Source organism: Dipteris shenzhenensis, chromosome 10, assembly GCF_047967505.1.
Source record: "Dipteris shenzhenensis isolate YYH24624 ecotype China chromosome 10, Dip_SZ_1.0, whole genome shotgun sequence".
In the NCBI taxonomy this organism is placed as follows: domain Eukaryota; kingdom Viridiplantae; phylum Streptophyta; class Polypodiopsida; order Gleicheniales; family Dipteridaceae; genus Dipteris; species Dipteris shenzhenensis.
In genome coordinates, this window is record NC_141605.1 from 24317978 (window position 1) to 24390066 (window position 72089).

The 72089-nt window shown below is 41.1% G+C and overlaps 1 protein-coding gene across 1 annotated transcript; it reads right to left on the reverse strand.

The window, feature by feature from the left end:
- Nucleotides 1-23314: 23314 nt before the first annotated feature.
- Nucleotides 23315-48215, reverse strand: LOC147897596 (protein NRT1/ PTR FAMILY 4.3-like). The gene is made up of 6 exons (XM_087380058.1): nucleotides 48153-48215; nucleotides 31170-31284; nucleotides 30852-31069; nucleotides 30253-30705; nucleotides 25340-25467; nucleotides 23315-24302 (listed from the first exon to the last, which is right to left on the reverse strand). Exons 1-6 carry the CDS (start codon nucleotides 48213-48215, stop codon nucleotides 23315-23317), a joined length of 1965 nt encoding a protein of 654 aa, XP_087236184.1.
- Nucleotides 48216-72089: the final 23874 nt, after the last annotated feature.

A 72089-nucleotide genomic window follows, 5' to 3' on the forward strand; every position in this document is an offset into this window, starting at 1 on the left:
CTTTGCACACATCTCAACCTAGGTATTATTGACTTACATGCAAAGTGGCGTGCCCATCCCATAAGTACTTAGTCGAATAACACATCTAGGACCACGTTTTTTGATGATTGTGCATGACACTAAGGCCAAAACAGTGTTTAATGCTTGTTCGACAATGCAAAGCATATCCGATGGGCACAATACTTTGCACACACCTTCAACTAGGTGGAATTGACTTACATGCAAAGTGGCACGCCCATCCCATAAGTGCTTGATCGGATAACATACCTAGAGGCGTGTTTGTTTACAGATGTGCATGACACTAGAGCAAAAATAGTATTTAATGCTCGATCGACCATGCAAAGGATATCCGATGGGCACAACACTTTTTGTACGCCTCAACCTAGGTGGTATTGAAATGTTCTCAAAGAGACACACCCATCCGATAAGTACTTGGTCAGATAACACACCTAAGGGCGTGTTTTTTTGCGGATGTCCATATCACTAGGGAAAAAATGGTGTACAATGTGTGATCGACCATGCAAAGCATATCCGATGGTGAAAATACTTTGGACGCACCTCAACGTAGTTGAAACAGACTTGCGTGCAATGTGGAGCCCCCATCCGATAAGTACTTGTTTGAATAACACACCCCCAGGGGATTCACATGGGAGAACTTATGATATCACGTGAGTGTACAATAGGGGGGTTTTCTAAAATGAGGAATAAGCTTATACATTAGGGGTGGGGGCCCTTTTTATTTTTTCCCAATATTGAATTTAAGTTAGGGGGCCCATGCCATATTTAAGAGGGGGGGACATAGTATAGGCTACCTTGGGTAACTAGTCCGAACAAGTTTCGCTTTGTGTATGGTTTTAAATAGTGACAAGGAAAGTAGTCTAAAATTTCTTATTGTGTAATCTAAATTCTTGAGAAAGAACGTAGATTTAAGGAAAGGGGGGGACATAATAGAATTTTAGTGGTATCTTATAAGCTTAAATAGGGGTGTTTTATCATCCTACATGGATCTTAAATAGGGGGTTTTCTTGAAGTTCATGCACGCAGGTGATGTCCCCCTTTAATGAAGAGTGAATCCCCCGGGAACACACCTAGGACCATGTTTTTCTATGGTTATGCATGACACAAAGGCAAAAACGGTGTTTTATGCTTGATCGACAATGCAAAGCATATCCAATGGGCACAATACTTTGCACACACCTTCAACTAGGTGGAATCAACTTACATGCAAAGTGGCACGCCCATCCCATAAGTGCTTGATCGGATAACATACCTAGTAGCGTGTTTTTTTACGGATGTGCATGACACTAGAGCAAAAATAGTATTTAATGCTCGATCGACCATGCAAAAGATATCCGATGGGCACAAAACTTTTCGTACGCCTCAACCTAGGTGGTATTGAAATGTTCTCAATGAGGCACACCCATCCGATAAGTACTCGGTCAGATAACACACCTAATGGCATGTTTTTTTGCAGATGTCCATATCACTAGGGAAAAAATGGTGTATAATGCGTGATCGACCATGCAAAGCATATCCAATGGTGACAATACTTTGCACGCACCTCAAGGTAGTTGAAACGGACTTGCGTGTAAAGTGGATCCCCCATCCGATAAGTACTTATTTGAATAACACACCTATGGCCGTGTTTTTTTACGGTTGTACATGACACCAAGGCCAAAAACGGTGTATAATGCGTGATTGACCATGCAAATCATATCCGATGGTGACAATACTTTGCACGCACCTCAACGTAGTCAAAACAAACTTGCGTGCAAAGTGAAGCCCCCATCTGATAAGTACTTGTTTGAATAACACACTTAGGACCGTGTTTCTTCATGGTTGTGCATGACACTAAGGCAAAAACGGTGTTTTAGGCTTGATCGACAATGCAAAGCATATCCGATGGGCACAATACCTTGCACACACCTTTAACTAGGTGGAATTGACTTACTTGCAAAGTGGCACTCCCATCCCATAAGTGCTTGATCGGATAATATACCTAGCAGCGTGTTTTTTTCCGGATGTGCATGACACTAGAGCAAAAATTGTATTTAATGCTCGATCGATCATGCAAAGGATATCGGATGGGCACAACACTTTTCGTACACCTCAACCTAGGTGTTATTGAAATGTTCTCAATGAGGCACGCCCATCCGATAAGTACTTGGTCAGATAACACACCTAATGGCGTGTTTTTTTGCGGAGGTGCATATCACTAGGGAAAAAACGGTGTATAATGCGTAATCGACCATGCAAAGCATATCCGATGGTGACAATACTTTGCATGCATCTCAACCTAGTTGAAACGGACTTGCGTGCAAAGTGGAGCCCCCATCCGATAAGTACTTGTTTGAATAACACACCTAGGACTGTGTTTTTTCATGGTTGTGCATGACACTAAGGCAAAAACAGTGTTTTATGCTTGATCGACAATGCAAAGCATATCCGATGGGCACAATACTTTACAAACACCTTCAACTAGGTGAAATCAACTTACATGCAAAGTGGCACGCCCATCCCATAAGTGCTTGATCGGATAACATACCTAGCAGCGTGTTTTTTTACGGATGTGCATGACACTAGAGCAAAAATAGTATTTAATGCTCGATCGATCATGCAAAGGATATCCGATGGGCACAACACTTTTCATACACCTCAACCTAGGTGGTATTGAAATCTTCTCAATGAGGCACACCCATCCGATAAGTACTTGGTCAGATAACACACCTAATGGCGTGTTTTTTTACGGATGTGCATATCACTAGGGAAAAAATGGTCTATAATGCATGATCGACCATGCAAAGCATATCTGATGGTGACAATACTTTGCACGCATCTCAACCTAGTTGAAACGGACTTGCCTGCAAACTGAAGCCCCCATCCGATAAGTACTTGTTTGAATAACACACCTACGACCGTGTTTTTTCATGGTTGTGCATGACACTAAGGCAAAAACGGTGTTTTATGCTTGATCGACAATGCAAAGCATATCTGATGGGCACAATACTTTGCACACACCTTCAACTAGGTGGAATCAACTTACATGCAAAGTGGCACGCCCATCCCATAAGTGCTTGATCGGATAACATACCTAGCATCGTGTTTTTTTACGGATGTGCATGACACTAGAGCAAAAATAGTATTTAATGCTCGATCGACCATGCAAAGGATATCCGATGGGCACAACACTTTTCGTACACCTCAACCTAGGTGGTATTGAAATTTTCTCAAAGAGGCACACCCATTCGATAAGTACTTGGTCAGATAACACACCTAAGGGTGTGTTTTTTTGCAGATGTGCATATCACTAGGGAAAAAATGGTGTATAATGCATGATCGACCATGCAAAGCATATCCGATGGTGACAATACTTTGTACACACCTCAAAGTAGTTGAAACGGACTTGTGTCCGAAGTGAAGCCCCCATCCGATAAGTACTATTTTGAATAACACACCTAGGACCGTGTTTTTATATGGTTGTGCATGACACAAAACGCTTCATTGATCTTGCAGACATCAGGGAATGTAGAGGACACGTGTAGCAAAGAAGAGGAAGAGAAAGAAATGAATACCTTCTCACAAGTCTCTCTTGCTTTCTTCAGAATGGCAATAAAAGGCTAAGTTCAAGACAAAAGGTAAAACCTCTCGTAAATGGAAAAAGGATTTGCAATAAGGCATATCGCAATATTACTGGATTATCCCATGGTACATATTGGGATTTAGTCAGCAAGGCAAAGGGCGGCAACAAATTTAGCATTCACGGTAATAGAGGAAGGTCCAAATCAAGAATCTCAACTATCAGGGCAGCAGCAATTTTGCAAGACTTCATACATGAAAATGCTTTACCTCAACCCCATATATCTACCAAACTCCCTAACGGTGACGCGATCACTGAAATGCACCTTCCAATGGGCTTGACAAAGCTCGAAGTATTTGACTCTATTGCAGAAAAGCAAAGGCAAAGAGGGGATGCCATAGCTTCTTCTGATTGTGATATGGCCAAGGATGCAACGACCAATCATGGATGCTTGGTTACAAACAAATGTGAGGAGAAGAAGTGCATGAATACAGATAACAACATGCACGAGAAATGAAAACGGTCATACATATGCATGAAGAGAAAGCGAATCCAGGCAGATCCACAAAAGCAACCAAAGAGGAAGAGAGTAATGAAGGAGGAGAACATGTTAAATGCATTGGGATATCTATGTTGCAAGCGAAGATGTATGCGCTTCATTGATCTTGCAGACATCAGGGAATGTAGAGGACACGTGTGGCAAAGAAGAGGAAGTGAAAGAAATGAATACCTTCTCACAAGTCTCGCTTGCTTTCTTCAGAATGGTAATAAAAGGCTAATTTCAAGACAAAAGGTAAAACCTCTCGTAAATGGAAAAAGGATTTGCAATAAGGCATATCGCAATATTACTAGATTATCCCATGGTACATATTGGGATTTAGTCACCAAGGCAAAGGGCGGCAACAAATTTAGCATTCACGGTAATAGAGGAAGGTCCAAATCAAGAATCTCAACTGTTAGGGCAGCAGCAATTTTGCAAGACTTCATACATGAAAATGCTTTACCTCAACCCCATATATCTACCAAACTCCCTAACGGTGATGCGATCACTAAAATGCACCTTCCAATGGGCTTGACAAAGCTCGAAGTATTTGACTCTATTGCAGAAAAGCAAAGGCAAAGAGGGGATGCCATAGCTTCTTCTCATACTTTGTATACTCTTTGGAAGAAGAACTTTGGATATGTTAAAATCCCAAGGAGGCAAAAAATGTCAAAGTGCAATGTCTGTGATGATTTAAAGCGAGCGATTGAGAGTGTAACATGTCCAAATCAAAGGGAATTATACAAAAAAAACTGAAAATCTCATCATGACCTTATTCGACATTCTAGACAAAAATATTCATTTTGGAAGGAGCAAGCTATTTCACATCCCAATGACTACATGTGCCTTATTGTAGATGGCATGGATTAGAATACAACAACATTGCCTCGTTTTGTTGCCACTCCACCTAAATTACAAGGAAAGCACTTTCTAAAGACACATCTATGTGGAGTGTTAGTGCATGGAATTAAGTTCTTTGTAGATATATGGATTGATTCCTTGCATCTACATGATAGCAATCAAGTTGTGACATCTATTATGAAGGCAATTTGCAATGTACATGCAAAAAAAGGTCGCCTACCACCGACTTTGAGAATACAAGTTGATAATTGCTGGCGAGAAAATAAGAATGTACTCATGTTTGCATTCTGCTCCATGCTAGTTGCTCATCGAATCTTCAATGAGGTCGAATGTGGATTTTTGTATGTTGGGCATACACATGAGGATATCGATCAGGTTTTTAGCACAATCTCAAGGGAGCTTAAATGCAAGGATGTGGAGACAATAGATGACTTGGTAAGAAGATGTGGCAGGCAAGTTGGCGGTCGCAAGGAAAGTACAGTATGTGAGAGGCTCGAAAGAATGTATGATTGGAAGAGCTTCATTCTACCTTTCATACAAACGGGTGGTGATGCATTGACAGGTCATACTAATCCACACTACTTTCATTTTTTTTTTAAAGATGAAAAACCCGTAATGCAATGGCAACAATATTCTCATGATACAAAATGGGAACCTGAAGAACCTTACAGTCTCTTAACTTCAATTCCCAGCAAGGAAAGGTATCCAACATGGGATTCTATACAAGAATTCAATGAGAGGTCTAACTGTGAAATAGAAGGATTAAAAGCATTTATTACATACAAAGAGGAAATGCTCCGGAGATATCCTGATTCGAAGCCTACTTGGAGAGAACACACTACCACTGTAATTAACAAGACACGAAATTTAATAAAGGACCTTGAGAGAATGCGAGGCTCAAAGGATGTCAAGGAAGAATGCAATATGTTTTGGCCAAATGCTCATAACGATTTGCGCCTAGCTCCAGTCTTTGAAAATGAATTTGTATCATTACTCCCACGTCCATATTGCGGACCGAAGAAGAGAGAGTTTATGGCACAAGTAGATATAGAGGTCTATTGTTTTGTTGTGGTTCGGCCATCGGATGATGAATATGAGAATGTGAAGTTTTGGGTTGCAAAAGTAGTTGATGTGCAAAGAGATGACCAAGGGAGAGCTACAACATTTATAGCAGTATGGTATGAGCCAAAGGGCAAGAAGAAGAATATGGATAACAACACATTATATACTAATGATATAATGAAGGAGTGGGTCCCAAATGATGAAGCGGTCTCTCAAGTTTCGACGGAGACAATCATAGTGTCTTGGCATTCAAGGGCAAAGAAATCAAAGAAGCGCATGGGATATGAGGTAGAAGGAAAAATAAAAATACCACAGCAAACTATTTTGCATATACACGAATTTTTAAGGATGCTTGCCATGCAGGAAGTAGAAGGAGACAGCGCAAATGAAGAATGTCCATGATTAAAGCTTTGTATTGAAGTCCATTGAAGGATTTTATTTGGGTACTAGGCAAGAAGCCAATCCAAGACAATTATAATTAGAGTCATCACCTCCTATGTTAAATGAGAGTCAAAATATGCACTGGATGTCACCCAAGGGTCAAGGCTTGCCAAGACAATAGTGAGTTAATGCAGATGGCACCTGGCAAGGGACTATCACATTGAGCAATAAGACAATGGGGAGTCAATGCACCCAAGGGGCAAGCCTTGGCAAGATAACTTGTGGGAGTTAATGTAGATGGCACTTGTATTTTGCACTGGATGTCACCCAAGGGTCAAGGCTTGGCAAGACAATAGGGAGTTAATGCAGATGGCACCTGGCAAGGGACTATCGCATTGAGCAATAAGACAATGGGGAGTCAATGCACCCAAGGGGCAAGGCTTGGCAAGACAAGTGGGAGTCAAATTATGTAGATGGCACCTAGCAAGGGACTATCATGACATTGAGCAATAAGACAATGGGGAGTCAAATTATGCAGATGGCACGAATTGAGGCTCTTTAAGAGCAACAATTTAAATTGTAAACATATGTTCAATCTAGATCATTTTGGATATAAAGACTCTAGCTGAGAGCAATGTCTCTCAATGTAATCATATAATAATAGCTATAATTGCTATTATACCTCTTTGGTTCAATACAAAACTTGGGTCTTATGGCATCATGTCTTTTTTCTATTTATTAAAAATTTTAAAAATTTTGTGCATATTGTGAGTGACAATGTTATTTTCATGAAATATTTAAGTCTCCTTTCATGGATTTATAAATTTATCATGTCAAGGAAAAATATTAAAAATAATTAAATGAACAAATAACTTAGATATAGCTAAAATTTCCAATATAGGATTATTTCAAATTCTTGCATGTTGGTGCAAAAGTATAGATTGAAAAAACAATATTTTTATGTGAATATGATAGTGCCACAAAGTGAACTTTTGATTTGGGAAGAATATTTTCAGAAAGTAAAATTTTGATTTGGGAAGGATATTTTCACAAAGTAAAGTTTTCATTTGGGAAGGATTTTTGGGCTTCATCCAAAAACAACACAAAAAGTCCAAAATTAATGAAATAGGTGTTGATCTCTATTCTCCAGAGGACTTTGATTCCCCTCAGGTGACACCTCAAGGGCCTACCCCTATGACTACCCTTGGCCTGACTCCTCTCGGACGTAGCACTACGACTACCCCTCGGGAAACTCCTTTGCTAGTAGCCCACGGCTTTGTCGGGAGTCCCGACAAGTTTGTGGCATAGATGACCGATGAGGAGGCAACGAGATTCTTCTCTCTGCTCTCCCAGAGGACCTCAGCCATTCCGTCTCCTACACCGATGGCTGGACCTACTACCCAGCCGTCCCCTTGTGCCCCTTCGATTGAGGGTTCATCACTTGGGTGTGCCCATCATAACAGAAGAAAGAGTAGTAGGGGTCGCTTATGTTGTGCTGACTCGGATTGTCAACCTCATCATCACTGCCATGGAATTTTTACATGATAACATCAAATCTGCAAGTTGTCTAAGAATGCCCTTATAGCATCAACAATGATGCCCCTATCCTTAAATCCAAGAACTACAACAAAGTGTTTTCCATCAATATCTTTCAATGGCCACATTTTGGAGATTTTGTAGCATGCATTATTATTCTGCATTCTTGAGCATGCACCATACTTCTTGTAGTGGGAAAAGTTCCACAAGCAATACTAGTTTTGGTTGTGAACACTACCTTAATTGAACCCTTGACAGATGTGAAATATATTACATGGTGGCGTGGCTGGTTGCACTCAATGTATTGCAAAGACAAACAAAGGTTAGATATGCATATGTCCCTAGCTTGCTCAAAGGTTGCATATATATTTTAGGCCCATGATAGCTATATTTTTGTGCAAGCCTACTTTCTGAGTATGAATTCTAATATGACATGGTTGATGATTGTGCTGATTTTTTTAATTAATAAGATATAAATGGAGTGCAAAATCAAAATGCAACATTAGCTATGTGTCAAATAATTGGTTATGTGTCAATGATTTTATTTATTTAGCACAAGGAAAGCTCTCATGAGGAGTAATAGGTGTTTATGAACACAATATGACTTTGAGATTTATAGGTTTTATTGTCATGGAGTGCATAGGATCAAAAATAGCCTCTAGTGTAGCAGTGTAGGTAGATAGTATAGTATATTTTAGAGTTAGTAATGAATTGAATTCTACTCTAGAATAGCTCAATGTTATGTCAAAGAATAGACATACTCTACTACCACACAATCTTTATGCTCTTTCCATGTGAAATAGTTAATAAATAGTAACATATATATTGGAAATTCATAGGTGTCAAATTTGAATGCTCATTATGTTTTCAAGGACTAAAGCTTCAATGCTTAGCATGATTGGTTTTTAAAAGTAACTGAGCATTTTGAATTATTTTACACACAAGTTTCAATGTTTAACATGAATTTCCTTTGAAGATTGTCAAGCATTTTCTATTGGTTAACACTTAAGAGGGGAAGATCATACTCAATACTATAGTCCATAAGGAAATAAAATATGTGAAAAAAAGTATTTTCATTCTACATCAAAGCCAGATAGCCTAGTGGGCATATGCTTGGCATATGTGTGTACTTATCATGGATGCTAAAAATGATGTTAGGCCTAAGGGCACTCCCTCTTATTTTCAAAGAATGAATTGGAGGGGAAAAGTAGCAGTAGACAACATGAATAAAAGGTTACAGATGCAATTTAACTTTGCCAATGCCTAAAATTCAAAACATTGAGCCTTGCTTTTTCAAGAAAAGCTTCTTCCTATCATAAATTTTTATAATTGTAGATTGGGCCAAAACTCTGTGTGTGATAGAGTACAACTTGAAGCCTAGTTCACATTTATTTATGCCTACTTGTTGTTAGGTGATAGTCCTAGTAGAGTCCCCTCCAATTGGAACGTTATCCATGCCTCTACGTTGTGGTCCATTTGGTTTACTTAATGCAAAAAAGTGTTTAATGATAATCATGTGGACGCTATTGAATTTTTCCTAAATCTATGTTTGAAACCAAGAGTGAAGTGACAATTTGCATAGAATTCTCCAAACCCAGACTCAGCTTCAAGAGTACGTTAAGAAAGAAGAGTATTCCTCGAGTATTCAAGTAAAAAGAGGAAAAAATTAGGAGTATTCAAGCAACTCACATTAGGAAAAAAGGGAGCTCATTTTGGGGCCTTTTACGGTTTGGAAAAATAAGCTCTCAACCAATCAATAGAGGGCCAATGTAACGTTGAAAATTCACGAAAATAAGAGAAAATAGAAAAAAGAAACAATACTTTATGTAGGTACAAGCATGCTACATTAATGTGGAGATTGGTTTTTTATTCTCAGAAGATCTTTGGACAAGAATATAGAATCTAAACTGACATTTTATCTGACAAGGGCCTTCCCGCTTCCACCTTCCTTTGAACTTTGAAATGTTGTGCCGCCTTTCGTGCGAAAGGTCTACCATTCTACACCATTGCCTCATTGTGCAGCAGCCTTTCTTTTCTAAAACTGCTCCCTTGATCCTGTTTGGCGTAGAGTAAGATGTTTCTTGTCAACTGTCTGTCTGCCCACTTTCTCTTTCTTGAAACTTCAAATTGTTATCTTAGTTACATTACTTTGCTATTGTTACAGATTCAGAAAATCTCCATGGTGAACCAAAACCACGGCCGTTCTTGTGGAAGACGCTCTGTGGATGATAATGCTACGAAGGCAGAATTATACCAAACATCCTTACCCCGTCGACCTGCTTCTTCTATTTCGTCGGTAGAGAATTCAAGTACAGTCAAAACGGAAGGAACTTGGGAAAGGTTTAGTGTTTCGAAAGGAGCATGGGTGCTCATGCAACCTAGCAAAAGAAAAAGACCCTAGACAAAAAACATTTTCTTGGCGTCGTGGAAGGGAAGAGTACGAGATTTTAAAATCACCAAAGGGAAGATATCTGTGAAAGAAGTTTTGATTCAGCACGTGTACATGCATAAAGAACTTGTCTTGCGAGACTATCCAAAAAATCTTCCGCAACACAGGCCTAATTGTATATTTTTCTATTGTGGTTTTTTTCTTTACGAGGTGTATGGATTTTTAAGATGAAGCTTTCTCTCTTAGCTTATTGACATTATTGTGTTGTTTTATTTCATATTTATATCCTTCATCGTATGAGACATGGCAAAACATCGATTGTATTATGGGATTTATAGATGTTCTGCATGGATCGATAGAAGAACAACAATACCAAGGTCGATGTGCAACAGAGCTAGCTCAATCGGGTATATTTTTTACTGATCATTTTTATTAGTTGCTGGACAAAGCTAACACACATGGTGTATTAATAAAACAAGACCTTCCGGCGTGGAATTCAGTGGATTGGCCTCACCCACATTCTAGTGTTACAGAGGCATATAGGGCGAAGCTTTTTACAGAAGTACAGAAAGCTATGAGGCCCAATATTGCCACTAGGATTGTAAAAATTTCTTTATGCATGCCTCTCACAGTTTTTGTGGACTTGTTTAATACCTTTCCAGTGAAGGTTTCAAAAACAATGTTCACAGTTAAAGCAACAAATTCGGCATGCATGCCACAATTTTTGGATAAAGGTTGGGATAAGAAGACATGTAGTTCAGTGTTTTGTGAGGTTGTCCAACCTTCTATGCAACTGAAGTACATGGTTGCATCACAAAATTTTATTTTCTCTTTTTATTACAAGCGCAGTCGAATGCCAGGCACAAAACTAGTCCCAATGGATCAAGATGAAGAGTCTTTTGGTGCAGAAAATAAACTTATTGATATTGATGTTGTTGAGAATGGTGATGTGCTAGTCAATATCTCATTAAGAGAATGTTGCTCCCTAGCTCAATTGCGCAGTGACATTCTGTTTGAGACAGAAGGTTCTATCTCAAACGACTGTTTATTTATCTACAACAACAGAAAGGTACACCATCTGATTTATCCTAGTCTCATTAAGCATTGCTATTAGTTTAATTTACCACTCTGATTCATATTGCTTTTTTGCAGTTGCTCAAAAGAAGAGAGAGCTCAATAAAATGCAAAGACATCGAAAATTTTAAAATTGAGATAACACAGACTCCATAAACAAAGGTTTTGTATTCAATCAAGTAAGATTTTGTACAGAACTGTTTAGTTAAATATGTAGAACATATTTCTGACATCCATTTTCTATTTATGTACAGCTTGATCTAGAGGCTGCTCTACATTTTTTGGAGGATCTTTTCTCTGCTGCTCCATCCTGTCCTGTGTAGTATGTTGGTGTTGCTCCATTGCCTCCTCCACTGCCCCAGGAGCATCTCTTTGCTGCTTCTCCACCTTCTCCTCAACAACATCAGCAGCAGGTCTTTGCTCCTGTGTTTGCTCCTCCTCAGCACTATGTGATTGCTCCTATGGCTTCTGGTCCTCAGCATTAGGTGCTTCATCTGTGGCATCAAGGTGTATGACACCTTCTTGTACTTTAGAGCTCTCACCCAGCTCCACAGTAGCTGGTACAATAGGTTTGGGGGAGGCATAGCTCAAAAACCTCCAAATTGTATGAGCTCTAAAATTATGTACATAGTTGGAGCTGAAGCTATCCTCTTTCATCTGCAATGGCAGAGGATAATTTAGAACACTTTGTATCATTATGAATTATCTTTAAGCTAAATGAAAAGTATTTTTCCTTACAAGGTCTGGCTGTTCCTTCTCAAAATAGCTTGAAAGTAGATATTTTGCATTGATCAGCACTCTCCATCCACAGCTACTTGAATCATTTTGTTGTGGTGTCTGTACAGTTAGAAAGATATGTTAGAACCTGTTAGCATCAGCACAAAACAAAATTATTCTATAAGTTCAAAGACATAGCATTTAATAGACTTTTTACCTCTAGACTTATTGGCTCTATTGAATCCAAAAGAGAGACATTTGGAGGACAGTGATCCAATGCATCTAAAAGCCTTCTAATACATCTGCAATATGTATAATTTAGTTAGTATGATATCAAAATAATGAAGTTTTAAGTTCAAAAAGCACACACAGCACTTACAATTTCAGCTCTCTGTGTGTGTTTTTTAGAGAGTTGAATAGAAAGCATTGCTTCTGCTGGATGTCAATAGAAACAAAACTCCAGTGGTCACTGCATAAGGAAAAAAGCATAAGGAAATCAAAGGCTACAAGAGTTCCCAATCTTAAAGAAGAATCTTAAAAGAAGTAGTCACCCACATACCTGCTATGGTATGGAAGTAGCAAAACATCAATTACTTCAAAATTGCAGTGTTTGAACCAGCTGGAAATACTCATGGGAGTCTCCTTTGCATCTCTTAATTTAGAAGAAATGGTAGGATCAATAATATGGACTGTATGCTGTACAGAGGGGTGAAGCCAGCTTCTCATCATGCTGCATAGGACCAAAAAATAATTAGGGTAGGTTATAAAGGAGGTACAAGGAGGATTGATTTGCAAAAAATGTAAAATAATAGACACTTACTAGAGCATTGCAAGAATGATAGTATCTGAGCAATACTCATTCTTATGAGCCAATGCTGCTAAGCATTGTTTTGTCAAGTCAAAATCATTCACTGAAACTTCATCCTCAATATGGACAACTACATCAGGGCCCAGCTCCTGCAACCTTCTATGTATCTGTAGCTCCTTCTTTCTAGTCTCCACATCTATAACAGATTTTGTTTCTTTTATTTGCTGCTTCAGTGAGTCCTCATAAGCAGCCTTCCCTCTGGTGTTCTTTGAGTGCGTTACCTCAACAACCTTTACCTCATCAACCTTCAACTTCCTTGTAGGTGGAATTAGCAATATGTCTCTCATTTTGATGTCCTGCCATTCCACAGGATGAACAAGCTTGTCATACCTCCATCTCACTCTGGACAAAGTGTTGAAGTCTTTGGCCATCAAAAAGTCACCCTGTGAGCATGGGTTGCTACAAGCATTGCATCTTCAAAATATTTTTCCAAGTAATCCTCTGCCATTTCCTGTAAGGAAAGAATGGCAGTTCTATTCCACCTGAACCCAAGGTTCCAACTGTCACAAATTTCTCTCACCAGTCTTTGAAAAGGTGCCTTGGGTATTGCAAAGCCTATAGCTTTCTGTTGCCTCCTAATCTCCCTTAGCACACCTGCACCATGATTCAATCTTTTGGCCTTTTGCTTGAGCAGGCTCATTGGCTTAGCCTTCCTGCCATGTGCATCTCTTCCCTTTGGAGGCACACTAAATTTCTTGGTACCTGCCCCAGCTGCTATTGCTGCAAGCCCTGGCCCTTTGCCAACTTTCCTTACAGTTGACTTGGTTCTTGCCATCACTCTGAAAAACTGCATACAAAGGATTGGAAAGAGATCACAGACATGGAGAACATGTTTTAACAAAGAAAAGGCAATCACAGGGGTGGATGAAGCCATATAGAGAAATTTGCAATAAAATGCGATATGAGCAGTTTGAAATTTCAAACAGGTCCACATCGCATTTTGCTGCAAATTTTTGAAATGACATGCTGGTGCATTCCTACAGTGATTTCTCTGTCTCTACAACTAAATACAGTATGAATGGAGTTTATGCAAGAAGATTACAGCTATGGATAGCTATGGAAGTCACAAAACCAGAATGACAGGGGTTGATGAAGCAATATTTCAATATTTGCAACAAAACGCGATTTCAGCTGTTTGAAATTCCTAAGGCCTTCTCCTCGCGTTTTGCTGCAAATTCATGAGGCAGCATGCTGGAATATGCCTTCAGTCATTTGAAGGTGTTTGCATAACCATACAGGATGGATTGAGTCTATGGAAGGCAAGAAGTGTGCACAGACTGAAGGGAGAACCCATAAGTACAGTTTTACCCTCACATGCAAATATCACACTTGAAGATTGCATTCCTATAGTGATTTCTCTGTCTTGACTTGAGTCTATGCATTTCCATGCAGGATGGATTTTTTCTATTGTAGGCAAGAAGATTGCAGAGACTAAGGGGAGAACCCATTGTTATTGACCTGGAATCTATCTGTGGATGTGCTGTGCTGCTGATGAGTAACCTGTGCTGAGGATGAACCTGTGCTGCTGGATAGGATGCTGATGTTGCAGAGTATGGAGGTAGGGAGGCAAGAGAGCAGAGACTGGAGGGCAAGAGGTCTAAAACAGGATACCACAAATAAGTGCAAATACAAATAAGGCATCTTCTAAATCCCACACGTGTGGAATGTAGTCGTTTTTCACACGTGTGGATGGGACCCAGATCTCTTGGAGTTTGAAATTTGGCACGTGTGAAAGTACACTTTATGCCTTGGAACTTGTGCCATTCATGATTTCATAATCAATACCACAACCACTCTTCCCTCCCCTGCCTCCCAATCTTTCATCCCTGCCACGACCCTCGCATCTTCCATTTCCTTCTCTCTGATCCTTTCCTACCTAGCACACTCCATCCAGACTGCAACCTGCCTGAAGACTACTACTACTGCCAGATCTCCAGGTTACCTAGAGAGTGCAGAGTTCAAGCTAGAGAAAGAGCAGGAGATTTACCAGTGCAACTCCATCAGCATGGAAAAGGAAAAAAAAGGTCAGAATTCTAGATTGGTTTCAATGTTTTTTAACATATATTTCTTCCATCCATTGGATTTTTGATGTCCAAATGTCTTCACTCAGCTCCATCCTTCTTGTTACATTTTCAATTTATACTGTCCAAGAATGTGGTAAATCACCCAGGAATTAGATTGGAGATGGATATGAATAGAAACTAGAAATTTGCAACAAAATGCGAGGAGAGTGGTTTATAATTCTCTAAATAGTCCATATCGCATTTTGCTGCAAATTCCTGTTGTTGACACATTCCTCATGAAAAGTTTCACTCAGCTCCATTATTTCTCTTGCATATGAGATCATAGTGTCCAGGAATCACTGAGATGAACCTAGTGCTTGATTTGACATGCACATGAACAGAACTTGAGAATTTGCAACAAAATGCGAGGAGAGTGGTTTATAAATCTCTAAATAGCCCATATCGCATTTTGCTGCAAATTCCTGTTGTTGACACATTCCTCATGAAAAGTTTCACTCAGCTCTAGCATTTCTCTTGCATATGAGATCATAGTGTCCAGGAATCACTGAGATGAACGTAGTGTTTAATTTGACATGCACATGAACAGAACTGGAGAATTTGCAACAAAATGCGAGGAGAGTGCTTTATATTTTCCAAATGGTCTCCCATCGCATTTTGCTGCAAATTCCTGTGTTTGATTTGGTTCTCACTTCTACCTCATTAATTGGCTATCTTTAGCCCTGTGGAAATCTTCCTTGATGATGAGAAATGTTTTTGCTTTGGAACAGCTGGCTCCCAGGCCCCACCTTTCAAGAGGAAGCTGGACTTTTCTGCTACTATTATTAGACCACAGCAATCACCAGGTGAGTCATGAAGGAATTATCTGGTGATATACAATGCATTCACTGATTGCATATGTCAGCATATAGAATTCATAGTATATAAGTTTTTGAACAGGCAAAAAGAAGAGACTGGAGTAGAGTGCTGATTCTTCCATCAAAAAACAAATGGAACCAGAAGAGGACAATTCTCCAGATTTGCTCCTATTTGAGTTTCTTCACAAATGCAAGGCTCAGAGTAACTTCCATATATACCATAGTATTTTCAACATGGAGTTCACAATGAGCTCTGTACTGGAGCAGCACAAAGATTTTCTTTCAGACTATTGGGATACCTTCAAAGAACTGACAGAGGCAGGAAGAATTGTGGAAGGAGAAAAGGTTTTTGTGCATATAAATCATATTGTCTCCAATGACAGGCTGAGGTACCATGTGAACAGAAGATTTGACAGCCTACCTGATCAATATAAATTCAGCTGTACTTTGCACACCAGAAAGTGTAGAGTGCTGGAGGAAACCCTGGCATTTCTTATGTACATTGTCTTCAGTCAGGAGTCTTTGGATGAACAAGGGCAGGAAATAGAAGAAGACACATCTGAAGCAGAGGAAAAGGAGGATGTTTCTTTGGTCATAGAAATGGCAGAGCAAGAAGAAGATCTCAACCTTCAGGATGAGGGGCTGCAAGTGGCTGCTCTTGACCTTGTTCAACTGAGGACAAAAACTCTGAGGGGAGCAGAGCCAGTTGAAGATTTTGATGTTCAGAGCAGCAACTATGCAGTGCCCATGCTTCCAGGTGTGTTGATTGGTGGAAAGGATTATGTTTTCCTCCATGATATAGAGTTTATGTTCAATTTGAGGGAGGACTATGCCATTTCCCTTATTGCCCAGGCTTCAAGGCTTGACAAGGAGGTTGGCATAGAGGATGACCATTCACTACTGGCTTTGGAAACAATTTTTGATCCTGTAGAGGCCCTTTCATTTTGTTTCAAAGAGGCAGGCCCTTTCATTTTGTTTCAAAGAGGCTGAAAAGTTCCAAGAGCCAGATGAAGCTGCCTTCCAGCTCACACAGGAAGCTATGAATCTCTCAGCACTATACACAGAAAAGCCTAAAGAAGAGGCTAGACAAGAGGGGAGAGGGATAAATCTTTGGAAAGATGAACTGCTTGTTGCTTATGAAAATGAGAAGGTACTTCAAATCAAATACTCTGACTTCTGCTTAACTTTGTTTTTGTAGGTTGTGTATTGTCTCACTCCAATCCTTTGATATGTGGCAGCTACAAATTGAGGATGACACATTCCTCCGGAGATCAAGTGGAAGCAGGCAAGTTGGGTTTCGCAAAATGTCAGGCCTAGCTCATTATATTCATGATCTAGGCAGTGCCAAGATCTTGATTTACCATAGGCAGTTGAGCAACAATGGAGAAGCCATTGTTTACTTCTTAAAATGTTTGTCCAGGGCTTTAGGTGGACATGTTCTTTCATGGCAAAAGGAAAAGATCATTTTGATAGAGAGGTTGTCTGCCATAGATATATTTGGAGATTATGTGAATAAGCAAGCCTCTAGGGCCACTTACTTTTTGTCTTACACTTCTTATGCATTAGCATGTGGTGTTAAGGAGACCAAATATCTGGAGGGCTATGGAAAACACCAGCTCGTAAGGTTTCGAGAGCCACCCATGATTGCATCAGGCCACACAGTCCAAGAAGAGGAACAGGTGGAGAGAGCTGAAGAAAAGGATAAACAGACAGTCGACATCAAGCCAATAAAGAAGAAAAAGACTCCAATCAAGATCAAAAAGAGAGTTCCGATCGGCAGGCCCTGGGAGAAATAGGATTTAGTCATCAAATATAGCACAAACATTATATTAAATTTGAACTGATTTGTACAAAGTCTTTGATATCTGGTATGATCTTGTATAAATGATTAATAAGTTGATGATGAAATGATTTGTACATTTACATAGAGTGATGTCGTTAAATATTAAACAAACAATATATTGAAATTGTGAACAAATTGTATTAAGTTTAGATCATATGTTTCACAAAAGAAATACTTTTCATGCATAACACCAAGAGTCACTTGTTCCACTAAAAAAATTTCTATTGAATGAGTTTGAAAACATGTGGACATAACACCAATAAGTTACAAATGAGTCCTATTCATGTTTACTTGTCCATTTATGGTTTTTAAATATCTTCGATTCCCTCCATTGTCTATGTCTCTCTGCTACAATTGAATTGTCTAGAGCTTGTCTTCGTCTTTGCTTTTGGGCTAGAAGAAAAGCAAGCTTGATTTTGGAGCTAGCAACTTTTCTTTTAGCATGCAGCCTTTGTAGTATGCCTCGGTAAAACCATTGGAAGACTTCCTTCGCCTTCTGACTCCCTCCATAGTGTTGTGTGTGTCTAAAAAATGCATTACGTGCCATGTAGTGAGACTTCTCCATGCCTTGGGTAGACCAAATAGCTGGGCATCCATACTTTTTGACAAAATAGGGAAGGTGGTTGTATATGATATGCTGTAAGACATAAGAATGCATAGTAAGTAATAAAAAAAAGAGGATCACACTTAAGTAAAAGAAAAAGACAGAACCTTACCATGTAGTGAGTTATATTGCAGGCTGTCCACGTGTCTTTCATTGACTTCCCAAAATGTTTAATTGCCTCCTCAAAGTTCTTGTAATCACTCTTTGTCCATGCTACTTTGTCACAGAACATGAAGAGTTGATCAAGAGACCTCCACACCTCTGCCTTCCTATTTCGTGCTTCCCCATCTGCCTCATGATCTTTCACAGCATTATGGACTTGCTTCCACAATCCATAATTAATCTTTGAAACTGTTCTACCTTGACTTACTTGCTTACTGTGTTTGGGTCGAGACAAGAATCTTCTTGCCTTAACACCACCAATAGAGGGCTTGATTGGTACCTCCTTGCCATTGGTAGACTTTTTAAAATCCTTTGTGATTTGAACATCTCCTCCATGCAGACCTATATCGGATAACACTTTTTCCAATGCTTGAAGAGCATCCTTTCTATTTTTTTTGGGACGGAGTTTCCAAGCAAATCCAATATATAAAAATACCAATTTCTCAATAATTCGACATAGACCATGCAATGTGCAGATGTGAACATTACATAGTGGAATGTCTAGAATGGTCTTGAAGTCAGGGTCAACTTTATCTCTATTAGGTGCTCTCTTCCACCATTTTGAATCCATTACTTGAGCTGATTCTTTGCAGTAAAGACAAGGAGACTTTGAGTTGCCTCCTTTACTAATGTTATACATGCACTTAAGTGTTTTAAGATCCCCGGCCATGTGCCACTCTACTTGAAAATCACCTTTTCCTGCAACATGGAGATTCTCGCCTTGCACTTGTCTTTTGATTATTCTTGGTATTTCCGTGTGGTGAAACACCCAATCTAGTGTTTCATGGTCTTCGGTCTTCACCTGCCAGATTATAGAAAACAAAAGTATTACTATAACAGATTTGAAAACAATGACCAAAATCAAGTATAAAACAAAAAATGATCATACCTGGAATGAGCCTAACCACCATATGTGTTTCTCTGACTGCACACTAAAATTCTGCGAACTCGCTTCAGTCAATGATGTATCAATTGCTCCATTCATCAATGTAATAGTAACTCTTTCCATTTTCTTTTCCTTTACAACCTCACACTCATCCAGTTTGATAACAAATTTCAAAATGCCTTTGCACTCCTCAAATGTTATTCCATAAAACTCGACCATTCTTTTTTGAAGTTGTTGCAGATCTAAAAATATATTGTTCCAAGGATCATACACAGTGGTTCCTTTAACACCATGAAATATTTCTTCAATATGGATATATTGCCTAATAAATTCATCTATACTTTCATTCAAATGACCTCTTATCCTCCACACGGTTGCTGGATTTGGCAGTAAAACTCGTTTAATCCTTTGATCTTTCAAAGTTGAGGATATCGCATGGAAAATCGAACTATATCCCTTCCTGCTAACTCCACTAACATCAAGAGCCTCTTGGATTATAGTGCCATCAACTTGATTATTGGATACAAAGTCCTCTACAACATTGCGTTTGACTGTTTTGTATTTTTTTTCCTCAATCAAACCTTTTGCTACACCGCAAGAAAGCAATCCTTTCATTTGTTTAACAGGAAGAAGGTTCGAGTCCATATTTTCTTTTGCAAGCTCCAATAATTTCCTGTAGTAACAACACAATATGACTATATCATTCAGCACCTCCATTCTTATTTTGCGACAATCGACGAAATAGATATAGTCTGGAAGAGAGCCTTTTTGAGTATACAAAATGGTAAATTTCAATCTAACCTTGCTTCCTGAATTCGTCGCTTGCATCCACCAGTCCCAGCCTTCAAATTTGCAATGTTTTTAATCTTCCTGCTACGTAGTCTGTCTCCAAGCACGGTTCTCTTCTTTCTTGCTCTTGTCAACTCTTTTTTACTCTTTGAATGCTCCTCAATTTCATTCTGCAACTGTTGCTCCAATTTTGCACGAATGGCTATCTCCTGCATCTTGGCCCCCTTTTCTTGTAGGTACATCATTTTATACGTTTCCGCAAATGCAGACTGCGCTGAAATATAACCAAGAAGTCCATTTTGTCCATCGCCGGCAAACCTCAGTAATGTGGTGGGATTGACAAATGGAGGTGTAGAGTTTTTTACTTGACATTTTGGATATATGCTTCCATCGCACCATAAGTCAATATGTTGAAGCCCTTCTCTTCTCATATTTTCCCGCTGTTGAGCATTCAGCACCGTATCCTTTCCTCTTTTTTGTGCTGGAGCATATTGTTCCTCTAAGTCGATGTGAAGATGGTGTAATCGCCTTGGGGGGGTCATTCATCATATGTAACCCTATCACGTGAGTTCAACAGAAGGATATTTTTAATATTTAAAATTTACAGAAATTAATATACATAAGGCAGTTTTTAAAATGAATTTGGAAAAAATTTACAGATTTGTATAGAAAAAGGGTACATTTTATTAATGGAAAAATTACAAATAAGGGATTTTACAAATAGGCCTTGAACGCATGTGATATTGAGGGTTTATACATAGTGAACCCCCTGAGGTAATCGCTTCTTCTGAGATAGTGACTCACTAGTATCGGCCATTTTTTGTGCTTCTGAGGTTGCGAAGTTTGTTTTTCAATCTCATAGTCAATTTGTAACATGAATCGTGGAAGTGTGGTGGTATCCATGTGAATATTTTAAAAACTTGCAATCACCAAGTTCAGTGATGGACTCTTTATGAAAGGCCTGCACACGTCGGCCAAAGAGATGCGGAATCTTTCGTAAACAAAAAAAAATCTAAGGAGATATTTAATGCAAAATCGTGTTAGTCAGACAAAAGATTATCTTATTCCTTTTTGAATTGACAGTTCTGTAGTCCTTACTGACAGTTCTGAGCCACGTTTCCGTATTTTACTATTTTTGAGGTCTTTTAGGAGAGAAATAAATCAAAAAATAGTGAATTTCTTACAGGGCCCCAAAATGAGTTCCCTTTTTCCCTAATGTATCAACATATTGTTAAAATAGAAAATTTGGAATGATTAAAGTATGTACCCCTTATGTATGGAAATGTTAATGTTTTGAATTAAAACCCTTTGTATATGTATAAATTCTTTAACTCCCTAAGACACGAGCTATCTTATATATTTCTTAGTAAGCTCCTCACTGTAGTGCTCAAAGAGAGCCTTTCTAAAAAAGGAGAGAGCTAGGACTCGAGGCTTCTCTCATTCTAGAAATTATTTTAGCTCATCTTATTATATTTAAGAACAAGCTCGCATGTATTAAGGACCTAAAAAACTCACAAGATTTTAAGCTAAATAGGTAGGCATAGCACATCCCATGTATGAATTAGCCAACCAACCCCCCTTTTTTGGAGGATAACTCCTTTAATAGATTCGAAGAGTTTTCATTGTAGATGGGGACTTACCTTAGTCATGGAGGAAAGAACTGCAGCATGTTGAGCCTCATGTGTAGGTGGCTGGCAATCAAAAAATATAGTCCATGGGGACCAACTATAATATCTATGACAATGTACCTCATGTGAGAAGCCCTCAAGCTTCAATAACATATGAAATTTGTGATACAATAGAACCAGCTTCATAATATGAGTCTCATGAGATTGAGGCAAGTTTGCACAACTTGAAGAGGTACAACCATTACCTTTGGATGAATGTTGCTCCATGTGCATTTAATGCATTGAGGCTTGACCTCTTCAAAGCAAGCTTGCATACTTTTTTTTTCTAGCTCACCCACCCACTCACCCACTTGTTTGACCTTATCTAGGAGCACCCGCCGCCCTGAGCCTATTTGCACATAGGGAGGCAACGCAAGTCATCCTCTTGGTAGCTCCTTGGTAGGTAGGTGCCCTACCACTCAGTTGCCATGGCTTTCCCAAGCTTGCAAAACTTGAAGAGGTAGCAAGCACATAACCAATTCCATTGGCTAAGTGCCAATGTTGCAAGTATATTTAATGGGTTGGGAAGTGCCAATACTGCAAGTATATTCAATGGTTTAGGGAGTGCTTCTCTATGCTCGCCACTAGCATTGTGCCAGTGCTACTAGTAACAAGGTCTACTCCGTTCCCTTGTCCAACCCCAATTTCATAGTCGCTAACATTGCCCTCTCCACCTGGGCATTCAAGGGCTACACCTTTTTTCGACCTTCAGTTTTGAAAGATGATAGGATCCATCTCATTGAAATTAGAAAAGATCAATGTTGATTCGTAGCCACTCCTTACTTGTAAATTGAGAATCGCTTTACCTTCTATGGGACTCATGCCTTGCTAGGCTAGTGACTACCAAAAGCACTAGCATTTTTGCCAACTCGACAGTCCATGCGAAAGGCCTCTTGGAAGCATCAAAGCCAACATTCTATTGCCAACACAACCTTCTCAAAATTGGCCTTGCTAGCCAATGTTCAAAGAAAATATTATTTCCAACATATCACAGAACTTCGGGTTTCCAATTTTTGAAGGTTTTTCTTGAGAATTTGCATATTTTTAAGGCCAAAATATAACTGAATTGCCGAAAATTTAGAAGGCTGTACAAAATTGAGGATTTATTTTTTACAGGTGAAAATGAAAACAATTGCTCAACCCAACGGAAAGAGAAGGGCCGGTCGCTTTTTCGGGAGGGAAAGAAGTGCCCCTTGCGCGACAGGTTCTCCACCGGGCAGTACGCCAGCACGGGGGCACTCTGGGATCCCTAGAGTTAGCAGCCAGAAGGTTGGCTATCTAGCTCTGTTGACAACGGGCATAAAGCTCAGACCTTGATTTCATGTTCAATTCGAAGTGTGACAGCTAGGGGCGTGGCGTGACAGGACCCTGAGAAATAAAATTGGGGACAAAGACGAAGATATGAACGTATTAATATGAAACTCCAACCCCGAAAACTTTGTACACCAGCGGAAGAAAATCAACCTGTGGAAGTGGTTATCATGAGCGATAATATGTGCTCGGGCCTGCTTCATCTTCATGCGCCATTGTGATCTCTAATGGAGATGGAGAACGACAGAGCATGGGGAACCTTGTCGATGGCACTTCAATGCTAGTGCTTTTGTCATTGGAAGAGCTAGAGCCGGAATCTCTTGCGCCATCAAACTGCTTGTATTTGTACCAGCGCGCGCAATAGAGATAAACACAGAAGTTGAGGATGCTAAGCCCAGAGAGTAGCCAATAGAAGTACTCGAGCTTATCGTAGTCAAGGTTGTAAGCTCCGAGCCAGCTACCCGTGGGGGTACGCGCCGTTATTTTATTAACAATGGTGATGAGCAGAGAGCTGAGAAAGTAACCGCAAGACATGGAAGCGAAGGCGAGGGCGGTGGAGAGGGAGCGCAAGCCGGGGGGGGACTGGGTGTAGAAGAAGTCAAGGAGGCCAATCCAAGTGAACAGGTCGACGAAGGAAAAGGCAATGAACTGGGGGGTGATCCAGAGGACGGAGATGGGGGGTTGGGGAGGGGGATGGCTGATGCGGAAAGCCTTGCGTTGGAGCTCGAAGAGGGAAGCTAGAGCTGGGACGAGGCAGGAGAATAGAAGGCCTATTCCAATACGACGCAAAGGAGGAAAAAAGGAAGAGGAGGAGGATGGCAAAGTAAGCCTAGTAAGAAGAGGGATGCAAAGGCGATCGTAGATGGGGAGAAGGGCCAAGAGGGTGGCAGCTGGTAAAGCCCCTAGAGATGCAGATGGTATAGTCCATGATATGACTTTGATTTGTAAGTCTGTAGTTGCAGCTTGTCTAATTGCCAATGTCTGTAGTTGTGCAAGCACACATGCAGGTACTATCGTGCATGCAAAGATTGGCAACACTCGCAATGCCAACTTGGCCTCCTCCACCTGTGTTACTGTGCACAGATACCATGGGCTCTCATCGTTCAGGTCTGCCATTATCGAGCTCTTGTCTTCCGTTGCTGCCTTGTCTAGAAACCTGTAAACATACCCGATGTTCACAGAAACTTAAGTGATTTAATTTGAAATATTTAAAGGTCTTTATGATAAGAAAATAATTTAAATGCCTTAAAATTTATAGGCTTTAAGACCTATTTTCAAATTTGAAAGTTAATTTCAGAATCCGCCATTATACTAACATCAACCTTGGCTTTTTGTGAGCATTGCACACACCATAAAGTAGGTCTCCATCGCATCAATTTCAAAATGAGCCTTCAATGTCTAATGACCTTTGTCCTATCATTAGATTTCATTTACCAAAAGATACATCATACATACCTATTTAATATAAAAACATAACTTCTCATTTTTCCTTTGAGAATTTTCAAGCAAAGGAATTTCATCTTCTCATGGTGACCAAAGGGCCATTTCCTAGCCATGAAAGCAACATAAATGTTGATTTCATGTGATCTTCATATGTGGTGCATGAAACAAATTTGTACTTCTATGGTGAGGAGTGCATATAACATCATTAAGCACTGATGCTTGATGATGGATCCTTCACGCCCTCCTTCCTCCCTCTCTACTCTCCCTCCCCTTCCTCGCACCTCTCTCTCTCTCTCTCTCTCTCTCTCTCTCCACATTTGTGCATGCTTCAACCAAATGAACCTAAAGAATTTTCACATATAGCTTTCTTGTGTCATTCTCCTTTTTCTAAAGGATCATTCTATCACCTGAATGTAGAGCACTCTTGCATTTCTTACAAACATTATTTTTAACCTTCCTTTTTTCTAAATTTTGTGTTCCTTAAACTCTTCTATTCGATTAAATTTCTACCTTCTTTATAGTATGAATTTATCTACTATGAATTTTCATGCCAGTTTAAGTAATTTGAGTAAATAAGATAAAGGTGTTGTGAGGAATTGTGTGATTGTAGACAATGCTCATTTATCCTCTATGAAATTTCATGGTTTAAGGAGAAAATAGGATAATAGGTGTGTTGAGGATTTAGGTGCATGTATGGTAGCGGGAGGTGAGTTATGATTCAATACAAAAGTAAAGGTAAGAAAGTGTTACCGAAATTGTTGAGTGTGCCGCAAAGGGACATAGCCTTTTTGCCTAGTATCCTTTTCACTCAATTCATGAAGAAGGAAAGGCTCTGATGGCACCTCCAACTTTCGCTTCTTGTGTGCAGCCACGAACACCTGCGCATGAAATCCAACTTACCATACCATCTCAATAAACTCTTTGCTAAGGGGGATCACTCATCATATGCAAATATAGCACATGAGGTTAATAGAAAGGGGGTTTAAAAGCAAAAATTCATATACTATTTTAGAAAATATACATACTTAGTCCTTGACAAAGACAACGCATATGTCCTTACAACACAGTTAGATTGTAGGAGTCAAAGCCCAGTATACAACCTCCCAAAAAAACTAAATCCTTAACAAGGAAAAAAGTGCAAAAGTCCTTACAATGTTGTACATCTAATTCTAGGATTTTGGATTCAAAGCTAGGTTGTGCATGCAAGCTCCATGCAAGCCCATGCTTTAGTACTAGCCTAACTTCAAGGGGGACTTAAGTGCCTAAAGTTATGAGAAGCTTTGCTAGGACTATTCTTGGACTATCACAAATTTTCATTACATGATATCTAGACCTAAGTTATATGAAAAATGAAAAAAATTTCTCCATGAAAATTTTGCCATCTTGGTAATTGACGAGGAAATCGATGTCAAATATAGGCAGCGCATGCTACTACCTATTGGAATATCTAAGACATGTAAATGTCACAAGGATAAGCAAAACACATTTACACACTTTTCTAGGTATAAATGCTAGTAAGTGTTTTTAACTACTCATGATAGCCTATAAGTGTAACCATCAATCCATTCCATTTCTTATATCTCGCATATCATATCTCTCTTCTAGGATGGCCTTTCACTTAATAGTCTCCATATTCAGACATGGTATCAGATGTTCTAGAGATAAATCTATGGACCTGCCCACCATGGTTGCTCACTTGTACACTTATGCTACTTCGTGCTCACCCCTGTCTTCTGTGTGCCTACAAAGCTATATTTGTGCATTATTCATGCGATGAAAATGACATGATTGCTATTCTACCCTTTGGAACCAATGATTGGGTGACGTTACCTTCTTTTTTTCAAGCGTCGGTCAAGACCCATGTACCTTGTTTTGATGCTCATCCTTCACTTCTTAGTGATAGACCAATTGCTTCTACTTTCAATGGCCTTCCCCCTAGAATCTCATTAGCAAACCACATCAGCATAATTGTCCTAGTGACCCTGTGCTCCTATGTTCAATGGTCATGGCACTTTTGTCCAAACTCTCATTTGGAATTTTGATGCGGAGCATCATCATGGACATGTCAGAAAATAAATTTGTGGTTGAGGCAATTTGATCGCTATAGGCTAATCGAGGGGAGGGCAATGGAGAGGCCATCCTGACCAAACTCTCCCTCTCTCCTCACTCATCCTCCGATCGCTCCCTCTCCTCTCCCTCTGCTCTCCCTCCACTCAACAACCTTGTCTTTTATAGACCTGCCACTTTGCTTCTAGATCCTTCTATCTCGCACGGTTTCTAGAGACATTTGCACATAAAACTTAGGCTTAATATTTATATCAATCCCCCGTGCATGAGACTAATTAATTGGTTTTTTGATTTTTTATCTCATAGGGACCTATTCCATGCATAGCTCACATATGGCGCAAAAGGCTGTGCCGTCCCAATTTTGTGTATCTTTGTCATGACATAGGATGCTACAACGGATGGCCTCACAAGGTCGATTTCCACATCAGACCCCTTTTGCAACCATTTTGTTCTTGGCAAACACACAATCTTCTTTCAATGGACTCCATGGTCATCGTGCTAGCGAAAGTATTGCCTTGGTACACATAGACATCTATGGACCCATGCAAGCACCTTGCCTTGGTGGTGCTACATATTTTCTCACCTTCATAGATGACTTTAGCATGTTCACGGTCCTGTCTATTTCCTTCACTATAAAAATCAAGTATTTGGATTCTTCCAATAGTATCATCGACTTGCTAAAAGATAGTCTAGTAAGCTTCTTAACATTGCCCTTCACTCAGGTAATGGTGAGAAATATTGTTCAAATGCATTGCGATAGCACCTCTATGATCATGGCATCGCACATCAGCTCACCATGCCTCAAAACCGAAACAAAACCAGGCTATCACTGAGCTAAAGATTCGCACACTTGTAGAATCAGTAAGATCTATGATTTTTGCTGCCTTTTGATTTAGGGGTGAAGTCATGGCCATTGCAGCATATCTCCAAAACATAACCAACCATGCACGCAATCATCGCATGACACCTCATCAACTCAGGACTCACATGCATTTGACACTTTAGCACCACAAGGGCTTCGAATGTCAAGTCTTTGCCCGCTGCCGTGAATTGAAAATTTGATCCTAAATCACAACATTGTATTTTCATAGGATATGGTTATCCCCAGGGTGTGAAGGCATACCGACTCTTTAACCTAAAGACTCGCTTGGTCCTTTACTCTTGAAGTGTGGTCTTCCACAAGCAAAGACATGGCATTCTCTCTGTCTCCTTGCCCATGAACCCATTTGTCATTGGTGACATTGTCACAGTCCCAAATGATGAGACATTGTCATGGTCCTAGATGAAGAGGAGGATTTACAATTTACGACTACTACTCTAGTTCAGCTACCAAATGTCGAGGTTCCCAAATCACCACCGGCGGTGCATGTCCTTGTGCCCCCTCATGCTCCTGTCACATCACATGCGTAGGCTACACGTCTTTAGTTGATGAATGACAACTACTAGTACTTCCACATGGCCGTCTTTCCTCCCAAATCAAGCACCGTCTGTTTCATGTGAATCACATCCCTTCATCTGAGATTTCTCCACCGGATCCCAACTTGCAACAGTCACCCTCCTGATGCCATCTCCTTCTTCATTAGTAGATGTCACTCCCCCACCCCAGTAGATCATGGATGTTCATTCTTGTCGCTCCACCCACAACACTCAGGGCTAACTTCTTGCCCGCTCTTTGACATCCCAACTTTTCTCTTGCCACCACCCTCCCTCCTTAACACTCCTATCCTTTGCCCAATCCCAGCTCTATAGAGGATAAACAAGGCATGGAAATAGGTGGTTCCTCCCCCTGGAAGGAAAATCATTTGTTAAACAAAAATTTAGCTCCAATGGCAGTTTGGCACGACTCATAGCTCATGGTTTCACTCACATACGCTCAGGTGGTCAAGATAAAATCCTTCACAACCATTGTAACTCTCACTACCTAACATTCACTCTTGCTTCATTAGATGGATATTAAGACCATGTTCTTGAATGGGGTCTTGGCTCCCCATGAGCGTGCATACATAGAGCAACTAGCTAGTTTTTATCAAGTTCTTGGTCAAGAGCACAAGGCATGCATGCTACTCAAAAGTCTGTACATGCGAAAACAAGCACAGTTGCATTTGGTACCTACGTTTTCATATCTATTTGGTGAGCATGAATTTTACATGCACTTTGTCAGACGACGAATAACATCATCTATGTTCAGTACATAGGAGGGCACTTGCATCTATGTCGATGATTTACTCATTACCTGTGACAACATCGATCTTCTCACTATAATTTCGGATGTCAAATCAGGGACCTTCTAAATATTGCCTAGGGATGCATATTCTTCGAGACCCTTGCAATGGCAACATCAAAGTGAAGTATATTGCATGTGACATACTTTCACATTTCACATGCATTCTGCATGGCCCATCCTAAGGCTAATGGATCCAAATGCATGCCTCACCAAGGTTGTGTCTCCTATCATTATTGCTGATAAATTAATCAAATGGCAATGCTCCCTATTGCCAAGCAATCGGGGCATTACGCTATTTGGTCACTTGTACTTATCTCAATCTCACCTTTTCTACCTCTGAAGTTTTGGAATACCCCCTTTTTTGAACCTTGCGACCCTCTCACTCTGCATTGGCAAGCTATCAAATGGATATCTTGATACTTGGTAGCTTACTACCCATGTTGGAATCATACAAAAAAGGCTGCCAATCTCCACTCCATGCTTGGTGTGATTCAGACTAGGCCAATAATCTGGCTATAAGGCATTCCACAATAGGCTACTGCTTTATTTTTGTAGGTGGTCTGGTAGCTTGGCTTAGCAAGAAGCAAGTTACAGTTGCCCTCTCCATAGCTGAAGCAACATATGTAGCAATTGTGGAGTGTCACCACACAGGGTATATGGCTTTGAGGTCTTCTCCATGATCTGGGTTTCAAACATGACAATCCTTTGTTTCTTTATTGTGACAACCAATCAGCTATTGCGATTGCTCATAATACCGAACTACTGAGACACATTGATCTCAGGTATCACTGCATTAAAGATGAGGTGGACAATGGCAAAAGCTCCGACTCGAGTATGTTCCCACCCTTAAAATGGCAGCATAATCCCGACTAAACCAACGGCATTGGCATTGTTGTGATGCACTTGGGACCTCCGTCCCTCCGGGTTTCATATCTGATTAGTTTACTCTTGAATTTATACCTGGAGTTAAGGGCGTATTTGAATATTTGAATTGATGATTAGTAACTCCACGTCCGATCAGTTACACTCCAACGGATATGTTTGTTGGCTTAACGTTGTTCGGCGTCTTTGAATGAAGTATCTTTCCCTTGCAAAGTTGCAAACTCTATCGCGTTGGTTGAGCATTTTCTAGACATGTTCCATATTTCTTGTATGGAATGATAATCACAGCCGAAGCTCACTGCCGCGAATGATTACCAACGAAACGGTTTCCAAATTCCATGCTAGCTAAATTATGTATTCTTCTTTATTTCATGACGGATCACACCATGAGAGCTTTAACGGTTTTCGTTATCAATTCTTGTTTCTCATCAGGGAATGAGAGCGTGATCATGGATAGGAGCTGAAAGCTGGGAGTTGAATAGGTAAATACCTGGATAATGCGAGTAAGTGGGCTTCCTTGAGGGCTTCGGACCCGAAACATGGAGGCTCCCACGATCATGCACAGGAAGGGCAGCAACATGCAAGCGGCTGAGAGGCCAAATCCCCACTCGTATCCCACCGTATCCTGAACCCACACGCCGAAGGTAAGACCAAAGAGTGTACCAGCGCTCATGCTGAAGAAGAACCAGTTGAAGTAGGACGACATCTGCCTTCTCTCTTTTGGATCCGCCTCCTCGAACTGATCTCCGCCATGAGCAACCACCATTGATCGCAGCGATCCGTTGCCCAGGGCGATCGTGTATATCGCAACAAAGAGGACGATGGACTGAATCCCATGAGCCCGTTCGCAGGTTGGGGCGGTTGGATCCTGCTGGTCGTAGTTGCAGGTCGGTGGAAGGAATTTAGTCTTGAAGTGAGCTTGCATAATTAGTAGAACGTCGCCCTGAACCACAGTCGAAGACAGTAAGGGGAACAATATGAGAATCCGTGCGCTGCCAATAATTCAGTTCTGGATGGCGATCTTATTGTTCGCTGCCAGATATCGATCTGAACAGATTTTTCATGATCGATTATAACAAAGCTACTTACCAAGAGCTCCAATCCAGCGAAGAGGAGAATCGCCCAGAAGCGGGAGATGCATGAATCAGAAATAACCCCCCCCACCAGAGCGAGCATAAAGCACGTTCCAAGAAAGTTGGTTGTTAAAATCGCAGAGTCTGCCGGGGAGAAGTGCATAACTTCTGTCAAATATGTGATGAGATTCCCTGCAATCGATGTGAAGGCCAAAGTTTCGAAGATCTCCGTAACTGATGCAAAAGCGTTCATTAACATTCGATCAGATCTAGACAAATAATCGAATCGGTCACAGCTAGATGTGGATTGCGCCAGAAGAACCCACAAACTCACTATAGACAGGGTATGTCGAGCGCCATCCTCCATGTTTGGCTTTGTAGACCTCTCCACCTTTCCAATCGGTGTACCCATCTAGCGGCTCCCATCCTTTCTGAATAGAAGACGGATACTGAACACGAAATCTGTGTTATTACTCAATAGCCTATATCATATTTATTGCTTGCAGCAAATTACAATAAGTCGTACTCCGCAACATCACAAATAAATCTAAATTTTTGGCAGGAGCACAGCCTTTCCCGATAAATCGAGTAGTTCAGCACCGTCGTGTCCAACCTCTCAGGTTTAAGCAATTCGAAGTCAATGATCTAGCCCTTTCAATGTTTCAAGAAACGACGAGACTATTAGGGGATCACTGTTCTAAACTGACTGATCCAAGGCACTCACCATTTCCTTAGTTTGCAGATATGAGCCTGGAGGTAGGAAGGTTGTCCTCAGAATCGGGCAAATCGACACTTTGTTTTCACTTGATGGGTTCCTCCGTCGACGACGTTAGCCTCGCTGCCTATTTCCGTTGATTTCCGTTAAACAGCTGGCTGGATGATCTCAATCCCGTGTGAACAACTCCGGGCCGGAAGGTAGCCTTGGATACTCAGGACAACTATGTCATCGGCTATGAAGGCTAGCAAGGCCGAAATGTAATTCTGGGCGTGCGATTGCTCTGATGCAAAACGGAGGGATAACGTGTGTAATTTTAATGTGCGCAAACATTTACAGAGGACTCTACAATCATCAGCATGCAATCGAGGACCCACGATATATTCCTTAGGGTCGCGAAATCTCCTTTAATTAGAAATTGTCTTTTCGACTAGCAGCTTCCAAGTTCCATGTACTGCACAAAGCACCCAACTCACACGTCTAATGTTCACACAAAAGAAAAGAACCTTCTCAACAAATCAATTTTCAGGTTTTGCTTGAGAATTTCCAGCTAAAATATAAGCAAAATGTCTAAACTTTTGCAGATCTTACAAAACTGAGAAAGTATTTTTTAATGGTAACAATGAAAATGCTGGAGGTTCATTATATACAATTTACAAGTTTTCTATCACGAAAGGCAATAAAAAAAGCAGGGCCTCCATTGGAGTCTACCATTCATGTGACACATTAGGGTTTACAAGAACCTTTGAAAAACTTGTGTTTCCATTAAAACCCATTTGCAAAGCATCACAAGAGTGGAGAAGATATGCAAAATAGAGTAACGAGAAAAGAAAAACATGGAGATGCCTCTAATATAAATGGATTACTTTGATAGTTTTATGTCCACTAGCATTGCTCCTCAGTGAAAAATTGATAGTTAGTCACACGATCCACTTTCACTCCAAAGGCCCCACGAGAATATTTGGAGAAACGAACGAGGATATCATGGGCACATTCCCATGCTCCATCCAGCTCTTGTTCTTATCATTCTAGACTTACAATTATGCATTTATGGGTGCTAATTATTAGTACGACTGCTACCTCCACATGTTTCTATTCACATTATAAGCGGATCCATGGATGCTCCTCAAAGTCTTGGGTTGTAAGGTGCACGCCTTGAAGGCATCCATAGTTGTTCTAGCAAGTGTTGGGCTCTTAAAACCATTTCTTACCCAAAAACTATTATTTTATGGAATCAGACTCCTTTTCTTTCTAAAATGATAGCTTTTGATTTGGTGGGAGTCAGTGGTAGTCAATTTAATTTTTGATGTAACTTTGAAGTTACTACATCATACTTAGGGGAAAGAAGGCATGTGCTCTATTTAGATACCAAAGAAAAAGTGTAAAAAAGCTATACCTCAAGGTACAAGGTAATATAACATGTTCGCAATATATTTGATATCACATAATACCTCCTCACATGGTCAACCTTGCTTGGCCTAAATGTCTTGAGGGAGTATCTCAAGTACGACATTCTAAATATGGATTTGTTTATTAAAACCCTGTGGGCCTCTTGTTTGTTGTATTCAATCACTTCCCATGTGTAATTACTATGTTTTCATATCATATACTGATATCTTTGTAGCTTGCTTGACTTTTCATCAATGAGTCTAGCATTGTTGAGTGTGTCCTAGAAGTTCTCCATTCCATTTTCTTATGTATACACCAAAATTCTAAAATTCTTTTTGTGTTTTCTATATTATATACGATTCCATTGTCTTTTTGAGAGGATTGCATAGATAAGCCTAGATCATCCCACAATGGATGTCTAATTAATGTTTAGAATATTTACATTTTAGCTCATTCAATTCATCATGAAGTGTTTTCGATGTAAGATTTGGCCTAAATCCATATTATAGAGTGTTTTAACTATGCATATGCTGTTAAAACTAATAAAATATGCTCTTAGGTTCAATTTAGGACAAGTGGTTCTTTGCCACTAGTCAACACATACATGCCACTCTCATGGATGCCTTTCTCTTTGCTTATTAGTTTATTCATAGGTTTATGCATTAAGGGTCAATAACTACCCCATCCGGGTTTCGTAACTCTCACGAGTAGTAAGAGACCCCATCTTGATAGATTAATCCATCCATGAGTAATAACTTCTTCATCTAGAGTTGGAACTTTTGCACATGTATGCTTTTTATTGTAGACTTGTAGTAGTTCCATCAGCTTCAAGGGTTCGATCTTTGCAAGCTTTATGATTAAGAAGTCCAAACCTCTTTTCTATACTAATACTGATAGAATTCGAGAAGATAATGCTTTTTTATCTAAGCATAGAGTGTTGTTCAAATTGGTGATATTAACATTTGTCCAGATACATCGGAATAATGAGAACAAAGTAATAAGAATCACAATTGTGTTAGAAACAATTAACTGCATGGGGTGGCCACATGGCGAGGCTGCATGGTAACCTCCTATATATACCTGCAAGAAGGCATACCGCTCTCACTTCTACACCTCTAGAGAGATCGATGAGAGTCATCCCCAAGAATTTAGGGGGGTCAGTTGACCTCTTATTTCTACACAATGCTAGGGAGTGACTCTTGATTGGAGATCTATGAGTTGGTTTCTTCAAGTGGTTTCCCTCTAGCATTTGGTTTCCCTCTACCACATGAGAGCCTGTGTGAGAGGTCTTTCTCTATCGTGTTCTAGCTGAGTGTGTCACAACAAATAGAGGGATAGAAGACGAAAGAGTGAAGGGAATGGAATACTAGAGGCTTAAGTTTGTAGCTCGACTGCCAGGGATTTAAAAAGTATGTTTTCTAAAATAAAAATACGTACTTTTTGATTAAAGATCACGGCCTAACACCCTAAATGCAAAAAACATGGTTCTTTACACTAGTTGTCAACCGCGCGGTGTCCGCTCTTATTGCACGGTACTATAACGTGCATACCGTGCGGTATCATTTGCCCCGCATTGTCCCTCATCTATATCGCGCGGTTTTTTTTAATCTTCATTGCAAGTGAATCAAGTAGATATATTGGGCTTGTGGCTTCAATGCATGACATCCAATCCCTTAGTGTGAACTTGGTTGGTGTTTTCATTAAAAAACCAAAAGAATATGTACTAATTGTTAGGTAAGTAGCTAAGTTCCTTTTCCTTGAGCCACATGTCATTATTCAAAATTCAATTCCAACTATCAATATTATGGATTTTTAATGAAGGGCAAGAAGCTTATATCTATGCATTCCAACATAACCTTCCAATGTAGTCGTATTTGCTTTCTTGCACTTGCAAAAAAAAAAAGATGCCATAGCCATAGCTTCCTCAAAACCATCCCGTTGCATATCATCTCTATATATCCTACTACAGAACTTTTGTTTCCATAGTCAACCTGCAGCCTTTTCCTTCCAATGTCAAATAGTATTTATATTGTCCCGTTGTAGCTCTTTTATCTTTGTGGTGTTCACCTTGCATCTTTTTCTAGGTTAGCCCTTCCTCCCTCCTTTTTCTTTTTTCTTCTGTGTTTTTTGAATTTCTTCATATTTGGAGCGTACCATCAAAGAGGAAGCTCTTCTCTTACCCTACTTTTAAGTTCTCAACTACATCATATCATGCAAATAGTCAAACCCTCACCTTGTTTCGGCAACATGGAAGGTCTATCCTTGCTCCTTATTCAGCATCATATACTTGTTGTATATGCACCTTACCAGCTATATCGGGAAGGTTTGTGATCTAAATTCTCTTCAAGGTAGAATCCAAATATTTCTTCCCCCATTTAGTTTAAGGTGGGGTTCTAGAAATGGTTAACTGCATGGGTGGTGAGGCTGCATGGTAACCTCCTACACACACCTACAAGAAGGCATGTAGCTCTCACTTCTACACCTCCAGAGAGATGGATGAGAGTCATCCCCAGGAATTCAGGGAGGTCACTTGACCTCTGGCTTCTACAAAATGCTGGGCAAAACTCTTGATTGGAGCTTTATGCGCTGGCAGCTCTTGGCGAGTCAGTTTCTTCAGGCGATTTCCCTCTAGCATTTGGTTGTGGGCATGTGTCGCCTTCCACTATATATGAGAGCCTCTTCTCTTAGATGGTGTGTGAGAGGTATTTCTCTATTGTGTGCTAGTTGAGTGTGTCACAACAAGTAGCTTGGTGGATCTCAGTCTGTGTGGCCATCCACAACGACCCTATATGAGTCGGCTTTCTTCATTTCATGAGGTGCAAGAATTTGTGGCTAAGTGATTTATCAAATTTACTTGTAAACCTCCACAACAAGCCCCATAGAGATGCATGGAGGTATCTAGATGGGTCAAGGTGTAGCCAATCATGAAACTATTTTTGGGGCTACGATGGAATGCACTCCTAGGTGAGATTTTGAATTTGGGGTGGAATCGTGCTCTCATTGGAAATTTTCCTGACATCATGATGCTGCACTGGCATAATAATGAGACACAATCTATCAATCTAAACATTGCAGAGCTTGACAACACATGGCAGCCTTACCTTGCTACTCGTGCATCTATGCACTACTTTACGTAGCGCAGTATCTAGCCTGACCACCTATCATCGCACAGCATTTTGCCGCAACTTTGCCCCTTGTCATTGGGCAAAGCACCCATACAGATCATGAAAATTCCACAACAAGACAAAGCAACCATAGACACACTTGATAGATGCACAAAATAGCGGGCGTGTCTATAGGCACAGCTGCAATAGTGAAAATATAGGTGCGTCTAATCGCACATCTAATATCGTGTCTATTCGCGCGTCTGCACTATGAATTAGATGTAGATTTAGAGGCCTTTATAAATGCAGAACAGAGAATACAAAAAGTGATATTTTGGTGCAAGCTGATAAATGCGCATCACTGCTTTCCAAACATTGCCCATGATTACCAAAGCACATAATTTTAATAAAAATATCAATGCTTTTTGGCAAACTCACATACAAAAATTAAGTGAGGTGAGGAGAATGAGACAATATGTAAAATAGTTTTGCCAATATCAATGATGGGCTACAGTTCGATCTCATCCTTAATGAGATCAACCCTTGCTAAACTATCTACTTCAAAATCCAAACTAATGTTGAGATCTACAAATACATTCAGCCTACTACTACTTATGCTACTCATGTGCTCATCGAAATCAGCATCACAATGGTAGGCTCATCCTCATGGCTAATGGCCTCAATATCTGTATCTCCTATCTCATGATCATCCTCCTCTCTCGTATCATGGTCATCATCACATCCACATCATCATGTCCATGGCCATGATCATCCTCCATATGCTCCATATTAGTAAATGTACTATACATCACTTTGGAACGTGGCATAATAGGTATGACATGCCACCACCTATTATTATCCACCATTGGTTGATAGACAACCTAATTCAAACACAAATACAATCATGTTATTTTCCTTGCATCGAAGGTATCAAATATTTAAAAGTGAGTATTTGTATATGTGTGTACAGTACCTGTTCACATTGTTGCAGTAGTACTAGTGTGTCCTTCTTGCTTTGCCAAACTTTGTTGAGTTAATAGTTACAAAGCCACTTGCATGATGTTTGATTGTTGCATTAGGCCCCTCTTTCCACCACCTCCTTAAACCACTTGACATCCAAAACATACACAAAGAAGTGTCAAAAGTCAAGCTTAATAATATCTTGGATTATGCCACAATAATCATCCATGGCTCCCTCAAAGCTAGCAATGATGCCGAAATCTTGTGTGTTTCTCTTATCATCAATCCATTGTGTCCAAAAATGCTTTCCCTCACACTAGCATATAGCACTGAACATAGTACACTACACCAAGAAAAAATCAATTAGATAAGCAATCTAAATTGTTGAAAGCTCCTAACTTATGCATAACATTATATATACCGACCTTGCTCATGCATCCTCTAGCATACTCCCAATCTTCCATTGTGATATGCATCCCCTCGTCTCTCTCTGCTCTCTCCATTTTGTCAAGTAGCCAATTCACAAGAATATCCTTTGGAAGTGCTCTTAGATGTTGAGGTATGGCACACAAGATTCGTGGTGTGTACAAAAGAGGGCCCTTTATCTTTGTATTCTTGCCTTTGCATCCTCGTATCTTGTCACCCATCTTTTCATTACATCACTATTAAGCATGCCATAGAGGTTAATATTATTAAGCAACTCTGTGTCTATTACTTTGCTCCGTCCTTTCCCTTGAGACACAATAGAGGTCATCCTTAGGTCTTCATCATCTCTCCATAGTCATGGGAGAGAGCTATCCACATCAATAAGAAACTCAGAAATATATACAAGTGACTCTTGTACCAACCAACCCTCAGCCATGCTACCTTCGGGCCTTGCATTTTGCCTCACAAAACCCTTCAAGGTCTTCATGAAGCACTTGAGGAACAACAACCATCGTGCATGTACAGTGCCGCATATAGTAATCTCATCCACCAAATGCACTATGAGATGTAGTTGGCTTGTGAAAATAGAACATGGAAAGGTCTCCTCCACTATACAAACCACCTCCACTGACATAACTTGAGCATTCTCAAGCATGGTGGGATCTATTTCCTTTGAGCTCACATACCTAGAAAGGAAAAACTACACCATATTAGCAATATGAAAACCTTGCATGGAGCATTGATACGATTCACATTTTGTATCCTGTAAAGTACCACACAAGCTCGCCCATCTTGTAAATACAATCCTTCACGTCCTTCGATGCACTACGAGAAATGCTAGTAGGTAGTATGAACTTCGGGATGCCATCTTTTGGGAGTTATATAACATTTTGGGGCACCCTACCACTCCTGGAGAGTTATACACATACACGACGGGTACTCTAAACACCCCCTGAGAGTCGGCAGTACAGACTCCAAACCACCCCAATCCCACACCAGCTGAGATTACTCTAGTGGAGTTGAGACAGTCCAATAGGTTATAGAGCCACGCCCCTTTTGCCCATTCATCAGGAGTTTCTTCTCCCGTGCAATCTAGTGTCCCTTCTCCCTGATCGTCAGCACTCCCTTCTCCCCTGTGGTGGTCTGGAGCCCCTTCTCGCCCCTACGGTCAAGAGGCCCTTCTGCCTCACCGAGCCGCTAGCTCTAGGTATCCCAATCCCCCCAATGTTTATATCACAGATAAATGGGAAAAGTCAAAGATTGTTATTATATTTGCCAATAAAAGATCTTTGCTTAAAAGGTAGGCACTAGCCAAGATTGCCAGGAGAGAGTCATCTTGTAGCTTGATATCGTGGGAAGGTACCCTACTCTTGTCGAGATAGCCTACCACCACCACCATCGCAGAGGAGATACATGGAGGCACTTCTATGATGACGGGTTGATTACTGAGGAGCAGTATATCCAGGCTACTAGAGCACCCCCCAAGTATTTAAAAGTAATTAAATAATGTCAATATTGTAAATAAAGATTTGATTTTTCATACATTGATACATGTTGTCCCTCATTTACAGGGCCCTAGGGCTGATCAGGAGGAAGAAGATGAGGAAGAAGGGAGTGAAGAAGGGAGCAAAGAAGGGAGCGAGGATGCAGAGAAAGATTCGTCGTAGCAGTAGTGTTAGCTACCCCTTTTTGTACTTGAAGCCATTGGCTATGTTTTAAATGCATTTTAAATTTTCAAATACTTTAATCTCTTTTTTTTTTTAAAGATGATTTTAAAATACAAAATATATACATTTTGACATTTAATTTAAAATTTCACTAACTGCAAAATAAGATAAAATCTACTTTAAACTCTTGTTTTCTTTTTTTTTTATAGATGATTTCTAAAAACAAAATTTAAATGTTTTTTATATTTAATTAAAAACTTCACTAATTTAAAAAATAACATAAAAACTACTTTAATCTCTTTTTCTTGTAATAGATGATTTTAAAAAACAAAATATATACGTTTTGACATTTAAATAAAAACTTAAGTAATTAAAAAAATAATTTTAAAAAACTTTAAAATGCATTTTAAATTTTCAAATATTTTATAATTAAATTAGATATTCCTATAAACTAAAATTTAAATAAATTTTCGCAAAAAAAAAAAGCTACACTTAAAAAACCTTACCTGGAATCTCCCGCTCCATCCATCTCCATCGCTCCGTCGATCTCCGTCGATCTTCGTCAGTCCTTCTCCGTCGCTCCAGGAATTCTGTCGATTTTGATGAGGACGAGCTCGATTGAGGTTTGAAGAATGAGGGGGTCCCTCTCTTTATATACGAAAATTTAGGGTTTCAATACCACGATCAAGGTATGCCAATGCCACGTACCTCGATCGTGGTATTTGACATGCCACATACCTCATCGGTCCAGCATACCACTTGCGATGCCACATACCTCGATCGTGCTACATGACATGCGACATACCTCGATCGTGGTATTTGACATGCCACTTACCTCATTGGTCCAGCATACCACGTACGATGCCACATACATCGATTGTGGTATATCACATGCGACATATCTCGATCGTGGTATTTGACATGCCACATACCCATCGGTCCAGCATACCACGATCGAGGTATGGACATGCCACGATACCTCGATCGAGGTATGTTTGCTGCCAGCACAGTACACTGAATAACATGTCGGATGCCACATACCTTGATCATGGTATTTGACATGCGACCATGTCATTGGTCGAGCATACCATGATCGAGGTATGTGGACTTGCCACGGTACCTTGATCGAGGTATGTCAACTGCCATGTCAGATGCTACATACCTCGATCGTGGTATTCGACACGACCCATGTCATCTATCCACGATACCTCGATCGAGGTATGTGGACTTGCCACGATACCTCGATCGAGGTATAGGCTCGGTTCAGTGGATGAAAATGGAAGACCTCGATCGAGGTATTTGCTTGGTTCGGTTGTCTGCATGTGCCAATTTCATTGGAGATGATACCTCGATCGAGGTATTTCACACCAAAGCAAAACCTTTGTATTTTCACTCGAGGGGGTGTCACACTCCCCCGCAAGTGGTCCGGAAGTGGACACCCTTAGCTTGCTACCTCCCCCATATCGAGTCAAAAAGAAGTTCACGAATGGAACCTATCAGCTTGAGGATGTTGATGGCATGGTGATACCCGGATGCACCAATGAGTATCGCCTTAAATTCTTCTATGCTCGACTACCTTGAGGGCTAGCAGACCCTCTCTGTCATTAGATAGGATCTGCTGGGGGGGAAAATATGTGATTCCAAAATTTGATATTTTTTATTTGGCATTGTTATTGTTTTCTTCTATGTTTGATAAGAGTTTAAGTAGCAAGTGATAGCCTAGCCGCTCTCACTTACTTCTATTTTCGAAGATATTGTATGGGATTGAGAGGATGAGTGGAATGGATCATTGTAAATACCATAGGTATGAATTATAAATACCTTGGTATGGGGTGAGAGTTATTTATGTATAGGATATTGTGGGGTTTTTTAGAAAATAGGAAGAGTGACTCATATAAAGAGGTGGGCTCATGTCCATGTATTCCAATAATATAAGAGAGTCCACATGCCAAGCATGTGGAAGGCATGTGGAGGAGTGTGGAGTCAAGAGGAATCCTTCTAGAATTCCTATGTGGAATAAGGAGGATGTGGACATATGGAAAAGAGAGGGTCCCTATGGGCTCCATGTGGGGAGACTTCGCATGTAGACTCTTGTAGATATTCTCTCATGTAGACTCTTGAGTCCATCTCTCTCTAGTTTATTCTCTCTCTATGAGTAGTCTTGGAGCTTCCACTCCCTCTTGTATGTATGAAACCTCTGACAAAATATGAAGAGGGGAGAGGAGAAGAGTGGAGATGAGGAGAGAGGGCACAACTAGAGAGCACACCACAAATGAGTAACTGTACACTAGATTTAGTTGAAAAAATAGAATATATACAAACCCTTTTAGGGTTAGGGTTAGGGGATCTAACCCTTTCCTTTATAGCACTCTATAAGGTTAGTGCTATGCACATATGATCACGTGATGGTGCTATGCACACATGATCACATGATGTTGAGCGTGAACTCTCAACACCTTCCCTCAAGATCAACATCATGAAGTAGGCCTTCCCTCAAGATGATGATTCTGGGGAATCGAAGAAGGACTAAGCATTACATTCCATCACACCCCTTTATGGGAATGTCCTTCCTCTGCATCAACCAAGAGCTAGTCGGTGTTTCTCGAATAGCTCTTTACCGAGTGGTTTGGTAAAGATGTCTACAACATTTTCTTTGCTATCACAATGTTGCAGAGTGATGTCACCATGTAACACTCTTTCTCTAATGAAGTGCTCTCTGACATCAATGTGCTTTGTCCTGGAGTGATATACTAGATTTTTGGCCAATGCTTGAGCCGATTGATTATCACAGTATATTGTTGTTGGCTTTGACTCATCAAAGTAATCTGTTTCTGACAATAGTCTTCTGAGCCATATAGCCTCACATGCACCTGTAGTGAGTGCTCTATATTCTGCTTCAGCCGAAGACAAAGAAACAGTTGGTTGTTTGTTTGACAACCATGATATAGCACCTTGACCAAGGAAAAATGCATATCCCTGTGTCGATCTTCTGGTCTCATGATCTTCAGTATAGTCACTGTCACAGTATCCATGCAACCATGGATGACTTCCTCTGTATTCTATCCCAAAATGTCTTGTACCTCTGATGTATCTCAAGACTCTTTTGGTTGCATTCCAGTGAGACTGTTTTGGATTTGCCATAAACTGTGCTAGTGAGCTTACTGCATAACAAATATCTGGTCGTGTGATTGTCAGATACATAAGAGATCCAATGAGCTGCCTGTACTATCTAACATTGACTGTAGGCTTTTCTGAATCTTCAGTAAGTTTCAAACTCTGTTCCATGGGAGTGGCTGCAATCTTGCAATCTGCCATATGAAACTTCTTCAGGAGACTGTCAACATACTTGAGCTGACTCATGAATGTGCTATCTGAATCTCTCCAAAACTCAATTCCAAGACAATAGTGCATAAGTCCAAGATCTTTCATGTCAAACTCTGCAGATAAGTCTTGTTTCAATTTTTTGATGAAGCTATCCTTGCTTCCTGTCACAATCAGATCATCTACATACAAAACTTCTGGGTACCCAGAAGTTGGTACAGCAAAATTGACAAGTATTTTGCTGATCTGGGATACATGAAGTCCAGTGTAGATCATACTCTCTACTACAAAGTTCAAGGGGAAGACATTACCATTGCACTTTTGTATGTAGATGATCTGATTGTGACAGGAAGCAAGGATAGCTTCATCAAAAAATTGAAACAAGACTTATCTGCAGAGTTTGACATGAAAGATCTTGGACTTATGCACTATTGTCTTGGAATTGAGTTTTGGAGAGATTCAGATAGCACATTCATGAGTCAGCTCAAGTATGTTGACAGTCTCCTGAAGAAGTTTCATATGGCAGATTGCAAGATTGCAGCCACTCCCATGGAACAGAGTTTGAAACTTACTGAAGATTCAGAAAAGCCTACAGTCAATGTTAGATAGTACAGGCAGCTCATTGGATCTCTTATGTATCTGACAATCACACGACCAGATATTTGTTATGCAGTAAGCTCACTAGCACAGTTTATGGCAAATCCAAAACAGTCTCACTGGAATGCAACCAAAAGAGTCTTGAGATACATCAGAGGTATAAGACATTTTGGGATAGAATGCAGAGGAAGTCATCCATGGTTGCATGGATACTGTGACAGTGACTATACTGAAGATCATGAGACCAGAAGATCGACACAGGGATATGCATTTTTCCTTGGTCAAGGTGCTATATCATGGTTGTCAAACAAACAACCAACTGTTTCTTTGTCTTCGACTGAAGCAGAATATAGAGCACTCACTACAGGTGCATGTCAGGCTATATGGCTCAGAAGACTATTGTCAGAAACAGATTACTTTGATGAGTCAAAGCCAACAACAATATACTGTGATAATCAATCGGCTCAAGCATTGGCCAAAAATCTAGTATATCACTCCAGGACAAAGCACATTGATGTCAGAGAGCACTTCATTAGAGAAAGAGTGTTACTTGGTGACATCACTCTGCAACATTGTGATAGCAAAGAAAATGTTGCAGACATCTTTACCAAACCACTCGGTAAAGAGCTATTCGAGAAACACCGACTAGCTCTTGGTTTGATGCAGAGGAAGGACATTCCCATAAAGGGGTGTGATGGAATGTAATGCTTAGTCCTTCTTCGATTCCCCAGAATCATCATCTTGAGGGAAGGCCTACTTCATGATGTTGATCTTGAGGGAAGGTGTTGAGAGTTCACGCTCAACATCATGTGATCATGTGTGCATAGCACCATCACGTGTTCATATGTGCATAGCACTAACCTTATAGAGTGCTATAAAGGAAAGGGTTAGATCCCCTAACCCTAACCCTAAAAGGGTTTGTATATATTCTATTTTTTCAACTAAATCTAGTGTACAGTTACTCATTTGTGGTGTGCTCTCTAGTTGTGCCCTCTCTCCTCATCTCCACTCTTCTCCTCTCCCCTCTTCATATTTTGTCAGAGGTTTCATACATACAAGAGGGAGTGGAAGCTCCAAGACTACTCATAGAGAGAGAATAAACTAGAGAGAGATGGACTCAAGAGTCTACATGAGAGAATATCTACAAGAGTCTACATGAGAGAATATCTACAAGAGAATATCTACATTTGCGTGACTTCGCATCCAATTTTCTACGATGATCATCATGTATGTGAGCATATGCTATGCAACCAAATATGCGGAGATGCCCAATGCGTGGCTTGTGTCCAGTGAATGCTTCATAAGGAGTCATACCTTGTATCAGTTCACTAGGAAGCCGATTAAGCAAGTAGTTAGCTGTAGCTATTGCTTCTACCCAATACTGATTCGGAAGATGCTTTTCACTAAGCATTGCTTTAGCATTGTCTGCTAAAGTCCCATTCTTCCTTTCAGCTATTGCATTCTGCTGAGGAGTATCTGCACACGTGAATTGTCTTCGTATGCCGTGATTTTTGCAAAAGTTCATGAATGTTGAAGACATGTATTCACCTCCTCTATCTGATCTCATGACCTTGATCTTTCTTCCTGTCTGGTTTTCTACCATGGCTTTGAATTCTTGAAATCTGGAAAACACTTCAGATTTCTCTTTTAGAAAGTAGACCCAACAATATCTGTTCTAGTCGTCGATGAAGGTCAAGTAGTAAAGTGAACCATTGATGCTGCGGGTCTGGGCATAACCCCATACACCTGTATGTATCAATCAAGAATACCTTGTGCACGAGAGGTACTTCTGACAAATTGGTTCGCTTTTGTTTGCCGAAGCAGCATGCTTCGCAAACTTTTCCAAGAAACTGTAGCTTCGGAATCCCAATTGCCATATTCTGATTCCTGAGATCTAACAAGTACTTGAAATTGACATGACCATATCTCTTGTGCTATTTTGTAGATAGTGGCATCTGTTGCATTTGAGCTGACATGGCTTGCTTATCTGGTACTGTAGCTAGCATTCTGTATAAACGTCCTTCCTTGACACCTTTTGCCATGAGCTGACATCTTTTGGATTTGTCTCTGATAGTGCATTCATCACCGTCGAAGATGACTTTGTAGTTGTGTTCCATCATTTAACCTACTGACAAAAGGTTCTTGCTGAGCTTCGGAACATAGAGCACATCTTTGACTAATCCTTTCGTACCAGTGAAATTGTTCATAGGGATAACACTTGTCCCTTGAACTCGATTCGGTGTATTGTCTGGTGTGTAGATGACATTTTTTTGACCTTCTAATGGTTTCATCTCTGTGAACCATTCCTGATGATTAGTCATATGAGATGATGCACCACTGTCGATGTACCAAGGATCTTGTTCCACTTGGTCGACTTGATAATTGTAATCCTCTCTGGGATTGAAATCAATGTTTGAGTACACTATGTCAGTCTGATGCAATTTCTTGCTTGCAAGAAACATATTTCCATGTTCATTTGCAAAATGACTGTGACTAGAATGTCCACCACGATGATTTCCTCTGCCTCGAGAATTCCCTCATGGATTGACCGCCTTGGTTGTACTGCTTCTTGCGGCAATCTCTTTCATAGTGTCCAAACTTGTGACAATAGTTGCACTGAATGTTTGACACATTGGTGGATGCATTCCCTTGTCCTTGAAATCTTCCTTGATTGGAATGATTTCCTCTTTGCTGATTCTGATCTTGCTGGGGATGATGCTGCTGCTGATGCTCATTCTGACTTTGATTTTGTTGCTGATGATGATGACCACTTTTTTGATATGATCTACCTCTGCTTCTATCTGAAGCTGTGAATGCCTGATCATTAGAATGACCTTTACATGCTTGAATGGCCTGAGTCCTGAGTTCTTCACCAAGTAGGACTGATTGAAGTTCTTCCAGTGTTGGAGTTTGCCATTGGATGGCAATACTCTAGACTGGATTCTCATATCCCTCTCCTAGTCCATTCAGGATTACTTGAACCATTTTTACGGGGTCCATAGTCTCTCCTGCTGCTGCAAGTTGATTGTTGTACTCTTTTATGCGGAGTACATAAGCATGACCGGTTTCACTGCTGTTGCAGAAACTCTGGTTGATCTGGTTTCTCAGTGTGAGAATCCTAGATGTGTTCTTGGACTCGTAGAGAGCTGCGAACATATCCCATGCTTCTTTTGATGTCTTGACTATGTTGAGTTGTCCTAGCATGACATCTTGCACATTCTGCTTGATCAGGTGATAGGCATACTTGTCTTTCTTATCCCATTCTACTTGAGCTCGAGCAATGGCAGGATCTGCTACTGGTGCGGAAACTATTTGTGTAGATGTAAATCCTGATGTAGATTCCATTGCTAGTGCTCTGACAACAGATGGAGTAGAGCTACTGGTGGCTGGATTGTCCAATGGTCTAGGTGTAGACCCATCGACATACTCCCATTTGTCCTAAAGCACAAGAATGGTCTCCATTCGGTATTTCCATGTACGATAATTGGAGTTGTCTAGCTTAGCAGATGCCACTAGATTGAGGTTGCTAGTCGACATGTGCAAGAAATGTACTCAAAAGTGTCGTGAAAATTTCTGTATGAATCAACTGCAAATACACTGAATATGCCAAGTGAAATCTCTGAACCATCGATGAAGATAGAACTGTAGTATATAAAATCTGATTTGTATTACAAGGCTTGTGGCAATGATGTCGGGAATAGCCAAGAGGCTTTACAAGGCTGAAATGATGTGCACGATGCCGTGAGATAGCCGAATAGGCTTTACAATGGTGGCATGTGTGTGTGAAATCACATGCTATCTGCCCACTGAATCAATCTGTAATGCCTCTAAACTCTGAAGTCTGCTCACTGAACTGATGAACGTAAGGTTTTAGGTAATGTAATGATGTGAAACCGTATGTGAGCATATGGACTGACTCCGAGTAGGTACTAGTCGGGAATTTCGGGCATGGCTTAGATTGGCAACTTGGGGAAATTCAAAGCGTCCCCTCTATGGCGATCTAGTGTACTTTGATCTAAATCTAAACCAACCGTCGATCGATGAAAGAATAGCAAATAATTCCTTTTCTTTTGTTCTTTTTAAGTGCTGGGTCAGATGCATCGATGTAGAGGCAAATGTGCGTGAAGGAAGTGGTTTTGTCGGCGAGGCTCAAATGTGAGTGTAACTTGCGCCAAAATGTGCGTGTGATGTGACAAGCGCGTAGAGCATGAAAAAACGAGTGACCTTTCCTTTTGGAGCGCCCTCAAATTCTTCCTGGATCAAGAGATATGACTTGATCTCGGTGGAGGGGCAAAAGGAGTGCAAAGGGTGCTCAATGATGATGTGCCACTGTGAGTCACATGCAGTGATGATGTGGCACTGTGCCTAGCAAGAGGTGTGCCAGTGAAGCTCTGTGCTGAGGTGGCAGAAGTGGTCACATGCAGTGAACTGTGTGTGCTTGCAGAGGTCAGTGCTGATTGGATTGCTGAGGTGGCACTATTGAGGTGGTACAGGTGATGTGGCAGTGATGATGTGGCTTGATGATGTGGCTAGATGATGTGGCTTGATGACATGGCATAGATGATGTCGCAGTTGAGCTAGGCTGCTGATGTGGTAGTTGCTGATGTGGCAGATAGGATGACAAGGTGATGATGTGGCAGTCGACTGCCACGTGTCAGGATAATGTGGTGATGTGGCAATTAGGTAGGATAAGATTGCCACATGGCAGTGTTGTGGCCAAACTCAAGTGTGGTGACCTTGAGCAATCCCAAGGGAGGAGATAAGGTGGTTAAATGATTGCCACGTGTCGACTAATCGAGGATTAACTTGACTAACTCGGGGTTTCACCAACTAACCATATGCTTGGTTGAACCATGTCGTCTGCGAATTCCGTCGTTGAAGCTGGCCCAACAACAGACAATTCCATAGCTTTCCCCCGGAGGGGGGGCGCCTTCAGCTCTGTGCATTCCAGTTGACATCAGCCATCGCTTAACTGAAACTGGACTCAAGGTTGTAAAATCTATCGACAGAGCTGACGTCCAAAGCATTATTAGTCCCATCGAGAGCTTGCAGCTCGAACCTCAAGCTCCTGAATCGTCGAAAGGGGCCCCGCTTGAGCATTTGGAAGTTGGCACAGTTAGCATTCCAACACCATATACCTCCTCATCTTCAGAAATATCTGGGACAAATTGTAACTCCCTCCCTAGCTCCTCCGCCTCCATCGTGCTCTCCAACTCCTCCCTCAGTTCCTTGCTCTTCCCTTTCCACCCATCAACGTGAAGTCTCAGGAATCGAGATCTCGAGACTTGTGGTCCATGGAGACTTGAACTTTGAAGTGCTCCTTGGCACTTGCGGCTGTAGCTACTGGCAGATGGAGGAAGTCGAGAGTCGAGACCGGTGCAGGACAACGCCGCATGAAGGTGAAAACACCTTTGAATCTCTACCATCCAGCCTAATGTCTACCTATTTGAATTACGTGAGGGCTACTCCTCTGTCCCTACTCCTATCGTTGTAGTCCATCGTGTGTTTGTGGCTAACTTATGCCTACCATCCTCTCGACTGCACAAGTGAGCCGTTGTATTTGTGGGTGGTAGCAAGCTAAGGGCATCCACTTTTTGTTCACTCCCCAATCCTAAGGAGGTGGAAAAACAAGCTTTTTAGCACACAAAAATGCAAATCTCACCTACTTCCCTATGGATCTAGTCTTTGAAGTCTTCTGACACAACATCACAGTTGCTATTGTGCACACAATCGTATAGTCTGATCGAAAATTCGATGCACACACAAAAAATTTCTTTGTGTCACACGGCATGGTTCCAGGGTGGTCACACGTTTGTCACGAACAAAGAGTGTCATATAAAATTCTAAATTTCTCACTCATTTTAGATTAAATGTTATTGAAACTTTGTAAGTGGTCTCTTTGCATTATGTAGAGCTTAACTTGATTTATTGGTAATTTTTTGAATGATTTATCTAATTATAAATAATTATTTATAATAAATAAAGTCATAAAATACATGCATTTTAGTAGCACACCACATTTTTTTAGTATTTTGAATAATTAAGCAAATCCAATTCGGTGGAAGGTTAGTAGGCACATAAGGGTGTAACACCTATTTCATTAATTTTGGACTTTTTGTGTTGTTTTTGGACGAAGCCCAAAAATCCTTCCCAAATGAAAACTTTACTTTATGAAAATATCCTTTCCAAATCAAAATTTTACTTTCTAAAAAGTTTCTTCCCAAATCAAAAGTTCACTTTGTGGCACTGTCATATTCACATAAAAATATTGTTTTTTCAATCTATACTTTTGCACCAACATGCAAGAATTTGAAATAATCCTATATTAGAAATTCTAGCTATATCTAAGTTATTTGTTAATTTAATTATTTTTAATATTTTTCCTTGACGTTTTTCCTTCCCAAATCAAAAGTTCACTTTGTGGCTCTATCATATTCACATACAAATATTGTTTTTTCAATCTATACTTTTACACCAACATGCAAGAATTTGAAATAATCCTATATTAGAAATTCTAGCTATATCTAAGTTATTTGTTAATTTAATTATTTTAAATATTTTTCCTTGACGTTTTTCATTGACATGATAAATTTATAAATCCATGAAAGGAGACTTAAATATTTCATGAAAATAACATTGTCACTCGACAATATGCACAAAATTTAACAAAACTTTTAATAAATAGAAAGAAGACATGATGCCATAAGACCAAAGAGGGATAATAGCAATTGTAGCTTTATGTATATGATTACATTGAGAGACGTTGCTCTTAGCTACAGTCTTTATATCCAAAATGATATAGATTGAACATATCTTTACAATTTAAATTGTTGCTCTTAAAGAGCCTCAATTCGTGCCATCTGCATAATTTGACACCCCATTGTCTTATTGCTCAATGTCACGACAGTCCCTTGCCAGTTGCCATCTGCATAATTTGACCTAGGCTTGTCTTGCCAAGCCTTGCCCCTTGGGTGCATTGACTCCCCATTGTCTTATTGCTCAATGCGATAGTCCCTTGCCAGGTGCCATCTGCATTAACTCCCTGTTGTCTTGCCAAGCCTTGACCCTTGGGTGACATCCAGTGCAAAATACAGGTGCCATCTGCAAAATACAGGTGCCATCTGCATTAACTCCCACAAGTTATCTTGCCAAGCCTTGCCCCTTGGGTGCATTGACTCCCCATTGTCTTATTGCTCAATGTGATAGTCCCTTGCCAGGTGCCATCTGCATTAACTCCCTATTGTCTTGGCAAGCCTTGACCCTTGGGTGTCATCCAGTGCATATTTTGACTCTCATTTGACATACGAGGTGATGACTCTGATTATAATTGTCTTGGATTGGCTCCTTGCCTAGTACCCAAATAAAATCCTTCTGAATCAATGGACTTCAATACAAAGCTTTAATCATGGACATTCTTCATTTGCGCTATCTCCTTCTACTTCCTCCATGGCGAGCATCCTTAAAAATTCGTGTATATGCAAAATAGTTTGCTGTGGTATTTTTATTTTTCCTTCTACCTCATATCCCATGTGCTTCTTTGATTTCTTTGCCCTTGAATGCCAAGACACTATGATTGTCTCTGTCGAAACTTGAGAGACTGCTTCATCATTTGGGACCCACTCCTTTATTATACAATTAGTATATAATGTGTTGTTATCCATATTCTCCTTCCTGCCCTTTGGCTCATACCATACCGCTGTAAATGTTGTAGCTCTCCCTTGGTCATCTCTTTGCACATCAACTACTTTTGCAACCCAAAACTTCACATTCTCATATTCATCATCCGATGGCCGAACCACAACAAAACAATCAACCTCTATATCTACTTGTGGCATAAACTCTCTCTTCTTCGGTCCACAATATGGACGTGGGAGTAATGATACAAAATCATTTTCAAAGACTGGAGCTGGGCGCAAATCGTTATGAACATTTGGCCAAAACATATTGCATTCTTCCTTGACATCCTTTGAGCCTCGCATTCTCTCAAGGTCCTTTATTAAATTTCGTGTCTTGTTAATTACAGTGGTAGTGTGTTCTCTCCAAGCAGGCTTCGAATCAGGATATCTCTGGAGCATTTCCTCTTTGTATGTAATAAATGCTTTTAATCCATCTATTTCACAATTAGACCTCTCATTAAATTCTTGTATAGGAGCCCATGTTGGATACCTTTCCTTGCTGGGAATTGAAGTTAAGAGACTGTAAGGTTCTTCAGGTTCCCATTTTGTATCATGAGAATACTGTTGCCATTACATTACGGGTTTTTCATCTTTTAAAAAAAAACGAAAGTAGTGTGGATTGGTATGACCTGTCAATGCATCACCACCCGTTTGTATGAAAGGTAGAATGAAGCTCTTCCAATCATACATTCTTTCGAGCCTCTCACATACTGTACTTTCCTTACGACCACCAACTTGCCTGCCACATCTTCTTACCAAGTCATCTATTGTCTCCACATCCTTGCATTTAAGCTCCCTTGAGACTGTGCTAAAAACCTGATCGATATCCTCATGTGTATGCCCAACATACAAAAATCCACATTCGACCTCATTGAAGATTCGATGAGCAACTAGCATGGAGCAGAAGGCAAACATAAGTACATTCTTATTTTCTCGCCAGCAATTATCAGCTTGTATTCTCAAAGTCGGTGGCAGGCGACCTTTTTCTGCATGTACATTGCGAATTGCCTTCATAATAGATGTTACAACTTGATTGCTATCATGTAGATGCAAGGAATCAATCCATATATCTGCAAAGAACTTAATTCCATGCACTAACACTCCACATAGATGTGTCTGTAGAAAGTGCTTTCCTTGTAATTTAGGTGGAGTGGCAACAAAACGAGGCAATGTTGTTGTATTCTGATCCATGCCATCTACAATAAGACACATGTAGTCATCAGGATGCGAAATAGCTTGCTCCTTCCAAAATGCATATTTTTGTCTGGAATGTTGAATAAGGTCATGATGAGATTTTCGGTTTTTTTTGTATAATTCCCTTTGATTTGGACATGTTGCACTCTCAATCGCTCGCTTTAAATCATCACAGACATTGCACTTTGACATTTTTTGCCTCCTTGGGATTTTAACATATCCAAAGTTCTTCTTCCAAAGAGTATACAAAGTATGAGAAGAAGCTACAGCATCCCCTCTTTGCCTTTGCTTTTCTGCAATAGAGTCAAATACTTCGAGCTTTGTCAAGCCCATTGGAAGGTGCATTTCAGTGATCGCGTCACCGTTAGGGAGTTTGGTAGATATATGGGGTTGAGGCAAAGCATTTTCATGTATGAAGTCTTGTAAAATTGCTGCTGCCCTGACAGTTGAGATTCTTGATTTGGAACTTCCTCTATTACCGTGAATGCTAAATTTGTTGCCGCCCTTTGCCTTGGTGACTAAATCCCAATATGTACCATGGGATAATCCAGTAATATTGCGATATGCCTTATTGCAAATCCTTTTTCCATTTATGAGAGGTTTTACCTTTTGTCTTGAACTTAGCCTTTTATTGCCATTCTGAAGAAAGCAAGAGAGACTTGTGAGAAGGTATTCATTTCTTTCGCTTCCCCTTCTTTGCCACACGTGTCCTCTACATTCCCTGATGTCTGCAAGATCAATGAAGCGCATACATCTTCGCTTGCAACATAGATATCCCAATGCATTTAACATGTTCTCCTCCTTCATTACTCTCTTCCTCTTTGGTTGCTTTTGTGGATCTGCCTGGATTCTCTTTCTCTTCATGCATATGTATGACCGTTTTCGTTCCTCGTACACATTGTTATCTGTATTTATGCACTTCTTCTCCTCACATTTGTTTGTAACCAAGCATCCATGATTGGTCGTTGCATCCTTGTTCATATCACAATCAAAGTTAAATACTGAATAATCCTCTGTTGATCTCATCCTCATTTTTAACATACTCTTAGGACCATTCAATGAATTCAATATTCTACGAGAGTATTGAGAACCTTGAAACTCTTCCACTCCTGAGAGAACATCACTCATTGGGACATCTTGCATGGCTTTCACAAATCCACAACCTTGATTGACACCAGGTTTGTTAATATGCATGAACTCATCCACACTTGACAAGACATCGCTATTGAAACCTTTGCCCTTCTCACTGTGCAAGAATTCATCCACCCCAGATAAGGCTTCGCTTCTAAAATCATTTTGTTTCTTGGAACCAATGAACTCATCCACTCCAGATAAGATGTCACTTCTATAATTGAGTATATTGAAATCATCCACATTTGAAGTGATAGAGCCTGGCACATGGGCACGCTTTTTAGGTCCTTTGATATTGTAGTATGCGTTGTCTTTATCATTGAAAACCACGTGCCTCTTTCTCATGTTTAAAAATTGCATGCTCCATCTCATATTCTTGCCTACCTCATAGTAGGGATCACATAAGGATGTTATGTTATCAACCATACCATCATCAGTGACTTTTAGAATCCTCATCTGCGCAAATGACCATTGCTCCACTTGTTCAAATCCCAATACTTCACCTTCTGCTACAATCTTATTTGCAAATGATCTCATTTGTAAAATGCCCCCTATAGTAAAATCCAAGGTGGTGCACTTTGTATTCTTGATAATGTCTGTTGCATAAGTCTCATCTTTGTCCCATGCTATAAATGATTTGTTGGATGTATTGTAGGGCATAACATCTCCAAGTGTTTCCATATCTCCACATTTATACTTTAGCTCAACATGTGCGCTAAGAATCTTTGATACAGTAACTGCTACCTTATCTTCGCCAAGTCTTCGAAAGTGGCAAAGAGAATTGGGATCACTATCATGGATTGTAGCAAATGCAACTACTTCTCTTTTGCTACATAAAATCACATCCATCCCTGGAACAAAATCTATAGCCATCTCCTTTGTGAGAGTCCTTCGCAAGCAAGCTGCAGTGGCAACAATTACATAAATATTAGTCTCTTTTTAATAATCTACTTATTTATTATAATTTTTAATTAGTACTTAATTTATTAGTGGGAGAAGTTATCCGATCAAGTACTCATCAGATGGACATGCCAAGTTATCCTTTGCATGGTCAATCAAGCATTAAATACTATTTTTGCTCTAGTGTCATGCACATCCGTAAAAAAACATGAGCCTACTAGGTACGTTATCCAATCAAACACTAATGGGATGCGGGTGCCACTTTGCATGTAAGTCAATTCCACCTAGTTGAGGTGTACAAAAAGTGTTGTGCCCATCGGATATGCTTTGCATGGTCCATCGACCATTAAATACTATTTTTGCTCCTATCATGCACATCCATAAAAAAAACACGCTGCTAGGTGTGTTATCCGATCAAGTACTTATGCGATGGGAATGCCACTTTGCATGTAAGTCAATTCCACCTAGTTGAAGGTGTGTGCAAAGTATTGTGCCCATCCAATATGCTTTGCATTGTCGATCAAGCATAACACACTATTTCTGCCTTACTGTCATGCACAACCATATAAAAACACGGCCATAGGTGTGTTATTCAAATAAGTACTTATCAGATGGGGGCTCCACTTTGCACGCAAGTCCGTTTTAACTACATTGAGGTGCGTGCAAAGTATTGTCACCATCGGATATGATTTGCATGGTCGATCACGCATTATACACCATTTTTTCCCTTATGATATGCACATTCGCACAAAAACACGCCATTAGGTGTGTTATCTGACCAAGTACTTATCGGATGGGTGTGCCTCATTGAGAACATTTCAATACCACCTAGGTTGAGGTGTAAAAAAAGTTTTGTGCCCATTGGATATCCTTTGCATGGTCGATCGAACATTAAATACCATTTTTGCCTTAGTGCCATGCACATTCGTCAAAAAACGCAGTCCTAGATGTGTTATTCAGACTAGTACTTATCGGATGGGGGCTCCAGTTTGCACGCAAGTCTGTTTCAACTAGGTTGAGGTGTGTGCAAAGTATTGTCACCATCAGATATGATTTGCATGGTCGATCACGCATTATACACCGTTTTTCCCTAGTGGTATGCACATCCGCAAAAAAACACGCCCTTAGGTATGTTATCTGACCAAGTACTTATCGGATGGGTGTACCTCTTTGACAACATTTTAATACCACCTAGGTTGAGGTATAAGAAAAGTATTATGCCCATCGGATATGCTTTGCATGGTCGATCGAGCATTAAATACCATTTTTGCCTTAGTGCCATGCACATTCGTAAAAAAACACGCTGCTAGGTGTGTTATCCGATCAAGAACTTATGCAATGGGAATGCCACTTTGCATGTGAGTCAATTACACCTAGTTGAAGATGTGTGCAAATTATCGTGGCCATCCGATATGATTTGCATGGTTGATTGAGCATTAAATACCATTTTTGCCTTAGTGCCATGCACATCCGTAAAAAAACACGCTGCTAGGTGTGTTATCTGATCAAGCACTTATGCGATGGGCGTGCCACTTTGCATGTAATTCAATTACACCTAGTTGAAGGTGTGTGCAAAGTATTGTGTTCATCGGATATGCTTTGTATTGTCGATCGAGCATAACACACCGTTTCTGCCTTAGTGTCATGCACAACCATATAAAAATACGGCCATAGGTGTGATATTCAAATAAGTACTTATCAGATGGGGGATCCACTTTGCACGCAAGTTCGTTTCAACTACATTGAGGTGCATGCAACGTATTGTCACCATCGAATATGATTTGCATGGTCGATCACGCATTATACACCATTTTTTTCCTAATGATATGCACATCCGCAAAAAAACACGCCATTAGGTGTGTTATTTGACCAAGTACTTATCGGATGGGTGTGCCTCATTGAGAACATTTCAATACCACCTAGGTTGAGGCGTACAAAAAGTTTTGTGCCCATCGGATATCCTTTGCATGGTCTATCGAGCATTAAATACTATTTTTACTCTAGTGTCATGCACATCCGTCAAAAAACACGTTTCTAGGTATGTTATAGGATCAAGCACTTATGGGATGGGCATGCCACTTTGCATGTAAGTCGATTCTAGCTAGTTGAAGGTGTGTGCAAAGTATCGTGCCCATCGGATATGCTTTGCATGGTCGATCGAGCATTAAATACCATTTTTGCCTTAGTGCCATGCACATCCGTAAAAAAACACGCTGCTAGGTGTGTTATCTGATCAAGCACTTATGCGATGGGCGTGCCACTTTGCATGTAAGTCAATTACACCTAGTTGAAGGTGTGTGCAAAGTATTGTATTCATCGGATATGCTTTGCATTGTCGATCAAGCATAACACACCGTTTTTGCCTTAGTGTCATGCACAACCATATAAAAACACGGCCATAGGTGTGTTATTCAAATAAGTACTTATCAGATGGGGGCTCCACTTTGCACGCAATTCCGTTTTAACTACATTGAGGTGCGTGCAAAGTATTGTCACCATCGGATATGATTTGCATGGTCGATCACGCATTATACACCATTTTTTTCCTAATGATATGCACATCCGCAAAAATACACGCCATTAGGTGTGTTATCTGACCAAGTACTTATCGAATGGGTGTGCCTCATTGAGAACATTTCAATACCACCTAGGTTAAGGCGTAAGAAACGTTTTGTGTCCATCGGATATGCTTTGCATGGTCGATCGAGCATTAAATACTATTTTTGCTCTAGTGTCATGCACATCCGTCAAAAAACACGTTGCTAGGTATGTAATCCAATCAAGCACTTATGGGATGCACGTGCCGCTTTGCATATAAGTCTATTCCACCTAGTTGAAGGTGTGTGCAAAGTATCGTGCCCATCGGATATGCTTTGCATGGTGGATCGAGCATTAAATACCATTTTTGCCTTAGTGCCATGCACATCCGTAAAAAAACACGCTACTAGGTGTGTTATCTGACCAATTACTTATCGGATGGGTGTGCCTCATTGCGAACATTTCAATACCACCTAGGTTGAGGCATACGAAAAGTTTTGTGCCCATCGGATATGCTTTGCATGGTCGATCGAGCATTAAATACTATTTTTGCTCTAGTGTCATGCACATCCGTCAAAAAACACGCTTCTAGGTATGTTATCCGATCAAGAACTTATGGGATGGGCGTGCCACTTTGCATGTAAGTCGATTCCACCTAGTTGAAGGTGTGTGCAAAGTATTGTGCCCATCGGATATGCTTTGCATTGTCGATCAAGCATAAAACACCGTTTTTATCTTAGTGTCATGCACATTCGTAAAAAAACGCAGTCCTAGATGTGTTATTCAAACTAGTACTTATCGGATAAGGGCTCCAATTTGCATGCAAGTCCGTTTCCACTAGGTTGAGGTGTAAAGTATTGTCACCATCGGATATGATTTGCATGGTTGATCACGCATTATACACTGTTTTTTCCCTAGTGGTATGCACATCCGCAAAAAAACACGCCCTTAGGTATGTTATCTGACCAAGTGCTTATCGGATGGGTGTGCCTCTTTGACAACATTTTAATACGACCTAAGTTGAAGTATAGGAAAAGTATTTTACCCATTGGATATGCTTTGCATGGTCGATCGAGCATTAAATACCATTTTTGCCTTAGTGCCATGCACATCCGTTAAAAAACACACTTCTACGTTTGTTATCTGATCAAGCACTTATGCGATGGGCATGCCACTTTTCATGTATGTCAATTCCACCTAGTTGAAGGTGTGTGCAAAGTATTGTGCCCATCGGATATGCTTTGCATGGTCGATCGACCATTAAATACTATTTTTGCTCTAGTTTCATGCACATCCGTAAAAAAAACACGCTGATAGGTATGTTATCCAATCAAGCACTTATGGGATGGGCGTGCCACTTTGCATGTAAGTCAATTCCACCTAGTTAAAGGTATGTGCAAAGTATTGTGCCCATCGGATATGCTTTGCATGGTTGATCGAGCATTAAATACCATTTTTGCCTTAGTGCCATGCACATCCGTAAAAAAATACGCTGCTAGGTGTGTTATCTGATCAAGCACTTATGCGATGGGCGTGCCACTTTGCATGTAAGTTAATTCCACCTAGTTGAAGGTGTGTGCAAAGTATTGTGCCCATCGGATATGCTTTGCATGGTTGCTCGAGCATTAAATACCATTTTTGCCTTAGTGCCATGCACATCCGTAAAAAAATACGCTGCTAGGTGTGTTATCTGATCAAGCACTTATGCGATGGGCGTGCCACTTTGCATGTAAGTTAATTCCACCTAGTTGAAGGTGTGTGCAAAGTATTGTGCCCATCGGATATGCTTTGCATTGTCGATCAAGCATAACACACTGTTTTTGCCTTAGTGTCATGCACAACCATATAAAAACACGACCATAGGTGTGTTATTCAAATAAATACTTATCAGATGAGGCCTCCACTTTGCACGCAAGTCCGTTTTAACTATGTTGAGGTGCGTGCAAAGTATTGTCACCATCGGATATGATTTACATGGTCGATCACGCATTATACACCGTTTTTTCCCTAGTGGCATGCACATTCGCAAAAAAACACGCCCTTAGGTATGTTATCTGACCAAGTACTTATCAGATGGGTGTGCCTCTTTGAAAACATTTTAATACAACCTACGTTGAGGTATAGGTAAAGTATTATGCCCATCAGATATGCTTTGCATGGTCGATCGAGCATTAAATTCCATTTTTGCCTTAGTGCCATGCACATCCGTAAAAAAACACGCTACTAGGTGTGTTATCCGATCAAGCACTTATGCGATGGGAATGCCACTTTGCATGTAAGTCAATTCCACTTAGTTGAAGGTGTGTGCAAAGTATCGTGCCCATCGGATATGCTTTGCATGGTCGATCGAGCATTAAATTCCATTTTTGCCTTAGTGCCATGCACATCCGTAAAAAAACACGCTGCTAGGTGTGTTATCCGATCAACACTTATGCGATGGGAATGCCACTTTGCATGTAAGTCAATTCCACTTAGTTGAAGGTGTGTGCAAAGTATCGTGCCCATCGGATATGCTTTGCATGGTCGATCGAGCATTAAATTCAATTTTTGCCTTAGTGCCATGCACATCCGTAAAAAAACACGCTGCTAGGTGTGTTATCTGATCAAGCACTTATGCGATGGGAATGCCACTTTGCATGTAAGTCAATTCCACTTAGTTGAAGGTGTGTGCAAAGTATCGTGCCCATCGGATATGCTTTGCATGGTCGATCGAGCATTAAATTCCATTTTTGCCTTAGTGCCATGCACATCCGTAAAAAAACACGCTGCTAGGTGTGTTATCTGATCAAGCACTTATGCGATGGGTGTGCCACTTTGCATGTAAGTCAATTCCACCTAGTTAAAGGTATGTGCAAAGTATTGTGCCCATCGGATATGCTTTGCATTGTCGATCGAGCATAACACACTGTTTTTGCCTTAGTGTCATGCACAACCATATAAAAACACGGCCATAGGTGTGTTATTCAAATAAATACTTATCAGATGGGGCCTCCACTTTGCACGCAAGTCCGTTTTAACTATGTTGAAATAGGTGCAAAGTATTGTCACCATCGGATATGATTTGCATGGTCGATCACGCATTATACATCATTTTTTTCCTAATGACATGCACATTCACAAAAAAACACGCCATTAGGTGTGTTATCTGACCAAGTACTTATCGGATGGGTGTGCCTCATTGAGAACATTTCAATATCACCTAGGTTGAGGCGTACGAAAAGTTTTGTGCCCATCGGATATCCTTTGCATGGTCTATCGAGCATTAAATTCTATTTTTACTCTAGTGTCATGCACATCCGTCAAAAAACACGTTTCTAGGTATGTTATAGGATCAAGCACTTATGGGACGGGCATGCCACTTTGCATGTAAGTCGATTCTACCTAGTTGAAGGTGTGTGCAAAGTATTGTGCCCATCGGATATGATTTGCATTGTCGATCAAGCATAAAACACCGTTTTTATCTTAGTGTCATGCACATTCGTAAAAAAACGCAGTCCTAGATGTGTTATTCAAACTAGTACTTATCGGATGGGGGCTCTAGTTTGCACGCAAGTCCGTTTCAACTAGTTTGAGGTGTGTGCAAAGTATTGTCACCTTCGGATATGATTTGCATGGTTGATCAAGCATAACACACCGTTTTTGCCTTAGTGTCATGCACAATCATATAAAAACACGGCCATAGGTGTGTTATTCAAATAAGTACTTATCAGATGGGGGCTCCACTTTGAACGCAAGTCCGTTTTAAGTACATTGAGGTGCGTGCAAAGTATTGTCACCATCGGATATGATTTGCATGGTCGATCACGCATTATACACCATTTTTTCCCTAGTGGTATGCACATCCGCCAAAAAACACGCCCTTGGGTATGTTATCTGACCAAGTACTTATCGGATGGATGTGCCTCTTTGACAACATTTTAATAACAATTAGGTTGAGGTATAGGAAAAGTATTATGCCCATCGGATATGCTTTGCATGGTCGATCGAGCATTAAATACCATTTTTGCCTTAGTGCCATGCACATCCGTAAAAAAACACGCTGCTAGGTGTGTTATCCGATCAAGCACTTATGCGATGGGAATGCCACTTTGCATGTAAGTCAATTCCACCTAGTTGAAGGTGTGTGCAAAGTATCGTGCCCATCGGATATGCTTTGCATGGTCGATCGAGCATTAAATTCCATTTTTGCCTTAGTGCCATGCACATTCGTAAAAAAACACACTGCTAGGTGTGTTATCTGATCAAGCACTTATGCGATGGGCGTGCCACTTTGCATGTAAGTCAATTACACCTAGTTGAAGGTGTGTGCAAAGTATCGTTCCCATCGGATATGCTTTGCATTGTCGATCAAGCATAACACACCGTTTTTGCCTTAGTGTCATGCACAACCATATAAAAACACGGCCATAGGTGTGTTATTCAAATAAATATTTATCATATGGGAGCTCCACTTTGCACGCAAGTCCGTTTTAACTACGTTGAGGTGTGTGCAAAGTATTGTCACCATCGGATATGATTTGCATGGTCGATCACGCATTATACATCATTTTTTTCCTAATGACATGCACATTCACAAAAAAACACGCCATTAGGTGTGTTATCTGACCAAGTACTTATCGGATGGGTGTGCCTCATTGAGAACATTTCAATACCACCTAGGTTGAGGCGTACGAAAAGTTTTGTGCCCATCGGATATCCTTTGCATGGTCTATCGAGCATTAAATACTATTTTTACTCTAGTGTCATGCACATCCGTCAAAAAACACGTTTCTAGGTATGTTATAGGATCAAGCACTTATGGGATGGGCATGCCACTTTGCATGTAAGTCGATTCTACCTAGTTGAAGGTGTGTGCAAAGTATTGTGCCCATCGGATATGCTTTGCATTGTCGATCAAGCATAAAACACCATTATTGCCTTAGTGTCATGCATAATCGTCAAAAAACACGATCGTAGGTGTATTTTTCGAACAAGTACTTATCGGATGGGGATGCCACTTTGCACACAAGTCAATACTGCCTAGGTTGAGGAACGTGTAAAGTCTTGTGTCCATTGGATATGCTTTGCATAGTCTGTCTCACATGATACACCATTTTGTTCCTAGTGTTATGCACAATCGTCATAAAATACATAGGAGGTGTGTTATCCGAACAAGTACTTATGAGATGGGTGCACCACTTTGTATGCAAGTCAATAAGACCTAGGTTGAGGAGTGTACAAAGTTTTATGCCCATTGGAGAAATGTAGATGCGATAATATTAGAAAATTCTCGGTATATGTATATGTGTGTGTGTGTGTGGCAAACAATTTTGGCACAAAGTAAACACCTAGTGCACAAATTATTTATGCCCATTGGAGAAATGTAGATGCGATAATATTAGAAAATTCTCGGTATATGTATATGTGTGTGTGTGTGTAGCAAACAATTTTGGCACAAAGTAAACACCTAGTGCACAAATTATGCACTTCATACCTTGAGTAAATAAGCTTGTTGATGAGGATAAATATACCCTTGAATAAAAGCACAGTTGTTGTATGACCACAATAGGATCGCTTTGACACCTGTGATTTTGCCCATATGTAAGTTTACAAATAGTATAAAAAATCATGTAATAATATATTAATAGTTTGCAAATGTGTATAGCAAGTGAGTAATGGGAAGTGGAAGTGGGAATGAGGAGGGAGGAGTGGAATAGGATAGGGAGTAATGGGAAGTGGAAGTGAAAGTGGGGAGGGAAGAATGGAATGGGAGAGGGGAAGGTAATAGGGGAGTAGGCTAATAAGGGAGTGAAATGAGTGAGGAAGTTAATAGGGGATGAAAAAGAGGAGGGTGAGATGGGGAAATATGGGATTTTGGAAAATGGGACGTGGTGGAAATGTGGGATGGGAGTGGTGGCAATGGGGAGGAAGAAGAAATGGATGGATGGGAGGAGGGCTAATGGATGAGGGATGGGGGTTCAATAGGAGAGGGGGAGTAATGGGAGCCAATGAGAGAGGAGATAAATGAAAAGCCAATAGGAGAGAGGGGAGGAATAGAAAGCCAATAGGAGAGGAGGAGGAAAACCTAATTTTTCTTATATATAGTCTTCCTTCATTCATTCTTTCTCCCCTCATTTCATTCAAGCAAGAAAGCAAGGACGATCAAGAGAGCAAGGAAGGAAGAGCAAGAAAGCAAGAAAGAGCAAACTTACAAACTGTTTCCAGGTACTTGCAAACTTTTTTTTCTAGTTTCTTTTTTAAAATTTCAAGAGAGAGAAATTAGAGAGAGAAAGGTTCATGGGAGGGGAGGGAGGAGGAAGGCAGGGGAGGAAGAGGGTGGGACGGGAGGGAGGAGGAAGGGAGGGGAAGAAGGGGCGAAGAGGGAGGTGGGTGTGAGGGTGGGAGGGGAGGCTGAGAGGAGGAGGGGGGAGCGGCTGAGAGGGGGAGGGGGGGGCGCAGCTGAGAGGAGGGGGGAGCGGCTGAGAGGGGGAGGGAGGGGGGCGCGGCTGAGGGGGGGAGGGGGGGGGAGGGTGAAGAGGGGGGGCTGGCGGCCGCGGCCGCCAGCCAAGGAGGGTGAGGGAGGGCTGAAGGGGGGGAGGAGGGAGGGGGGGAGGGGTGGAGGAGGGGGAGGGCGGGGGCGCGGTGAATAGGGGGGGCTGGCGGCCGCGGCCGCCAGCCCGGGAGGGTGGGGGAGCGGCTGAGGGGGGGAAGGGGGGGTGGGGGAGGGGTTGCGAAAGGGGGGGGGCGGGTGAAGAGGGGGGGAGAGGGGGAGGGAGGGGGGCGCGGTTGAGGGGGGGAGGGGGGGGCGCGGTGGGAGGGTGGGGGAGCGGCTGAGGGGGGGAAGGGGGGGTGGGGGAGGGGTTGCGAAAGGGGGGGGGCGGGTGAAGAGGGGGGGTTGGGTGAGAGGAGGGGAGGGGGGGCTGGCGGCCGCGGCCCCCGCCAGCCAGGGTGGGTTCCGAAAGGGGGGGGGAGAGCGAAGAGAGAGGGAGGAGGGGGGGGGGCTGGCGGCCGCAGGGAGGGTCAAGGGGGGGGATGGGTGGGTTGGGAAGGGGGGGCGGGAGTGTGAGGGGGGGGGGGGTGCGTGAGAGGAGGGGGGGGGGCTGGCGGCCGCGGCCGCCAGCCTAGGGAGAGAGGAAGGAGAGGGGGGGGGGAGCTGGGTGAGAGGGGGGGGGGGCTGGCGGCCGCGGCCGCCAGCCAGGGAGCGTGAAGGGGGGGGCGTGGGTTGGGAAGGGGGAGGGGAGGGTGAAGAAAGAGGAGGGGGGGGGGGTGGGCGGTGGGTGAGAGGGGGGGGGGGCTGGCGGCCGCGGCCGCCAGCCCAGGGAGAGAGGAGAGGGGGGGGGGAGCTGGGTGAGAGGAGGGGGGAGAGAGGAGAGGAGGGGGGGGGCTGAGAGGAGGGGGGAGAGAGGAGAGGAGGGGGGGGGCTGGCGGCCGCGGCCGCCAGCCAGGGAGGGTGAAGGGGGGGAGGGGTGGGGGGTGGGTGAGAGGAGGGGGGGGGGCTGGCGGCCGCGGCCGCCAGCCTAGGGAGAGAGGAAGGAGAAGGGGGGGGGGGACTAGGTGAGAGGAGGGGGGGGGCTGGCGGCCGCGGCCGCCAGCCAGGGAGCGGGATGGGTGGGTTGGGAAGGGGGGGGAGGGTGAAGAGGGGAGGGGCTGGGTCAGAGGAGGGGGGGGGGCTGGCGGCCGCGGCCGCCAGCCCAGGGAGAGAGGAGAGGGGGGGGGCTGGGTGAGAGGAGGGGGGAGAGAGGAGAGGGGGGGGGGCTGGCGGCCGCGGCCGCCAGCCAGGGAGGGTGAAGGGGGGGATGGGTGGGTTGCGAAGGGGGGGGGTGGGTGAGAGGAGGGGGGGGGGCTGGCGGCCCCAGGGAGTGAGGAGAGGGGGGGGCTGGCGGCCAGTCCCAGGGAGGGCGGAGGGGGAGCTGGGTGAGAGGAGGGGGGGGTCGCCAAGGAAGGAGGGAGGGGGGGCCAAAGGGAGAGTGGGGAAGAGGGTGGAAAGGTTGGGGGGGTCGCCAAGGGGGGTGGGGAAAAGGGAGGAAGGTTAAAAGGGGGTAGGGGGAAAAAGGGGTAGGGGAGGAAGAGGTTAGGCGACGGGAGAGGGGAAGGGTAGCAAGAGGGGAGAGGGATTTTGGGGAAGGAGGGAGAGCGGAGGGAAGGGAGGAGTTTTGGCGGCGGAGGAAGGGGAGGGGAGGGAAGGAGGTTGGAGGAGAGGATTGGGTCGAGGGATGGATGGAGGGAAGGAGAGGAGAGAGAGGAGAGAGAGAGAAGGAGAGAGAGAGATGGGAGAGGAGGATTTGACTTACTATCACGAGCAAGAACGAAAAATAAGATTTGATTTACGAGAAGAATGAAAAGGACGTACGAGAATGAAAAGGACTTACGAGAATGAAAAGGACTTACAAGAATCGAGAAGAATGTTGAAGAAAGTATCAAGAAGAATGTTGAACATAAATTTGAATTCAAAAGGAACGTATAAGAAGAATGTTGAACACAAATTTGAATTCAAATTTATAATGAATTCAAATTTCCCTCTCTTTTTTGAAAATTCAAATTTATGTGTAGGAGTGGACTAGTTTTAACTCTCTCCTCGTTTCATTGAAGCAACCAAGAGCGGAAGAGAAAGGATAAGCCGAGCCTTACTTTTTTCACTTTTTCCAGGTACTTGCATTCTTTTTTATTCGTCTTGTAATTCTATTTCTTTACTTACAATTCTTTTCAATTAGTTTCTTGTTAAGGTTTTTGAGTTCTATTTCTTAAAATTCGTATTGTAATTCTTTTTCTTTACTTATAATTCTTTTTCAATTAGTTTATTCTTAAAGTTTTTGAGGAGGGTGGTCTTTTAGAAGGCATTACAATTCTTTTTAAATTAGTTTCTTATTTGAGTTTTTAAGTTCTATTTTAATTAGTTTTTTATTTATATTCGAGTTTGTAAATTTGAGAAATGGGAGAATAGGGAGGGGAGAAGAGGGGCTCCTTAAGAGAGAGGAGATTCACACAGAGAAGAGGGGCTCCTTAAATGAGAGAGAAGAGTAGGGAGGGAAAGAAAGAGAGAGGAGAGAGGCGGAGAGAGATTAAGAGAGAGAAGAGTAGGGAGGGAAAGAAAGAGAGAGGAGAGAGGCGGAGAGAGATTAAGAGAGAGAAGCTAGGGAAAGAAAGAGAGAGGAGAGAGGCGGAGAGAGATTAAGAGAGAGAAGAGTAGGGAGGGAAAGAAAGAGAGAGGAGAGAGGCGGAGAGAGATTAAGAGAGAGAAGCTGGTAAAGAGAGAGGAGAGAGGGGGAGAGAGATTAAGAGAGAGAAGCTGGTAAAGAGAGAGGAGAGAGGGGGAGAGAGATTAAGAGAGAGAAGCGGGTCTCTTGGGGGCCGTGGCTACTTGAGGGAGGGAGAGAGTAGGGAGAGAGAGGGAGAGAGAAAGAGAGAGAGGGAGAGAGAGAAAGAGAGAGAGGGAGAGAGAGAGAAAGTTTATGGGAATGAAACGTGGCGAGAGGAGAGAGGAAAAGAGAGAGAGAGAGAGAAGAGAAGAGGGAGACTTAGGGAGAGAGAGGGAGAGAGAGAGAGAGAGAGAGAGAGAGAGAGAGGGAGAGAGAGAGAGAGAGGAATAAAACTTCTGTGCTAGAGGGAGAGAGAGGGAGAGAGAGAATAAGTGGGATGAGGATAGAGAGAAAAATACTTAAGAGTTGTCAAAGAGAGAGAGAGAGAGATTAAGAGAGAGAATGAGGTGTCTTGACTATGACTACAAGGAGATTTAGGAGGAGAGAGAGAGAGAGAGAGAAAGTAAAGAGAGTTTTATATATTTACATCTTTTATATTATATTTTTAAATGAGAGAGAAGAGTAGGGAGAGAAAGAAAGAGAGAGGAGAGAGAGGGAGAGAGATTAAGAGAGAGATTAAGAAAGAGGGAGAGAGAGGGAGAGAGAGAGAAAGAGAGAGAGGGAGAGAGAAAGAGAGAGAGGGAGAGAGAGGGAGAGAGAGAGAGGAATGAAAAATACTTAAGAGTTATAGAGAGAGAGAGAGAGATTAAGAGAGAGAATGAGGTGTCTTGACTATGGCTGCAAAGAGATTTAGAAGTAGAGAGAGAGAGAGAGAGAGAGAGAGAGAGAGAGAGAAAGTAAAGAGAGTTTTATATATTTACATACTTTATATTATACTTTTAAAAAATTATAAAAGAGTGAATTTATGGTTTGTTTTGAAAGTTAGATAATGTTTTTATATATATTCATCTTTTAAATTGAAAAATGTTAACTTTTCTTTAGATACTTGTTCTTTATTTATATCACATGCAGGTTTAGCCTCTACATCACAACCCCTTCTTTTGCATATTTAAGCCTCTTAAACCCCAGCACATTAAAATGAACACAGAAAAAGAAATTATTTATTGCTTTTCTTCGCTTCGACGGTTGGTTTAGCATAGTTTAGCATAGATTAGATTGCCTTAGAGGAGAGACAATTCTCCAAGTTGCCAATCGAAGCCATGCTCAAATTTTTCTAACTAGTTCCTATTCGTTGTCAGTCCCTTCGCTCACATGCGGTTTAACACTCATAACATGCTATTAAATAAGACCTTTTACCATTTACCAAGAAGTTTATCAGTGGGCAGATTGCATGAGCAGATATCAGTGGACAGATTGCATGAGCAGATATCAGTGGACAGATTGCATATATCAGTGGACAGATTACATGTCATGGGACATATTGGAGCTTGATGATTACTGGTTATTTTTATTGCATTTGTATAAATATTTAAGCTCATTTATTGTCATAAAAATCCTTGTAAAGCCTTTTATGCTATTTTTTACATTTATTGTCATATGAAGCGCCTTGTAATAAACCCGACCATCCCGACCATTCACTAATTAACGAGTATCAGTGGGATGCATAAGTGGATATCATGTGGGCTGCATAAGTGGATATCAGTGGAACAGTTTTTAGTGGATAGATTGCAACAGTTGGGTATCAGTGCTCAGATATCAATGTATGGACAGATTACATGAATCTTCACGAAGATTGAAGCTTTATCACTAGACGACATTTTATATTACTTGTAAAGCTTTATTGGCTAATTCTTTTACATTTGTACAAATATTTAAGCCTTGTAAAGCCTTTTAGGCTATTTCCCACATTTATTGCCATATGAAGCCTTGTAAAGCCTTTTGGGCTATTTTCCACATTTATTGTATCAAGGGTTGTATATTGTACTTTACTTGTATTTTTCTAAATTCTTCATTATCTTTTCTTGTAGGATTATGGAGCAATCAGCTAATGTGATGGCTATGCTAGATGACTCTGAGATCAGAGAATGGGTTTCTGATGTCACTTTGAATTTCAAAGGAAAGGAATATAGCCCCAATGGCTTTGGTAGGTGGACTCGATATCACATGGGTAGAAGAGCCTGGTTTCTTCATCAAAAGGAAAAGAGACTCTTTCTACTTATGTCAAAAAGGGAGTTCAATGGTGTTGAAGATCCATGGGATGCTACTTTCTTCAAAAAAGATATGACTTCAAGCCTTGTAGTAGGCATAATAATTCAGCGAAAAGACACCTTTGTGGATATTTTAACAAAGAGTTCAGATCCTGAAGTTGGCGGTATGCATTTTATTGTGTCAAGGAGAGACGCAAAGACCTTTGTGATGCCTCCTCCTCAACCATCAAAGTTTCCAGAGTTGCAAAGGGCATTGGAGACTCTTTCATATACTTGGGAGCAATTTCCTAGTGTGGTGGCAAAAAGGATGCATGCAAAGATAATGCTTGAATACTTTCAGGATGCAGAATATGCTCTCCATATGCAAGAATCATCACATGAAGGAGATCAAAAAGCTCAGACTTCAATGCAGGGACAAGAAGAACAGGCACACTGTCACAAACCTGTAAAACATGAGCGCAAACTTGTAGAGCCAGAAATGGTGAATGTAACTAAGGATGATGAAAAACAAGCCTTGAGTGCACGGGAATTAGCAAAAATTGAAGAAGATCAAGGTCGATCCACTGCAGTTATGCTAGAAGCTCTTGCTAGCAAGCCACAACGTGAAATGCAAAAGGCTAGTACTGCAAGAGCCACGGTTCCAAGCAGTAAGAAAAGACATCGTCCCAATGTAGAGAAAGATAATGTGGATGAAAAACGGTCAAAAAAAGAGAAAGATGAAGAAGACTCAGAATCCGAGGCTGAAGATGATCAAGATGAACTCACATCAATTAAAAATCTTAATCTGCGTCTTAATGAAGCAGTTACAGATGATGATGTGGGATATATCTGGGGTCAAAGGACGTGGTTTGTGAATGCCAAAGATGTGGAAGCTGCAGCTCTGTTTACTAATAGCCGAAGCCTTGATATATCTTATGCAATGCAAATATACGAGGCTTTGAGAGATGGCAAGAAACCTGTGGCAAGTAATGTGGTCTTGCGCCCAATAATGTTTTGTCCAACCAAAAATAGTTTTCTGGATCAAATAACATTTACAGGGCCTACACATTTCGAGGAGATCTTCAGTCAATTCTTTAAAAACACTCTAAAAAATATTCCACATGAACGAGGTGAAGAGGCACAAGGAGAGAATATGCTAAAGGAAGTCAAGAAGGAATTTCTCCTTCATTGCAGATTCCAGCCCATTGATGGTCAACATTGGGCTTATGCTTGTAATCAGATCGCAAGGGAAGCAAAGGAGGGCAAAAGACTCACTCCAGAACAATTTGTAAAGATAAGCTCATTCCATTATTATCCTGCAACGATCTGTATATTCAAGCATGAGATTAAGTATTTGATTGAGTCCGAAAGACTTAATCATTATGTCCATGGAAAGCGTAAGATATCCTCAACATCAGAGGTCTTACAGAAGGCAAGGGTGATATGGACAACATTTGGTTCCCCAAATCCTGATTTGAAGCGAAAGGTCACAAAAGCAGACGCCGACACACTCACAAACTTTTATACTTCTTTGAGTGCAGTTGTGCCCAGGGGAACCCAAGAGCGGGAAGAAAGTATGACAAGCCTCAAGGTGGTGAGGGACAGATATGCCGACTATACTTCTATCATCTTTCGTCCTGTTGAAGTGTTCAATGAGATGCTTGAAACGTGCATTGCTTGTGAGCGTGGACAGCTGACCTATGAAGCTCCTTTGTTTATCTCCGGCAAGTCAAAGGTAATGGATAAGAAGGAGTTGACGGCAAGGATGTGGAGGCCTGTAAAGTACTTACCTGATAAGTATGCATCCATGGCAGCACAAAGAATTTTAAAGAAAGAATGGTTTTTTGGAAAAAAAGACAAAGACCACTACATGGAAGAATGCATCAATGTACAGGTGAGGCGTGATGCAGTGCATAGTGCCATCAAGTATTTGCTGTCAGAGAAACAAATTCCACTTACTCATTGCAACATTGACTATAATGTGGTGAAGCATATAGCTTCTTTGTCAACACCCAAGGTAAAGCTATGGGCCAACAGGTGGATTAAAAAGGATGAAGATGGGTCGGAAATAGTAACCTCTTATATGAGAAAAGAGATCCCACAACAGGTGGTTGCATATGTGGAAAGATTAATCAGCGAGATAAGAATGCCAACAGATATGCACCAAAACTTTCAATTCAATGTAGAGGTTACGGCAGAGTCTGGAAAGCTTGTCAACTTCAGGGGAGTCTCAGAAGATGACTTCTTTAAGAATGAGTCAGCATGGGATAAGCCACAACTATTCTTTATCAATGAAGTTTCTAGCGATGATATCCATAACTTCATTGATAGAATAGTATATACCACCATTAGCAAAGTGGCGATTTGTAACATTGTCATATTTGTTGATAAAAAAGACAAAGAAGCCATGCAGGTTACTCTAGAGCGAGCATATTCATCAGATTTGAAGATCTATAGTGGTGTTTATGCAGCAAAGAGAGGCAAGAGAGAATGTGGCATAGCGATTCAAACTCTTGAATCATTCTTTCTATGTATGCGGAGTCCCAACCCTGATCACTCTTTACAAAAGAACATAAGAGGGAATTCAAATAATTTGAGATTGATGCTAGAAGAGCAAGATATTCCCAGGTCCATACATTATCAAAAAAACAACTACGGAAGTCCTGCAAAAAGTGGGAGTCTCTTGCTTACCATGATGGAGAATTCGCTGCCGGCAGGTTGGGAGGTCACCTTGTGCAGGATGGGATATTTATTTGAGGATCTCCTAAGAAAAGGCAACTCCACCAATATTATTGAAAATAAGCATTTCATGGCCTATTTCCAGCTTCAAGCAGATCTAACCACAGGCTATGAAAAAGAGATAGACCACAAGGACACCGATGACATGGATGATTACCTTGAAGATCATAATGTCCCAGTTGTTAATGATGAAAAGATGGACTTACATGACCCATTCACAGAGAGGTTGGTGGATGAAGACAAATATGATGATGCCCTCTTTGATAATTATGGCTCGCAGGGTTATGAAAAAAGGCCACTACGACAATACTTAGCGGTATGAACTCTCTATTTCTCAACTAAATACAATTTTTTAAATAAGATTTAAATTTAAAGATAATGACTCTAATCTCTCATATTTATTTACAGGCAATAGAGGGAGAAGAAATAGATGAAGTCAATACGGAGGCACTCCCTTCCACTTCAACAATGCAACCACCTCTAAATTTGATTGAAAAATCAAATTTAGCTGCATTAGATAAAATGGAGAGCTCATTTCAAGTTAAGATCGTTTTGAAACGAGAACCTCAGTATTTAAGCTTTGGTAGAGAGGAGGTTTCAATCCTCTCCAATTCTTTAAAAGAGGTTAATGACAATGTTATCTTGGCCATTCTCAGGTAATGTTTATTTATTTATTGCTACTTCAATAAGCTAACATTTGTTTATTTATTCACAGTTCAGTTATATATCAGTTTCCTAGTGCAGAATGCAAATCAATTCTATGAGCTAATGTTTGTTTATTTCTTGGTGCAGTGTAGTTATTTCTCAACTTCCTAGTACAGTGCAGCATCGTGTCTACATGCTCGATGCTCTCCTTTCTTCTATTCTTAGCTCTCCTCAAAAGACTATAGAAGATGTCTGTACCTGGTTAAGCCCTTTGAATTTAGATGGGGTGCGAGTCATCTTAATGCCTTATCATGAGGCGTAAGTATCAACTCTAACCTTATTTTTACTATTTCTTTGGCAAGTTTGTGTAAAACAATAATCATTTTTATTCTGGTTGTGTAGCTCACATTGGAGTCTGATCTTCTGGGACCTTGAACTCAACCATTTATGGTTTGTGAATTCAATAGAAGGCTATCATGCCAACTCCCCAAGGTAATTATTCTCTTAATATTTTTGATACTTTCTTATTTTGTATCTTATGATCATGACATATTAATATATTTCATATGTCATGCTGGACAGTGCTGCATATCGGCTAGTATCTACTGTCAGAACAACCACGGAGCAACAAGATCAAGTAGAATTCAAAAGACGTCTGCCAGTGGAGCAAAAAGATGGACACAGTTGTGGGTGGAGAGTCGCCTACAACTGCATGTTGTTTCTTAGAGAGATTTTTGATCTGGAGTTACCAGTCAAAATGGAATCATATACAGAAGCTGATCTGCTAGCATTTCGGGCTGAGAGTATTCAGCATCTAATTACTACCATTGGGAAACAACATGAAAATATGACTACATTGCAGCATGTATAAAACCTTATCTTTTATACTT

What these genes read in the sequence shown, in the direction of transcription:
- LOC147897596 (XM_087380058.1), bottom strand. Translation starts at nt 48,215, where the DNA reads ATGGAGGCGGAGGAGCTAGGGAGGGAGTTACAATTTGTCCCAGATATT. An exon ending in ATATTTCTGAAGATGAGGAG is followed by an intron (nt 31,285 to 48,152) that starts GTATATGGTGTT and finishes TTTCGTGTTCAG; the next exon opens with TATCCGTCTTCTATTCAGAA. An exon ending in CTCGACATACCCTGTCTATA is followed by an intron (nt 31,070 to 31,169) that starts GTGAGTTTGTGG and finishes CTTTTGCATCAG; the next exon opens with TTACGGAGATCTTCGAAACT.